The sequence below is a fragment of the Pan paniscus genome, chromosome 15 (assembly GCF_029289425.2).
Source record: "Pan paniscus chromosome 15, NHGRI_mPanPan1-v2.0_pri, whole genome shotgun sequence".
Taxonomy (NCBI): domain Eukaryota; kingdom Metazoa; phylum Chordata; class Mammalia; order Primates; family Hominidae; genus Pan; species Pan paniscus.
In genome coordinates, this window is record NC_073264.2 from 29,193,796 (window position 1) to 29,265,884 (window position 72,089).

Sequence of the window (72,089 nt, forward strand, 5' to 3'; positions counted from 1 at the left end):
AAAATTAGGTGGTCTTTTTTCTTTTAAAAAAAAAAAAAAAAAGCAGGGATGCTAAAAGAATCAAATAAATGTTAGATGTAACTTGAAAATCAAATTTATCATTTGTAACATTAATATGATTCTTTATAAGGGTGACACCACTTAAAAGCACAAAAAAATGGAAAATGAATCTGAGTTTAAAGAGCATTTTTTCCATTTTGTCTGGAGAAGAATATACTAAAATTACACTGCCCTTGAGCAATGGTTCTCAAATTTTAGTGTGCCTAAGAATGTTTTAAAGTACAGATTTCTGGATTTCACCCCCAGAGGTATTGATTCCTTCGATCTGAGGTATGGGCCAATAATCTGCATTCCTAACAAGTCTTCAGGTAATTCTGGTACTACACTTCCTGAAAACACCCTTTGAGAACAGTTGTCTTTAAAAGACTTTAGACATAAGCACCAATTGATCTAAAGCCATGAGAAAATAAATGTTCTCCTTACAATCACAGATAACAACATTACCTGACACTGGAGGAGAAGAAAAATGAAAAATGTAAAAAAAATTAGAGACTGAGTGTGATCTAATTAGGATTAATATTTTTCATGTTTTGAACAACATTGGGTAAGAAAAGAAATCAAATTACAGGGAAAATAAACATGCTGATTTAATGCATGCCACATTGCTAACATAAAATAAGAAAATGAAATAAAACTGCATTAGGAAATGGATTATAAAAAAGATTTAGGCTTTGTGTTTAGATATTAAAACTGACATGTAGATTCCTGGGCCAGGCTTGGTGGGAGGCCAAGGCAGGAAGGTCAAGAAAGACAGACCAGAGAGAAATTTAGGATTCAGAGAAGGACTGTGTGGTAGATAGAGCTCCCTCTCCCCTCTCCCCTCTCCCCTCTCCCCTCTCCCCTCTCCCCTCCCCCCTCTCCCCTCTCCCCTCTCCCCTCTTTCCACGGTCTCCCTCTGATGCCGAGCCGAAGCTGGACGGTACTGCTGCCATCTCAGCTCACTGCAACCTCCCTGCCCGATTCTCCTGCCTCAGCCTGCCGAGTGCCTGCGATTGCAGGCGTGCGCCGCCACGCCTGACTGGTTTTCGTATTTTTTTGGTGGAGACGGGGTTTCGATGTGTCGGCTGGGCTGGTCTCCAGCTCCTAACCGCGAGTGATCCGCCAGCCTCGGCCTCCCGAGGTGCCGGGATTGCAGACGGAGTCTCGTTAACTCAGTGCTCAATGGCGCCCAGGCTGGAGTGCAGTGGCGTGATCTCGGCTCGCTACAACCACCTCCCAGCCGCCTGCCTTGGCCTCCCTAAGTGCCGAGATTGCAGCCTCTGCCTGGCAGCCACCCCGTCTGGGAAGTGAGGAGCGTCTCCGCCTGACTGCCCATCATCTGGGATGTGAGGAGCCCCTCTGCCTGGCTGCCCAGTCTGGAAAGTGAGGAGCGTCTCTGCCCGACCGCCATCCCATCTAGGAAGTGAGGAGCGCCTCTTCCCGGCCGCCATCACATCTGGGAAGTGAGGAGCCTCTCTGCCCGGCCGCCCATCGTCTGAGATGTGGGGAGCACCTCTGCCCTGCCGCCCCGTCCGGGATGTCAGGAGTGTCTCTGCCCGGCCGCCCTGTCTGAGAAGTGAGGAGACCCTCTGCCTGGCAACCGCCCCATCTGAGAAGTGAGGAGCCCCTCCGCCCGGCAGCCACCCCATCTGAGAAGTGAGGAGCGTCCTCCCTCCTCGTCCGGGAGGGAGGTGGAGGGGTCAGCCCCCCGCCCGGCCAGCCGCCCCGTCCGGGAGGTGAGGGGAGCCTCTGCCCGGCCGCCCCTACCGGGAAGTGATGAGCCCCTCTGCCCGGCCAGCCGCCTCGTCCGGGAGGGAGGTGGGGGGGTCAGCCCCCCGCCTGGCCAGCCGCCCCGTCCGGGAGGGAGGTGGGGGGATCAGCCCCCTGCCCGGCCAGCCGCCCTGTCCAGGAGGTGGGGGGGCGCCTCTGCCCGGCCGCCCCTACTGGGAAGTGAGGAGCCCCTCTGCCCGGCCAGCCGCTCTGTCTGGGAGGGAGGTGGGGGGGTCAGCCCCCGGCCCGGCCAGCTGCCCCGTCCGGGAGGGAGGTGGGGGGGTTAGCCCCCCGCCTGGCCAGCCGCCCCATCCGGGAGGTGAGGGGCGCCTCTGCCCGGCCGCCCCTTCTGGGAAGTGAGGAGCCCCTCTGCCCGGCCAGCCGCCCCGTCCGGGAGGGAGGTGGGGGGGTCAGCCCCCCGCCCGGCCAGCCGCCCCGTCCGGGAGGGAGGTGGGGGGGTCAGCCCCCCGCCCGGCCAGCCGCCCCGTCCGGGAGGGAGGTGGGGGGGTCAGCCCCCCGCCCGGCCAGCCGCCCCGTCCGGGAGGGAGGTGGGGGGGTCAGCCCCCCGCCCGGCCAGCCGCCCCGTCCGGGAGGGAGGTGGGGGGGTCAGCCCCCCGCCCGGCCAGCCGCCCCGTCCGGGAGGGAGGTGGGGGGTCAGCCCCCCGCCCGGCCAGCCGCCCCGTCCGGGAGGGAGGTGGGGGGTCAGCCCCCCGCCCGGCCAGCCGCCCCGTCCGGGAGGGAGGTGGGGGGGTCAGCCCCCCGCCCGGCCAGCCGCCCCGTCCGGGAGGGAGGTGGGGGGGTCAGCCCCCCGCCCGGCCAGCCGCCCCGTCCGGGAGGGAGGTGGGGGGGTCAGCCCCCCGCCCGGCCAGCCGCCCCGTCTGGGAGGGAGGTGGGGGGGTCAGCCCCCCGCCCGGCCAGCCGCCCCGTCCGGGAGGGAGGTGGGGGGGTCAGCCCCCCGCCCGGCCAGCCGCCCCGTCCGGGAGGGAGGTGGGGGGGTCAGCCCCCGCCCGGCCAGCCGCCCCGTCCGGGAGGGAGGTGGGGGGATCAGCCCCCCACCCGGCCAGCCGCCCTGTCCGGGAGGTGAGGGGCGCCTCTGCCCGGCCGCCCCTACCGGGAAGTGATGAGCCCCTCTGCCCGGCCAGCCGCCCCCTCCGGGAGGGAGGTGGGGGGGTCAGCCCCCCGCCGGGCCAGCCGCCCCGTCGGGGAAGTGAGGGGCACCTCTGCCCGGCCGCCCCTACTGGGAAGTGAGGAGCCCCTCTGCCCGGCCAGCCGCCCTGTCCGGGAGGGAGGTGGGGGGTCAGCCCCCCGCCCGGCCAGCCGCCCCGTCCGGGAGGGAGGTGGGGGGGGTCAGCCCCCCGCCCGGCCAGCTGCCCCGTCCGGGAGGTGAGGGGTGCTTCTGCCCGGCCGCCCCTACTGGGAAGTGAGGAGCTCCTCTGCCCGGCCACCACCCCATCTGGGAGGTGTACTCAACAGCTCATTGAGAACGGGCCATGAAGACAATGGCGGTTTTGTGGAATAGAAAGGGGGGAAAGGTGGGGAAAAGATTGAGAAATCGGATGGTTGCTGTGTCTGTGTAGAAAGAGGTAGACATGGGAGACTTTTCATTTTGTTCTGTACTAAGAAAAATTCTTCTGCCTTGGGATCCTGTTGATCTGTGACCTTACCCCCAACCCTGTGCTCTCTGAAACATGTGCTGTATCCACTCAGGGTTGAATGGATTAAGGGCGGTGCAAGATGTGCTTTGTTAAACAGATGCTTGAAGGCAGCATGTTCGTTAAGAGTCATCACCACTCCCTAATCTCAAGTACCCAGGGACACAAACACTGTGGAAGGCCGCAGGGTCCTCTGCCTAGGAAAACCAGAGAACTTTGTTCACTTGTTTATCTGCTGACCTTCCCTCCACTATTGTCCTGTGACCCTGCCAAATCCCCCTCTGCGAGAAACACCCAAGAATGATCAATAAAAAAGAAAAAAAAAAAAAAAGAGAGAAATTTATAGCACTAAATGCCCACATCAAAAAGCTAGAAAGATCTCAAATTGACAGCCTAACATTACAACTAAAAGAACTAGAGAACCAAGAGCAAACAAACCGCAGAGCTAGCAGAAGACAAGAAATAATGAAGCTCGGATCTAATTAAACTAAAGAGCTTCTGCACAGCAAAAGAAACTACCGTCAGAGTGAACAGGCAACCTACAAAATGGGAGAAAATTTTCACAACCTACTCATCTGACAAAGGGCTAATATCCAGAATCTACGATCAACTCAAACAAATTTACAAGAAAAAAACAAACAACCCTGTCAAAAAGTGGGCGAAGGACATGAACAGACACTTCTCAAAAGAAGACATTTATGCAGCCAAAAAACACATGTAAAAATGCTCACCATCACTGGCCATCAGAGAAGTGCAAATCAAAACCACAATGAGATACCATCTCACACCAGTTAGAATGGCAATCATTAAAAAGTCAGGAAACAACAGGTGCTGGAGAGGATGTGGAGAAATAGGAACACTTTTACACTGTTGGTGGGACTGTAAACTGGTTCAACCCTTGTGGAAGTCAGTGTGGCGATTCCTCAGGGATCTAGAACTGGAAATACCATTTGACCCAGCCATCCCATTACTGGGTATATACCCAAAGGACTATAAATCATGCTGCTATAAAGACACTTGCACACGTATGTTTACTGCGGCACTATTCACAATAGCAAAGACTTGGAACCAACCCAAATGTCCAACAATGATAGACTGGATTAAGAAAATGTGGCAGATATACACCATGGAATACTATGCAGCCATAAAAAAGGATGAGTTCATGTCCTTTGTAGGGACATGGATGAAATTGTAAATCATCATTCTCAGTAAACTATCGCAAGAACAAAAAACCAAACACTGCATATTCTCACTCATAGGTGGGAATTGAACAATGAGAACACATGGACACAGGAAGGGGAACATCACACTCTGGGGACTGTTGTGGGGTGGGGGAAGGGGGGAGGGATAGCTTTAGGAGATATACCTAATGCTAAATGACGAGTTAATGGGTGCAGCACACCAGCATGGCACATGTATACATATGTAACTAACCTGCACATTGTGCACATGTACCCTCAAACTTAAAATATAATAATAATAAAAAAAAAAAAGAAAAGAAAAAAAAAAAAAAACTGAAATGAGATATTCAGTTACAGTTATTTTGTTTCTTGATAGGCCTTTTTATAACAGAAATTTGAGCAATAAGAGTATGAGAAGAATAATATTGAAACAAGGAAGATAATTTGATATGTAATATGGTATTGTAAAAGAATTGCCGGCCTAACAATTAATATGCGCTATACAGATGGGCTCTGTAGGTGGCAGGATTTTTCCATTACCAAATGTGCTCCACTCATGACCTCTTCGCAAAATCTACCACCATAGGGTGTAGCCAATGTCTCACAATGTATTTTTGACAAAGACCACTACTAACCACTCATGGATGGCCAATTCATTCTCAGCCACAGCAGGTTTCTAAAAAGCTATTACAGTTTCTACTGACCAAGGGATCACTTAAGTTTCCAAGAAAGAAAGAGCTCCTTAATGTGTCACTTCTCTAGGTATGTATAACACCATTTCAACTCCAACCCAATTATTCAGCATTTCTTTTCAGTATCACGTTGGAATGCTCTGACTTTTCTATTACCTGGTGACACAACTTATTAATATATTGTATAGGGAAATTTTAACATATCAATTTAAATATTCATAAATCACTGTAAGAGCTGGGGGAAAAAACAATATTTTGCCTCTAGTGGCATTCCAGGTTTATTTGGATGATAATACCTGAGTCAAATCTAGGCTGCCATTTTCTGTTATTCATTAATACATTATTAAATCAACCTAAATTTGATAAGTATCTATTTCCTGCCAGTTTTGATATAAGAAGTGAGTATACATGAATGTGTAAAGATGATGTACTTTTTGACCTTAATAAACACATAATTCTGAGGGGCAAAAGGTAGGATTACAGATTCACAGCCTCCTGTGTTGTTCAGCAGAAACATGTACCTAATTCTGACCAATAGGTAATGCTCACAAAATATCTGGGCTCGTTTAGATTAGGACATTTAACTGCTGTTGCAAGACTCATCAAAGTCATTTTCTGTTACTATTAAAACAAATTACTTTGGTATTCCATTTTTGAAAGGGTCAAACCAGTTCTTTTTTTGTGCTTTCCATTTGTAAATTGTGTTTGTGAAAATATTTTAACTTTGGAGAGTGAATTGTAGAATACATGGCCTCAATCCAGTTTGTCCGACTATAGCCTCATTTGAGGAGAGAGAACACCAGGAAAATGGGTGAATGGGCCTTCAAGGTTGCATTTTGTGATTCATTTTGTTCTGCAGACATTAGTTTAGTCCTGCACCTGGACCCTGGAGTGGAGTGGAAAGCCTTGGTGGGTAGAAGTGACTTTTGCCCTTAACTCTTTTATAGTCTGGGAAGAAGGATTACTATGTTGATCTTGTTGCTTTGCATAATACTGTTTTCCTTTCCTTATTTGTGGACAGAAAAGGTGTTTTGAGGTGGTGTTCCTGACCCCTCCCTAAAAAAAAAATAGTAGTAAAATAAATTTGTAATGCTTTTCTCTTTTTTTAGAGTTCACTGTGGTTATTTCCAAGCACAAAGTGAAAGGAAAATATTTCTTTTCTTTTTTCTCGGAGATGGAGTTTTGCTCTTGTCACCCAGGCTGGAGTGCAATGGCATGATCCCGGCTCACTGCAACCTCTGCCTCCTCGGTTCAAGCGATTCTCCTGCCTCAGCCTCAAAATAGCTGGGATTACAGGTGCGCACCACCACGCTTATCTAATTTTTGTATTTTTAGTAGAGACGGGGTTTCACTACATTGGCCAGGCTGGTCTTGAACTCCTTACCTCAGAGGATCTGCCCGCCTCAGCCTCCCAAAGTGTTGAGATTACAGGCATGAGCCACTGCACCCGGCCATATTTCTGATATTATATAATCCTAGCTTTACAGAAAGGATAAAATTTTTAGGAACTAGATAATCAAAATTTTGTAGTATATCACATATAATCCATCACACGTAATAATTTGAATAGAACACATATAACAGAAGTTTTAAAAATCACTATAAGAAAGGTTAATGTAATGAATTTAATAAAAAAGTTGTGCTAAATATTTTAAAATTATTACATTTATACAGTAAAGACATGATGTTAAGTTGGAGTTAGAACTGCTGACCTAAAAACATGTCATACAAAGTAACATTTCCATGCAAATATTAATATCAATATTTTATGGAAAATCCTTTATTGGCTCCTCATTTTGTACAATGTAAGAAGCAAAATTGTGAATATGGCTTAAAAACACCTGAACAGAAACTTTCAGTATTTTCTGCCTTATCTCATAGGACTACTCTTTTTTTTAAACATTTATTTTAAGTTCAAGGCTACATGTGCAGGTTTGTTGTATAGGTAAGCTTGTGTCATGTGTGTTTGTTGTACGTATTATTTCATCACCCAGACACAAGGTCTACTACCCATCAGTTATTTTTTCTGATCCTCTGCCTCCTCCCAACCTCCGCCCTTTAGCAGGTCCCAGTGTCTGTTGTTCCCCTCTTTGTGTCCATGTGTTCTCATCATTTGGTTCCCACTTATAAATGAGAAGGTGCGGTATTTGGTTTTCTGTCCCTGCATTAGTTTGCTAAGGATAATGGCCTCCAGTTTCAATATATTCCTGCAAAAGACATAATCTCATTCTTTTTTATTCTATCTATTTCATGGTGTATTCCATGGCATATAAGTATCATATTCTCTTTATCCAGTCTATCGCTGATGGACATTTAGGTTGATTCTATGTCTTTGCTATTGTGAATAGTGCTACAGTGAACATATGTGTTCATATGACTTTATGATAGAATGATTTATATTCTTTTGGATACATAGCCAGTAAAGGGATTATTGGATCAAATGCTTGTTCTGTTTTTAGGTCTTTGAGAAACTGTCACACTGTTTCCCACAATGATTGAACTATTTTATACTCCTACGAACAGCGTATTAGTGTTCCTTTTTCTTCGCAACCTTGTCAGCATCTATTATTTTTTGACTTTTTCATAATAGTCATTCTGACTGGTGTGAGATGGTATCTCATTGTGGTTTCGATTTGCATTTTTCTAATGATCAGTGATCTTGAGCTTTCTTTTTATGCTTTGTGGCTGCATGTACATCTTTTGAAAAGTGCCCACTTTTTAATGATTTTTTTTCTAGTAAATGTAAGCTCCTTATAGATGCTGGATGTTATACCTTTGTCAGATGCATAGTTTCCTAATGTTTCTTCTCATTTGGTAGGTGGTCTGTTTACTCTCTTGATAGTTTCTTTTGCTGTGCAGAAGCTCCTTAAGTTAATTAGATCCTATTTATCAATTTTTGCTTTTGTTCAATTGCTTTTGGCAACTTGTCATGATATCTTTGCCTGTTCCTATGTCCAGAATGGTATTGCCTAGGTTGTCTTTCAGGGTTTTTATAGTTTTGGGTTTTAAATCTTTAATCCATCTGGAGTTGATGTTTGTATATGGTGTAATGAAGGAGTCCGGTTTACCATTTATTACACAGGGAGTCCTTTTCCCACTGCTTGTTTTTCTCAGCTTTGTCGAAGATCAGATGGTTGTGATGTGCAGCCTTATTTTTGGGCTCTTTATTCTGTTCCATTGGTCTATGTGTCTGTTTTTGTATCAGTCATATGCTGTTTTTGTATCAGTAATATGCCATTTTTGTTACTGTATTCCTATAGTACAGTTTGAAGTCTGGTAGTATTATGCCTCCAGTTTTGTTCTTTGTGCTTAGAATTACATTGGCTACTCAGGCTCTTTTCAGGTTCCTCATGATTTTTTTTAAAACAATTCTCTAGTTCTGGAAAGAGTGTCATTGATACTTTGATAGGAATAGCATTGAATCTATAAATTGCTTTGGGTCCTAAGGCCATTTTGATGATATTGATTCTTCCTATCAATAAGCATGGAATGTCTTTCCATTTGTTTGGGTCATCACTAATTTCTTTGAGAAGTGTTCTGTAGTTCTTATTGAGGAGTTTTTTCACCTCCCTTGTTAGCTGTTTTCCTGGTATTTTATTCTTTTTGCAGCAATTGTTAATGGGATTGTGTTCCTGATTTGGCTCTTAGCCTGACTGCTGTTGGTGTATATAGGTATGCTAGTACACTTTGTACATTGATTTTGTGTCCTGTGACTTCACTGAAGCCCTCTCTTGCCACTCCTATTCAACATAGTGTAGAAATCCTGACCAGAGTAATCAGGCAAGAGAAAGAAATACAGGGCATCCAAATAGGAAGAGAAGAAGTCAAATTATCCCTGTTTGCAGACAGCGTGATTCTATGTCTAGAAAATCCTGTAACCTCAGCCCAAAAGCTCCTTAAGCTGTCAAGCTGATAAACAAGACTACTCTTTCAGCTCCTTTTTTTTTTTTTTTTTTTTTTTTTTGGAGGCAGGATCTCTCTCAGCTCCCAGGCTGGAGGTCAGTGGCAGGATCATAGCTCACTGCAACCTCAAACTCCCAGCCTCAAGGGTTGCTCCCACCTGTACCTCCAGAAGAGCTGGGACTACAGGCTCTACCCACCACACCCACATAATTTTCAAATTTTTTTAGTAATGTGATCTCGCTTTGATGCTCAGGCTTGTCGCTAACTCCTGGCCACAAGTCAGAATTTCATATATATTTGTATGCCTCTTTAACTACATCGGCCTTATTTCACTTTTGGAATTACCTCATGATTCTTCCCTCATCACGAATTTGTTCATGCTATTGAATAATATGGACATCTTAACAATATTAAGTATTTAAATCCATAAACATAAAATGTCTTCACATTTATTTTCATCTTTAATTTCCTTCAGCAATGGTTCATAGTTTTCAGTGTACAAGTCATTTGTCTCCTTGGTTAGGTGTATTCCTAAATATTTTGGGGGTTTTTGGCTATTTTAAATGCAATAGCTTCTCAATTTTTAAAATATTTTTATTGTTAGTGTCCAAAAACATAATTGATTTTTGAATGTTAATTTTGTATCCGGAAACTTTGCTGGGTCTGCTTTAGTTATAACAGTTTTAGGGGAAGAAAATTTAGGGTGTTTTACATATCAAATCATGTAATCTGTAAACAGAGCCAATTTTATTTCTTCCTTTTCTATTTTAAAGCCTTTTATTTATTTTTTCCTGACTAATTGCTTTGGTTGAGACTTACAATAATTCTAAGTCTTAACAACAGGAAAATACTTCGTTGAGTGGGAGTGGTGAGAGTGAACATTCTTACTTTGTTCTGATCTTACAAGAAAAGGTTTCAGTCTTTCACCATTGATTATATTGAGGTAGTATTTTCCATTCTTAGTTTGTTGAGTGTTTATATCATGAACGAATGTTAAATCTTGCCAAATGCTTTTTCTTCATCAACTGAGATAAACTTATACTTGTTTGGTATTTTTATGTATTTCATTCTATTAATGCCATGTATTACATTGATTGATTTTTACATGTTGAAACATTCTTGCATTATAAGAGTAACTCTCACTTGTTTCAGTATATATTTCTTCAAATACGTTATTGAATTCCGTGTCTTCGTATTTTATTGAGGATTTTTGCATCAATATCTATCAGAAATATTGACCTGTAGTTTTCTTGTAGTATCTTTATATGGCTTTGGTATCAGGATAATGAGCTTGGTAGTGTTCTCTTTTTAAATTTTGGGAGGAGTTTCAGTATCGTCAACTCTTCTTTAAATGGTTAGCAGAATTATCCAGTGAAGCCATCAGGTCCTGGGAATTTTTTAATTGAAGATGATTTTGATTACTGATTCAATCTCTTTACTCATTATTAATCTATTTATATTTTCTATTTATTCACATTTCAGTCTTGGTAGGTCGTATGTTTCTAGAATTTTATTGATGTCTTGTAGGTTATCCAGTTTTTTGGTATATTAATAATATTGCCTTATAATCCTTTTTATTCCTGTGACATTGGTTGTAATGTTCTCTTTTCCATTTCTTATTTAAGTTATTTGTGTGTTCTCTGTTTTTTTCTTGATTACCCTTGCTAAAGGATTTTTAAAATGTTTTCAAAGCACCAACTCTTTGTTTGGTTTGGTTTGGTTTTTTCTCTATCATTTGTCTATTCTATGCTCTAATCTGTATTATTTCTTCTCCTGTCTGTTTTGGGTTTAATGTGTTAATTTTTATAATTCTTTTTGTTTAAGGCTAAGCTAACTTGAGATCTTACTTCTTTATTAATGTGCCATTTACTGCTATAAACTTTCCTGTAAGCATTATTTTTGTTGCATTCCATAAGTTTTGGTACATTGTGTTTTCATTCTAATTTTTCTCAAGGTATGTTCTAAATTTTTATGTGATTTAGTTTAGCCATTGGTCATTAATAGTGTGTCATTTAATTTTCAAACATTTATGAATTTCCAGTTTTCTTTGTACTGTTGATTTCTAGTTTTATTTAATTTTTGTTTAAAAAGATACTTTTTATGATTCCAATGTTCTTGAATTTGTTAAAACTTGTTTTGTGGCCTACCATGCAGGCATTTCTGAAGAATATGTGTTCTCCAGAATGTGCACTTTAGGTACACTTAAGTAGAATGTATATTTTGCTTTTGGGGTAGAGTCTTCTATATATGTCTGTTAGTCCCAATTAGTTTATAATGTTGTTCAAATCCTGTACTTCCTTATTTATCTTCTGTCTGGTTTTTCTACACATTATTTATGGGATATTGAGGTTACCTATCATTATTGTGCTGCTATATTTCTCTCTTCAATCTTATCAAAGTTTACTTCATATATTTAGAAGCTTTGAAGTTTCATACGTAATTATAATTGTTAACACTCATTATTATATAATGAGTTAACACTCATTATTATATAATGAGTTAACACTCATTATTATATAATGAGTTAACACTCATTATTATATAATGAGTTAACACTCATTATTATATAATGAGTTAACACTCATTATTATATAATGAGTTAACACTCATTATTATATAATGAGTTAACACTCATTATTATATAATGTCTTCATTTGTTTCTTGTAACAGGTTTGATTTTAAAGTCTATTTCGTCTGAGATTAGTATAGGTACTATTGCTATCTTCTGGTTACCACTTGCATGGATCATCTTTTTCATCCTTTTTCTTTCAGTCTATGTTTGCCCTTAGACCTAAAGTGAATCTCCTGCCCATAGTTGTACCCTGTGTTTTCATCCATTTAGCCAATTTATAATTTTTTATAAAGGAGCTTAATTTAGATTTAAAGTAATTACTGATAGAAAAAACTTATTATTGCAGTTTGCTAATTGGTTTCTGTATATCTTGTATCTTTTATTATCCCTCCTTCATTCTCTCACTTTCTTCTATTGAGTTTCATTGATTTATTTATAGTAATATGATTTGATTCCCTTATCATTTCCTTCTGAGTGTATTCTATAGCTATTTTCTTGTGGTTGTCATCATAGTTACATAAAATCTGTCAATGATACAACATTGTATTTTACACTGATAACCACTTAACTTCAGTTCCATCCAAAAGCTGTACTCCCTTACATCTCCACCCTCGTATTATCTTATTAATGTAACAAATTATACCTGTATGTATTGCATATCCATTTACATAGACTTAGACTTTATTTTTTATAATTTTATTATTTAAATACTGTCTGTCAAAATTTCAAAAGTACAGTTTGTTATATTTGTCCATGTATTTTCCTTTAGTGGAGAACCATCTTTTAATAATAGCTTCATGAAGTGGTCTGTTGTCCTTTCACTTCAACTTGAAGAACTCCCTTTAGTGTTTATTTTAGAGCCAGTCTAATTGTCATGAACTCCCTCAATTTTGTTTATCTGGAAAAGTCTTAATTTCTACTTCATTTTTGAAAGACAGTTTTGCCAGATATAATATTTTGTGTTTTTTATTCTTTTATTTCTTTTAATCTTTGCAGGAACATAATAAGTATATATATTTATACATATGTGTATATATATTTGCAGGAACATGACAGTTGTATATATTTCTGGGGTACATGAGATGTTTTGATATAGGGTTGCAGTGTGAAATAAGCAGAGCATTGAGAATTGGGTATTCATCTTTTTAAGCATTTATCCTTTGAGTTACAACAATCCAATTACATTCTTTAAGTGATTTTTAAAATATACAATTAAGTTATTATTGACTATAGTCACTTTATTGTGCTATTAAATAGTAGGTATTATTCATTCTTTCTATTTTATTTTTGAGCCATTACCCATCCGCACCTTCCCCACAACCTTTGGCAGCCTCTGGTAACCATCCTTCTACTCTCTATGTCCATGAGCTCAATTGATTTGATTTTTAGATCATACAAATAAGAGAATAGGCAATGTTTTTCTGTGCCTGGGCTTATTCCACTTAACCTAATGACCTTCAGTGCCATCCATGTTGTTGCAAATGACAGGATCTCATTTTTTAGGGTTGAATAGTACTCCATTGTGTATATATACCACATTTTCTTTATCCATACATCTGTTGATGGACACTTAGGTTGCTTCCAAATCTTAGCTACTGTAAATAGTGCTGCAACAAATATAGGAATGCAGATATCTCTTCAATATACTAATTTCCTTTCTTTGGGTATGTACCCAGCAGTGAATCGTATGGTTCATATGAGTTTTCAAAAAACTTAATTTTTAGTTTCTCAAGGAACCTCCAATCTCTTCTCCATAGTGGTTGTGCTAATTTACATTACCAACAGTGTATTTTTTTTCCCTTTCCTTTGCATCTTCACCAGCATTTGTTATTGCTTGTCTTTTGGATATAAGCCATTTTAACTTGGGTGACAAAATTTTTCATTGTAGTTTTTATTTGCATTTCTCTGACAATCGATGATGTTGAGCAGCTTTTCATGTGCCTGTGTGCCATTTGTATGTCTTCTTTTGAGAAGTGTCCATTCAAATAATTGCTCATCTTTTGATCAAATTATTAGCTGTTTTCCTGTAGAATTGTTTGAGAACCTTATATATTCTGGTTATTAATGCCTTGCCAGAGTGGTAGTTTGCAAATATTGTCTTTAATTTTGTGGGCTGTCTCCTCACTTTGTTGACTGTATCATTTGCTGTGCACAAGTTTTTTAACTTCATGTGATCCCATTTAACCATCTTTGATTTGGTTGCCTGTGCTTGTGGGGTTATTACTCATGAAATCTTTGCCCAGACCAATGTCTTGAAGATTTCTCATAATGTTTTCTTGTAGTAGTTTCATAGCTTGTGGTCTTAGATTAAAGTGTTTTATCCACTTTAATTTGATTTTATATATGGTGAGCGATAGGGGGTCTAGTTTCATTCTTTTGCATATGGTTATTCAGTTTTCCCAGCACCGTTTTTTAACGAGACTGTCTTTACTCCAGTGTGTGTTCTTGGCACCTCTGTCAAAAATGAGTTCACTATAAGTGTGTGGATTTGCTTCTGCATTCTCTATTCTGCTCCCTTGGTTTATGTATCTGTTTTTATGCCAGCACCATGCTGTCTTGGTTACTAAAGCTCTATTAGTGTCATTTAAAGTCAGGTAATGTGATTCCACCAGTTTCTTCAAATCCATGAACATACAATATTTTTTCCTTTTTTATGTCTTCTTCAAATTTTTACATCAGTTTTTTATAGTTTTCATTTTAGAATCTTTCACTTTTTGGTTAATTACCATGTTTTTAACATTATATGTGGCTATAATAAATAGAATTACTTATTTATTTTTTACATTGTTTACTGTTGGGATATAAAAATGCTACTAATTTTTTTAAATTTTACTTTAAGTTCTGGGATACATGTGCAGAATGTGCAGGTTTGTTACATAGGTATACATGTGCCATAGTAGTTTGCTGCACCTATGAACCTGTTATCTAGGTTTTAAGCCCTGCATGCATTAAGTATTTGTCCAAATGTTCTCCTTCCCCTCGCCCCCCACCCCCTGATAGGCCCGAGTGTGTGATGTTCTCCTTCCTGTGTCCATGTGTTCTCATTGTTCAGCTCCCACTTATGAGTGAGAACATGAGGTGTTTGGTTTTCTGTTCTTGTGTTAGTTTGCAGAGCATGATGGTTCCCAGCTTCATCCATGTCCCTGCAAAGGACATGAACTCGTTTTTTTTTAATGGATGCATATTATTCCATGGTGTATATGTACCAAATTTCCTTTATCCAGTCTACCATTGATGGGCATTTGGGTTGGTTCCACGTCTTTGCTATTGTAAATAGTGCTTCAATAAACATACGTGTGCATGTGTTTTTATAGTAGAATGATTTATAATCCTTTGGGTATATACAGAATTTTGGAATTGCTGAGTCAAATGGTATTTCTGGTTCTAGATCCTTGAGGAATTGCCACACTGTCTCCACAATGGTTGAGCTACTGATTTTTTTATGTTGACTTTGTATCCCACAACTTTACTGACTTTGTTTATCAGTTCTAATAGTTTTCTTGTGGAGTCTTCAGCTTTTACTAATATGAGATTATATCATCAGCAAACAAGGATAATTTGATTTTTTCTTTTCTAATTAGGATGCCCTTTATATTTTTCTATTGTCTGATTGTTCTAGCATGGACTTCCAGTACTACATTGAATAACAGTGGTGAGAGTAGACATCCTTGTTGTGTTCCGGATTTTAGAGGAAAGGCTTTCTCCATTTAGTATGATACTAGCTGTGGATCTGTCATATATGGCTTTTTATATGTTGAGGTATATTTCTTCTATTGCCAGTTTTTTGAGCGTTTTTATCATGAAACAATGTTGAATTTTATCAAATGCTTTTTCAGCATCATTTGAATGTTTCAATGGTTTGTATCCTTCATTCTGTTGATATAATGTGTCATGTTGATTTGTGTAGGTTCAACTATCCTTGCATCCCTGCAATAAATCCCACCTGGTCATTATGAATGTTCTTTCTAATGTATTGTTGCATTAGGTTTGTTAGTATTATGTTGAGGATTTTTGCATTAATATTCATGACAGATGTTGGCCTGTGGTTTTCTTCTTTTAATTTGTCTGTGTCTAGTTTTGGTATCAGGGTAACACTGGACTCATAGAATGTGTTTGGAAGCATGCTCTCCTCCTCTATTTTTTTGAATAGTTTGAGTAGGATTGGTATCAGTTTTTCTTTAAATATTTGGTAGAATTCAGCAGTGAAGCTATTAGGTCCTAGGACTTTCTTTACAAAAATAATTTTTATTACAGCTTTGATCTTGTTACTTATTGGTCTGTTCATGTTTTAGATTTCTTCCTGGTTCAATCTTGGAAGTTGTATGTGTACAGGAATTGGTCCATTTACTCTACATTTTCCAATTTATTGGCATACAGCTGCTCATAGTAGCCACTAATGATCCTTTGAATTTCTGAAGTATCAGTTGTAACGTCTCCTTTTTCATTTCTGATTTTATTTATTTGGATCTTCTCTCTTTCATTATTAGTCTGGCTAAAGGTTTGTCACATTTTGTTTAACTTTTTAAATAACAACTTTTTGTTTCATTGATCTTTTCTATGTTTTATTCATTTCAATTTTATTTATTTCTGCTCTGATCTTTATTATTTCTTTTCTTCTTCTCATTTTGGGTTTGGTTTGCTCTTGCTTTTCTAGCTCTTTAAGATGCATCCTTAGATTGTTTGTTTGAACTCTTTCTTCTTTTTTTAATGTAGTCACTTATGACTGTAAACTTCACTCTTAGTACTGCTTTTCCTGTATTCCAAAGTTTTTGGTACGTTGTGTTTTCATTATCATTTGTTTCAAGAAATTTATCAATTGTCTCCTCAATTCCCTCACTGACCCACTGGTCATTTATCAGTATATTGTTTAATTTCCATGTATTTGTATAGTTTTCAAAATACCTCCTGCTATTAATTTCTAGTTTTATTCCATTGTGGTCAGCGAAGATGCTTGATATTATTTCAATTTTTCTGAATGTTTTAAGACTTGTTTTGTGATCTAATACATGGTCTATCCTTGAAAATAATCAATGTACCAAAGAAAAGAATGTGTATTTTGCAGCTCTTAGATGAAATGATCTGTAAATATCTATTAGGTCTATTTGATCTACAATGCAGATTAAGTATGATATTCCTTTGTTGATTTTCTGTCTGGAATAGCTGTACAATGCTGAAAGTAGGGTGTTGATGTCTCCACTTATTATTGTATTGAGGCCTATCTCTCTCTTTAGGTCTAATAATGTTCTCTTTATATATCTGGGTGTTCCAGTGTTGGGTGCATATATATCTAAAATTGTTATATCCTCTTGCTGAATTGACCCCTTTATCATTATATAGTGATTTCTTTGTCTCCTCTTATAGTTTTGTTCTTGAAAACCATTTGTCTTATATTAGTGTAGTGACTCATGCTCTTTTGGAGTTTCCATTGGCATGGAATATCTTTTTCCATTTTTTGTTTTTAGTCTATGTGTGTCTTTAAATGTGAAATGAATTTCTTATAGGCAACAGATTAATGGGCTCTGTTTCTTCTTTTTTTTAAATCCATTCATCCTGTCTATGTCTTTTGATTAGAGAGTTTAGTTTATTTACAATTAATATTATTATTGATAAGTAATATATCTATTACTGACATTTTGTTGTTTCCTGGTTATTTTGTGATCTTATCTTCCTTCTTTCTTTTATTCCTGTCTTTCTCTAGTGAAGATGATTTTCTCTAGTGATATAGTTTAGTTTCTGGCTTTCTTATTTTTTGTGTATTCATTGTATATTTTTTGGTTTGAGGTTACCATGAGGCTTGTTGATACTATTTTATAACCCATTATTTTAACCTGATAACAACTAAACTTTATTTGCATAAACAAACAACAAGCACAAAGAAAACTAATAAACACTCACCTTGACCTTGCTCTCCCACTTTTTAACTTTTGTATCTTATTTTACTATGTCTTAACAAGTTTTTTTATTTGTTTATTGTTTCCCCTTTCTACTTACAATAAGAGTAGTTTGCACACCACAGTTACAGTGTTATAATGTTCTGTGTTTTTTGGTGTACTTACTATTACCAGTAACTTTTGTACCTTCAGGTGATTATTTATTTCTCACTAATGTCCTTTTCTTTCTGATTGAAATACTCCCTTTAGCATTTCTTGTAGGAGAGGTCTGGTATTGATGAAATTCCTCAACTTTCATTTGTCTGTGAAAGTCTTTATTTCTCCTTTATGTTTGAAGAATGTTTTCAATGGATATACTATTATAGGGTAAACATTTTCTTTTTCCTTTAGCACTTTAAATATGTCGTGTCACTATCCCCTGGCCTGTAAGGTTTCCACTGAAAAGTCTGCTGCCATATGTATTAGAGCTCCACTGTATGTTATTTGTTTTTTTTCTCTTGGTGCTTTTAGTATCCTGTCTTTATCTTTGGTCCTTGGCAGTTTGATTATGAAATGCCTTGAGGTAGTCTTCTTTGGGTTAAATCTTCATTGTACTCTATAACCTTCTAGAGCCTGGTTATTGATATCTTTCTCTAGATGTGGGAAGTTCTCTCCTATTGTCCCCTTGAATAAACTTTCTATCCCTGTCTCTTTCTCTGCCTCATCTTATGGCCAATAACTCTTAGATTTGCCCTTTTGAGTCTATTTTTTAGATCCTGTAGGAATCCTTCATTATTTTTTATTATTTTTTCTTTTGCCTCTTCTGACTTGGTATTTTCAAATAGGCTGTCTTTAAACTCACTAATTCCTTCTTCTGTTTGATCCATTCTGCTATTAAAGGACTCATGCATTCTTTGATATGGCAATTTCATTTTTCACCTCCAGAATTTCTCCTTAACTCTCTTTAATTATTTCAATCTCTGTTAAACTTAACTGATTGAATTTCTTCTCTGTGTTATCTTTAATTTCTTTGAGTTTCCTCAACACAACTATTTTGAATACTCTGTCTGAAAGGTCACATGTCTCTGTTTCTCCGGGACTTCCATTTGGTATGGTCATGTTTTCCTGGATGTTGTTTATGCTCACCGATGTTTTTCCATGTCTGGGCATTGAAGAGTTAGGTATTTATTGTAGTCTTCTCTGTCTGGGCTTATTGTAGCCATCCCTCTTGGGAAGGCTTTTCAGATATTTGAAAGGATTTGGGTGATGTGATCTAAGTTGTTTCTGTTTTAGAGGGCACTCCACACCCAGTAATGCTGTGGTTCCTGCAGACTCATAGAAGTACTGCCTTGTGGTCTTGGACAAGATCTGGAAGAATTCTCTAGATTACCAGGCAGAGACTCTTATTCTCTTCCCTTAATTTCTCCCAAACATACAGAGTCTCTCTCTCTCTGTCTCTCTGCTGAGCCACATAAAGCTGAGAGTGGAGTGACACAGCACCCCTGTGGCCACCACCACTATGACTGTGCTGGGTCAGACCTGAAGCCAGCGTAGCACTGGGCCTCACCCAAAACCTACTACAACCACTCCCTGGCTACTGCCTATTTTTGCTCAAGGCATTGGAGCTCTACAATCAGCAGGTGGCAAAGCTATCCAGACCTGAGATCTTCTCTTTAGAGTGGCAAGGTGCCCCTGGTACCAGGTGGGTCTGTAAGTGCTATCAAAGAGTCAGGGACCAGAGTCATAAACCTTAGAAGTCTACCTGGTATTCTACTTGATTGCAGTTGAGCTGGCACTCAGACAACAAGATGCAGTTCTTCCCACTCTTCCCTCCCCTTCCAAAGGCAGAGGAGCCTCACTCCATAGCCACTGGTAATCTTGGCCACAAGGAGTGCTGCCAGACTATCACAGATGTTCCCTTAAGGCCCAAGGTATCTTAAGTCAGTTTGTTGTTAGTACTGCCTGCCTTAGGACTCACCCTTTAGGGCAGTGGGTTACCCTCTGTCTTAGAGTAGGCCCAGAAATGCATCCAAAAGTCAAGTCCTGGAATCTGGGACTCCAAAAGCCTTCTGGTTGCTCTATCCCCGTGTTAGTGTTGGTACCTAAGGTGCAAAACAAAGTCCCCTTTAATTCTCCCCCTGCTTTTCTCAAGAAAATGGAGTTTTGTCTCATCGCCACCACCACTGGTAATGTGCTGAGTCTCACCTGCAGCCACCAAGTCTCAGTGACTCAACAAGGACTTTGATGTAGTACTGGGGTATCACTGCTAGTTATTCAGTGCCTGTGGGCAATGGAAGAGGTCTCTTTCAGAGCTGTGAGTGGTCCAGCCCGGGGTTAGGGAAGGGGTGATGCCAGTACCCTCTTGGCTGCCCCAGCTGGTATCTCAGTATGTTGTGTACTCCCTCAGTCCACAGCCTCTGGGCCTAGTTCAGCCCTAGGACTCACCTACAAGTTGTAATCCTTACAGCCTAGACTGCCTTTCAAGTTTACTTAGGAACCCAGAGCCCTTTGGTCTTCAGTGGTGAGGTTGCAGTCACTCAAGTTTGGACTGCTGGGATAGGTGATTCTCCTCTTGCTAGGGCTGAGTTAAATGTTCCCTCAGTAGGTGGGTGTCAGCTGAGATGGGTCAGGTTTTCCTTTTTGCTCTAACAGAACAGCACCGAAATCAATGCCTCACAACTGTTGTGTTCTCCCTCTTCCAGCATCCAGGGATGCTCTTTGAACCACGTGGCTGCTTCTAGGGTTGGGGGAGGGGTGGCATCCATTGGTGACTCGGGACTTTTTCTATCTCTTCAGTGCCTCTTTCAGCAATATGAAGTTAAAACCAGCTACTATGATTTTCCACCAGATTTTTGCTTCTTATAAAGGTGTTTTTTCTGTGTAGATAGTTGCTAATTTGGTGTTCCTGCGGAGGGGGAACAACTGGTGGAGCTTTCTATCCTGTCATCTTGCTCCACCTCCCTCCACATACAGTTTTTTTGGTTGACAGGCTATTTCTTTTAGCACTTTTAATATATTATCCCACTGCCTTTGATTTGCAAAGTTTTGCTGATAAACCAGCTGATAATCTTATGAAAACTTTTTCGTGTGCAAAAAATCATTTTTGCTGTTTTCAAGGCTATCATTTTGTCTTTAACTTTAGACAGTTTGATTACTATTTGTCTTATTTGGTTCTCTTTGAATTTTTTCTACTTGGAGTATGTTGAGTTTCTTTAATCAATATGTTAATTTTTTTTCCTCAGATATAGGAAGTTTTTAACATATAGGAACTTTTTTCCTCTCTTTTTCTTCTGAGTTGATGTGTATATTCATTAACTTCACAGTATGCCACAAGTTTCTTATGTTTTCTTTAATTTTCTTATTTTTTAGTTGCTCTTCTGACTCAAGGATTTCAAATGACCTGCCTTCAAGTTCATGGATTCTTTCTTCTGCTTGATCAAGTTGTTTATGAACTTCTGCAATGTATTTTTCAGATTCAGCATTTTTGTTTCATTTTTTATAGTTTTAATCTTTTTGTTGATATTCTCATTTTATTCATACATCATTTTCTGAATTTTGTAATTATCTGTGCTCTATTTTAGATAATTGAGCATATTTATAGTTATTGTACATATTTGTCAGACAGTTTCCAGCTCTTCATTTCTTTAGGGTTAGTTTCTGAAGTTTTACTTTTTTTATTTGCTGGGGCCATGTTTTCTTGGTTTTGTTTTGTTTTGTTTGTTGGTGTGCCTTATAGTATTTTGCTGATATATGGGAATTTAAGAAAACTACTGCTTCCTTCAGTTCTTGTGCACTAGTTTGTGCAGGAAAAGACACCACCAATCAGCCCAGCTGGAGATTCTAAGACCTTGTAAATCTTTTCCGATATTTTGCTCTCCATAGTTTCTCCCTGGAGAATTTTAGTTCTAATATGCTACTTGCCTCTATTTTCAATGGCTTCCAGATTATGGAACTTGTTCTTTCATTGTTTCCAGACAGATGAGAAAGAAATCAGTCTCCCTGGTAGCCCTAAGATAAGCCAGAACATTGGATATATAGTGAACTCTTTTATTTACATCTAAATGTGGGAGCCCCAGTATGGAAGGTTTCCTTCTAATTGTTCTGCACTATACCATAAAGGGAAGGGGTTGGGGCACAAAAGAATGTGACAATTTTTTTACCCCTTTCTCTGGAAACCTCTTCTTGGTTTTACAATGGCCTGGCTGTTGTACCTTCTCACATGGTCTCTAGAGTTCTCACAGAGGTATTCTGGTCCATATATTGTTGTTAACTTGCTTCTCCATAATTTTCTAATCTGCCATCTCATGACAATCTATCCTAGTTTTTTTCTGTCTCTCTGGCAGAAGCTCAAAGGAGCAATTTCAATCAGGTATGCATTTTGCAGGCCTTTGGTCACATCTACCCTTGCACCATCCTATTAGTCAAAGCAAGTCACTTTCCAAGTCAGGCAAGGACATTTCAAGTCAGGTAAGGAAATCATTTCTATTAGACTGGTTGGGGGTGGAAGGCATTGGGTAAGGAAAGACATTTAATATTTCTGAGACACAACGTAAGTTTTCAGAGTCTGCCCTCTTGTTGATGAATATTATTTTCCTTCCAACAATTAAAATATGCACATTGTCCTTTCTATAACAGCATTATGCTTAAAGTCCAGGATCTTGTGATGTATACCAAGCCTAGATAGGATTTTGATCTAGAAACTTATGAAGTAAAAACTATTAGTTATCTTCATATTTTTCCATCCCCCTTTAACACACAACACTCTAATGGTGCAAGTAGGAAAAGATAACTAAAATAACTCCTATTTGGAAAAGGAATGACTGAGAGGCACATACTTGTTTGCAGCAGTTTTGAAATACTGCCAGGCAAATGTCATTGTCAAGTATTGTTATCATACGTCCTGTGGGTGGAGAATATTTTATAATTAGGATCTGATTCTGCTGGCCGAGAATGACTCCCTGGTCTGCTGTTTTTCTCCAGTTTTTGGCTTTATCTAATGGGACAACCTTTTTTTCTATCATTCTCTTTGGGCAACTTCTGGAGAAGACATTAGAAAATGTACATTTTTTTATATTACTGAACAGCATTTTCCACCTGCTTCCTGTCTGTAAACTATGTAAGTGCAAGAATAAATTTTACATTTGGAGCAATCTCAGTCACTTTGAATTCTGAATAATAATGCACATAGACATAAAACTCTATCAAAATCTTTGTGGGTTTTTATGTAAGTGATTCTAGTGTTCATGCACTGAGACAAAAGACATACCTGTAATAGCTCTTGTGACGTACATCTCTTTCTGTATTTAATATATGATATTTTCAGCACATCAAGCTGCCTTGGAGCATACACTTAAGATTCCTAAAAGACCTTTCTTCTACCTAAGAGGAACTTTAATTTTTTCAAAGTTCCTAATAAAATGTTTTAAAGCTAGGCCCCTAATTTAGTCTTTTCTCTGGGACCATGTTTTACCGTGGATGCACTAAATTTTGACTATACTCCCATACTGAATTTTAATTTGAGAGTGTGTTACTAACTGAAGAATCCAGGAATAAGAACCAGTTTCATTTTAATTCTCTGTAAATTCTGCTTAAAAACTACCCTTTTATTTTTATTTTTATTTTCTGAGCTTACCTGCTTTTTCCTGTCTTTACTTGCTTTCTAATTCCAAAGCCACTCTCACATATGTGAGGACTTTAATATAACAACACTTCATTTATCTTTGCCAGGTTTTGTAATGGTTGACTATTGATGCATAACAAAATACTCCTGGGTTCAGCTGGATGTTAGTTGATCTAAGATGGAATCAGCAAAAGGCATATGTTCTATATTTCTCTTATTTTTTTAATACTAAAAACTAGACCCTGCACGTTTTTCTTAGGGTGGTGACAGAGTTTCAAGAAAGCAAGATCAATAGTGAAGGTGTTGTAAAGTCTCTTGCCACTTCCTACCTAGTATATTCTACTGACAAAAGTAAACCACATGACCAATCCCAAAGATCAAGGGTAGAGAAGTACGCTCTGCTCACAGAGGTGGGGTCAAAATTGAAATAAATATTTCTGAATAGTTATCTAATCTGAAACCAGTTAGTACTTTATTGGCACATACACTTTTTAATAAAAATTTTACTTATTTCTGTGTCTTCAGTAAATACACACACTTAGACACACACAAAGCTATAACTAGCTCATTTACAAATTTTAAAAAGTGTTTTTTTTCTTGTTGGTGCTATGGTGGATATTTTTCTAGTGCGCAAAGCTTGGCAAATAAAGTGAGTGAAAAATTTTAGGATCTTTTAACTTCTTACTGATAGATACTCATGGATTGAATACATTGCACCACTCAGGGTAGTAGTTGCCCCTTACCTGGAGGAGATTTGTCCCAAGATCCTAGTGGATACCTAAAACCATGGATAGTGCCAAATCCTATGTGTAATATACTATGTTTCTTTCCTATACATACATACCTACATACCTATGATAAAATTTATGAATTAGACACGGTAAGAGGTTAAAAACAATTATTAATAATAAAGTACAACAATTATAACAATATGCCAGCATCACTACTATTGTGCTTTGGGGCCATTACTAAGTAAAATAAGAGTTACTTAATCACAAGGATTGTGACATCAATACAGTCAATTTGATAATCAAGAGGACCACTGAGTAGCTAATGGGAAGGTGGTATAGACAGTGAAGATATCCTAGAGAAAAAGCTAATCACACCCTGGTGGAACAGAGTGTGATGTGAGATTTCATCACCCTACTGAGAATGGCACGCAATTTAAAACTCATGAATTGTTTATTTTTGGAATTTTCTATTTAATATTTTCAGACCGTAGTTGAAAGACAGGAATTAAAACTGTGAAAAATGAAACCATAGCTAAGGAAATCTACTGTGTAGATACCTTTTTTATTTAAAAAGTTTATATTATTCATTTTTAAATACATTTATTGTAGATTTAAGGTATACAACATGATGTTATGGGAGATAGATGATAGATGATAGAATAGATAGATGATAGATAGTAAAAAGATTACTATAATGTAACAAATTGACATATCTATTGTTTCGAACACCATAGGAAATGAAATCAAATATAGATATCTTATAGGCACACTATCTAACAACAGAATTAGAAGTGTATTCTTAACAGCTCATCACTTCCTCGAGTTAAGATGTGTGGTATGTAAATTCATGTGCCATCTTCCTTAAAGCACATTTTTTTGTGTGTGCCTGAATCACCAATAACACATTCAAAATAGGATCTTTTACATTGAAAGAACATTATGCTTCGTTACTATGGAAACTATCTGCTCTTTCTGAAAAGCTTTCATAGTCCTGGTTTCTCTTTTTCTCTCTGCATGTTTTACCCCTCAAGTTCCTTAGCTGCCACTTTGTGTCTGCCTTTAATCTGACTTTGATTGAGTGGAGTTTTATGACCTTCATACTCCTAGTATAATCATTTATTTGATCTAAAATTTTGATTTCTTATCCAAGAAAAGAAGTTTAAGTAATCAGGTGTCATTTCACTTGTATTATTTCTTTAATTTTTAGATGGCAAGTTGTCACAATATAAATAAATCTTATAGATGAATAAATATTTAAGTAAATTGAATTATTTCTAGTCATTGTGCAGATTATATGATCATTTTTCATTTTAATTTAGAGCTATGAGGGAGCGTTAATCAGAGCCCTAAGCTCAGTCAACAAGGCTGCTGAAATCTATGATTTTTCCCTAAGGCCTCGGTGACTGATACAAATACTGCCGTAAGTTGTGCCAATGAAGTTCTTATAGGATTTAGGGCACTCCAACTATTAAAACCTGAGAATGCTTCAGTTGAGTGTTACATCTGTAAAAACAGCTAATTTGTGAGTAACATGACAGCTACATGTCCATCAAGATTTTTAGAAAGATTATGAATCCGCTACCCTCCTATCTTGTACAATATTACTGATCTTTTTGAAATATGTGACTATACTTTAAATTTCAAGCTCCTTTTTAGTTAGAAATTAGTCAATGATAATCAAATAGTGGAATGTAAGCCAGGCACGATGGCTCACGCCTGTAATCCCAGCACTTTGGGAGGCCGAGGCGGGGGGATCACAAGGTCACTAGATGGAGACCATCCTGGCTAACAAGGTGAAACCCCGTCTCTACTAAAAATACACACACACACACACACACACACAAAATTAGCTGGGCGTGGTGGCAGGTGCCTGTGGTTCCAGCTACTCAGGAGGCTGAGGCAGGAGAGTGGCGTGAACCTGGGAGGTGGAGCTTGCAGTGAACCAAGATCACACTGCTGCACTCCAGCCTGGGCGACAGAGCAAGACTCCGTCTCAAAAAAACAAACAAACAAACAAAACAACAACAACAACAAAAAACAAATAGTAGAATTTTGATAAAGATAAGGTAGTGAGAGCCAATAATCCATATTTAAATAGAGTTTTGCTATGCCTTTTAATTATTTATACAAACACTTTTTTTGTATGTTGAATTGTTTGGAACACTACAGACTGACTTTTGGTACTTTTGATGATAATTTTTATGTGCCAATTTAGCTAGCCTATGGTGCTAAGTTCTTTGGCCAAATACCAGTCTAGATGTTTCTGTGAAGATTTCTTGTAGAGTGATTAACATTTATAATTACTGTACTTTAAGTAAAAGAGATTATTCTAAATAATGTGAGTGAGCATTATCCAATCAAGACTCAAAAGTTAAACCTTAGGTTTCCAGCAGAGGAAATTCTGTCTCAAAACTGTAACATAGCAATCCTGCCTGATTTTCTAATTTGCTGGCCATCCACATAGATTTCAGAGTTATCAGTCCTCACAATGTCATTTGCTAATTTCTTAAAATAAATCTCTTTCCATATGTATTTATATCCCATTGGTTCAGTTTTTTGGGAGAACTGATAAAGAAAAAGAATTCTGACACTTACTAAAATGATAATGAAGATTTTATTCAAGACTATTGCAATAGAGGTATTAAAACATGGGCGAGAGATTGGGCTCACCTCTGAATACAATAAGCGTTAAGTGTAGATTTAAAGCCAAGGATCAGGGTGTGGGGGTGAGTGGGTAGAAATTACTAATAGAAGACATGAAAGGTAGGGGGATTCTTGCTAAGCCTACTTAACAGGATTCTTGCTGAATGCAATCCAGGGTAATCAGAAATCAAGGGTTGAGGATGAAGAATTTGATCAGGTATCAAGGGTGATCAGATATCAAGGGTGAGAAGGTTCTCCGCACACTGATTTTACCAGGATTCTTCCTAAAATTGGACTTGGCAAGGACAGACAGAGAACGTCAAGGTCAAAGTCTAGTCCAAAAAAGAACTCACAGGAACCTAAATAAAGTTTGGTCAAGAGAGGGGCTTTGTCAGAACCATGAATAATACAGTGGGTGCTCTTCCCAAAAAATATTTTCTGCTATGCATTTAAAAAGCATTAACACATTTCAGCCACATTTTCTGGAAAAGCATGAAACATGACATAAAACATAAATCTTCACCTTTCTTTCTTTTTTGTTTTTTTTTTGAGAGACGGGATCTGGCCGTGTTGCCCTGCCTAGGCTCAAACTCCTGGACTCAAGTGATTCTTTTGCCTCAGCCTCCCACAGTGCTGGTATTAGAGGTGTGAGCCACTGTACCTGGCAATACAAATATTATTTTAACAGTTTGTATGAATGCACTAAGGTTTGAGAAGCCCAACTTTTCTATAAATAATTGGCTAAACGTAGAAACATGCTAGGATTCGTGGAAATAAACACTTGCCTAAAATGAGCAGAAATTTAGTATCTATGAGGGTAAATCTAAGATAATTGTATTCATTTTACAATAGATTATATTTTAAATATATTGACTGAGTTGTAAACTTCCTGTGTAGAATGGTAAACTGTGTTCTTATTATATCAAACAATAGAATTCTATATTATTAAATACTTCTTTAAATGGCAGCAGCTGGCTTACTGCTACATAAAATGCAACCCCAGTTACACCCATTATTTTGAAATTCCTAGAATTGGAACTGAAAGTAAAAGCAGATAAAACTTTATTAGCAAATACACAAAAATGTATTCACTTATAATTATGGCCATATAATTCTAACAAATGGTTTAATTTTATATAAAGACCAAGTCAGTAAAGGTTGCAGATATAAATACTCATTTTTGCACTACTATTTATAACAATGAACAATTTCTACTATCAAGATGAAGAGGTAATAATAGTGTCAAGGGATTGTATGTAAATGAATCTCATAGGCATTATAAGAGCACATAATAGAAATGACTTTCTCACCTGGTAAATGACTTTCTAAAAGGCCAGTGGTGGCACAAAATTCAATTACTGCAAATCTGTGAGGTTCTTTTCTCTCTCCTAGTTAGTATGTCATTTTTGTTTCCTTGATAATGGAAATTATTTTTAAAGTAGTAATGGAAAAAATTATAGATAGCTTATATAAATAAGTGAGACAGAATATATCTTATTATATTGCAAATTTGTCACTATCCTTTGAAGTGATAGAGGTTATTTCTAAAACAACAAATGACCAAAAAGCTTTATGTATGTTTATTATGTTATGTTTTAAAATAATAGATGGACAGATTAGTTTTCTGTTAGTCTGATACATTTCTGGGCAGAATCCTAAAAATTTGCTAAAAAATAAGAAGTCTTTGTAAGAGATATGTGATAAAGTCACTGTCTGCAGAATTTAAGGTGTAAAGCAGACTACTGTAAAAACTCCATTAAAAAATAAACCTAAAAATTCATTCATCTTTATACTACAAAAAAGTAAATGCATTTAATATGTTAAATGCATTTTAGTGTGCTTTGTATTTTATCAGAAAACCCCAGATTGGCTACAAAATGTCTAGTCTGACTGCAAATAGAAGTCATGAATAGTCACTCAAAAGAAATTTTTTTCATTAGATTTAGAAAAACAGTTTAGGACTATTGCTTAAAGTGTGTGGCCAAGAACTGTAAGGTTTACCCTATGGATAATGAGAAACTGTTAATGGTATTTGAATTGGGTTGAGAATGGAGTCACTATCAGACCAATCACTTAAGAGAATTAGAAATATTGTAAAACACTCCTTAGGCCTTTTTCTGAAATTGCCTGTATGAGTTTCCTACTGTTGCCATACAAATTACAAAAGCTCATTGACTTAAAATAGCATCCATTTATATAACCTCACAGTTCTGTAGCTCAGAAATCTGAAACAGATCTCACTAGGCCAAACTCAAGATTATCACAGGGCTGAATTCTTACTGGAGGTTCTGAGAAAGAACAACTCTTTTAGGCTGTTAGCTAAATTCAGTACTTTACATTTATAAGACTGGGGTCCCGGTTTCCTCACTTTCTGTCAATCAGAAACTGCATTCACCACAAGAAGCTTCTTTCAGGTCTTTGCACATGGGCTCTGCATTACAGAGGCACGTGAAATCCTTTTCATGAATGGAATCTTCTTGACTTTTCATTCTACAGCAAACACTTCCAAAGAACGTCTAACTGACTTGAAGACCAAGGAAATGTTGTTCCATGAATGTAATATGAAGAGTAAAGAAGAATTCTAGTGTTCATGGATATAAAGCCACCCAACTGGGTACGTTAAATATGTATGAAACACAAATATTGTTATAATGGGTATTTTAAAACATCTAGCCAAATGCTGAACTTGGTCTCAATGTTATTTAGTAGAAAAAGGCAGAAAAGTTAATAAGTAAACATATGAACAGAATAAGGAAAAGGAACAAATCTGGAGGCATCACACTACCTGATTTCAAACTCTACTATAAAGCCATAGTCACTAAAACAGCATTGTACTGGTATAAAAATAGGCACATAGACCAGAGGAACAGAATAGAAAACCCCAAAATAAACCCAAATACTTACAGCCAACTGATCTTCAACATAGCAAACAAAACAGAAAATGAGGAAAATACACCCTTTTCAACAAATGGTGCTGGGATAATTGGCTAGCCACATGTAGGAGAATGAAACTGGATCCTCATCTCTCACCTTATACAAAAATCAACTAAAGATGGATTAAGTACTTAAATCTAAGACCTGAAACTAAAATATTCTATAAGATAACATTGGAAAAACCCTTCTAGATATTGGCTTAAGCAAGGATTTCATGACCAAGAACCCAAAAGCAAATGCAATAAAAACAAAGATAGTTGGGGCTTAAACTAAAGAGCTTTTGCATGGCAAAAGGAACAGTCAGCAGAGTAAAGAGACAACCCACAGAGTGAGAGAAAATCTTCACAATCTATACATCTGACAGAGGACTAATATCCAGAATCTACAAAGAATTCAAATCAGTAAGAAAAAACAATCCCATCAAAAAGTGGACTAAGGACATGAATAGACAATTCTCAAAAGAAAATAAACAAATGGCCAATAAACATATGAGAAAATGCTCAGCATCACTAATGATCAGGGAAACGCAAATCAAAACCACAATACGATACCATCTTACTTCTGCAAGAATGGCCATGATCAAAATATCAAAAAACAGTAGATGTTGGCATGGATACGGTGACCAGGGAATACTTCTACGCTGCTGGTGGGAATGTAAACTAGTACAGTCACTATGGAAGACAGTGTGGAGACTCCTTAAAGAACTAAAAGTAGAACTACCATTTGATCCAGCTATCCCACTACAGGGTATCTACCTGGAGGAAAAGAAGTAATCATATGAAAAAGATACTTGCACATGTATGTTTATAGCAACACAATTCACAATTTCAAAATTGTGGAACCAACATAAATGCTCATCAACCAATGAGTGGATAAAGAAACTGTGGTGTATATATATACACAATGGAATACTAAACAGTCATAAAAATGAATGAATTAGCTGCAGCGACCTGGATGAGATTGGAGAATATTATTCTCAGTGAAGAAACTCAGGAATTGAAAATCAAACATCATATGTTCTCACTGATATGTGGGAGCTAAGCTATGAGGAAGCAAAGGCATAAGACTGATACAATAGACTTTGGGGATTTGTGGGGAAGTTTAGGAGGTGGGGGTGAGGAATAAAAGACTACTAATGTGGTGCAGTGTATACTGCTAGGGTGATGGGTGCACCAAAATCTCACAAATCACTACTAAAGAACTTACTCATGTAACCAAATACCACCTGTACCCCAATAACTTAAGGAAAAAGAAATAATTAGTATAACTTTTCTTGGAAAGTAGTAGGGAGAGGAATGGGGAAAATAGAATGAAATGAAATATCAAAGAATTTTATAACATGTTTATACAGACGGTGACTTTTCTTCCTCTAAAATTAACCCCTTTACACACTGTATTAGTTAGTTCTCATGCTGCTATGAAGAAATACCCAGGACTGGGTAATTTATAAAGTGAAGAGGTTTAATTGACTCACAGTTCTGCATGGCTGGGAGGCCTCAGGAAACTTACAATTATGTCAGAAGGCACAACGTCACAGGATAGCAGTAGAGAAAATGAGCACAAGCATGGGAAATGTCAAACGCTTATAAAATCATCAGATCTCATGAGACTCACTCATTATGACAAGAACAGCATAGGGAAAACCTCCCCCACGCCCTGCCCCACCTGGTTCTGTACTTGACACATGGGGATTACTACAATTCAAAGTGAGATTTAGGTGGGGACACAGAACCAATCTGTGTCACACCACCACACATATACATAAACACATTAATATGTACATAAACCTATAGAATTTATGAGAAATTCTGTTTATTTGTTGTTTGAATCTATTGTAGATGGATAGGTGTAGAAATCTATATACGTTATGAAAACCAAATCAAATGTAAATGGAAGTAGGCATGCATAGAGGACATGTATGTCTAGTCAGACAATAGTTCTGAATCTAAATTTTTGTGAAATCCTTATGACCACATGTTTTCAAAAATGACATCGTTCTGAAAAAGATGGCATGTTAGCTGTAGTTGAGAATAAACAACTTACAATTATAAGCCCAAAATGTTGATAATCATATGGGAAAACACTGAATCAGAAACAGGAAAAAGTTATCCTTTTAGAAAAAGAAGAACATATCTTCCAGTGGAGAAAAATGGGTTTCAAATACATTGTGTGTTTTTGTGTATACATGCATGCATGCTGAATTGTGCATATATAAGCACCTTTTTACTTTACAGATGTACTTAATACATTGAAGTACTGAATTTTGTCATTATCAAGCAGAATGAAAGAATATCAGAATTGTAGCAATAACATCAGGATTCAAATCTGAAAGGCATTGAGTATCTGAGGGCAATATTTTCAGGTGCCTAAACTTATGCCAATATAAATGTCAAGGGAACTAGAAAGATTATACACAATCAGATCCAATGCACAAAGATCGTAACAAAAACAGGAATTGTGACATCAGTCTTTATTTTAAAATAACATTGACTAGTCAATGAATTTGAAAAAATATATATCAAATTTTCTTTATCCATTTGTTCTTTGATGGGCATTTAGACTGGTTCCATATTTTTGCAAGTGTGAATTGTGCTGCTATAAACATGCATGTGCATATGTCTTTTACATATAATCACCAGTTCTCCTTTGGGTAGATACTCAGTGGTGGAATTGCTGGATTGAATGGTAGTTATACTTTTAGGTCTTTAAGGAATCTCCACACTGTTTTCCATAGTGGCTGTACTATTTACATTCCCACCAGCAGTGTAGAAGTGTTCCCTTTTCACCACATCCATGCCAACATGTTATTATTATTGTTTAAATTATGGCCATTCTTGCAGGAGTAACATGATATCCCGCTGTGGTTTTAACTTGCATTTCCCTGATAATTAGTGATGTTGAGCATGTTTGTTGGCCATTTGTGGATCTTCTTTTGAGAGTTGTCAATTGAGACAATTTCTCTTGAGAGTTTTCGTGTTTGTTGGCCATTTGTATATCTTCTTTAGAGAGTCACCAATTCATGTACCGTGCCCACTTTTTGATGGGATTGTTTGTTTTGTTTTTCGCTGATTTGTTTCAGTTCCTTGTAGATTCTGGACATTAGTCCTTTGTCTGATGCATAGTTTGCAAATATGTTTTCCCATTCTCTGTGTTATCTGTTTACTCTGCTAATTATTATTATTATTATTTGCTGTGCAGAAGATTTTTAGTTTAATTAGGTCCCATCTATTTATTTTTGTTTTTGTTGCATTTGCTTTTGGGTTCTTAGTCATGAGGTCTTTGCCTAAGGCAATGTCCAGAAGTATTTTTTGGATGTTAATTTCTAGATTTTTTATTGTTTCAGGTCTTGTATTTAAGTCTTTGGTCCATCTTGAGTTGTGATACTACTCAGCAATAAAAAGGAATAAAATAATAGCATTTGCAGCAACCTGAATGGAGTTGGAGACTATTATTCTAAGTAAAGTAATTCAAAAATGGAAAATCAAATAGCATATGTTCTCATTTACAAGTGGGAGTTAAGATATGATTACACAAAGGCAAAATTATGATATCAATGATCTTGGGGAATCAGAGGGAAGGGTGAGAGGGGGTTGAGGGATAAAAGACTACGCATTGGGTACAGTGTACACTACTTGGTGATGGATGTACCAAAATCTCAAAAATTACCACGAAAGAACAAAGAACTTATCCATGTAATCAAAAACCACCTATTCCACAAAAAACTGTTGAAATAAAATAAAATAAATAATAAAAATAAAAAATAGAACTATGAGAATTCACTTTAACCTAAGAAAATTCTCCACAATGTCATATTCATACAGAAGTTATTATCTGAATATATATTAAATATATTGTTTTATCTTGGACGAAAAATGAATTTTCTTAGATAATTGGTACACCGGTTTCTTAAAAGGATAAATAATCCTTCTCAATAGATGAGTAGTTTGCTGTCAAGAAAAGCTTTCTTTTTAATATAAAATAAATCTCCCTGGATATTTAGCACTAATTTGAAAGTTACAACAATTTGAAGTGATGGCAAACTGAGGATTATCTACTCTGTTTATTAAAATTATTTAATAAATGACATAAAAAACAAACAAAAAAAAGGCCGATATGTAGAAGCTTAAATCTTAGAATTAGCTTGGCCCTTATTCATTTTATCTAACATTCTAGCAATGGAAAAATTTTCTCTACAATGTCTTTGAAGCCTTTTTTTTCTTTGTTTTCTCTCACTGATTTCAGTTCCTTAAAAGCAATGCTTATAGAAAACCATTTCTGAATTATTTTGATAATGCTTCTCTGTCACAGTATGTCATTTAAAATAGTGCCCCAGGTATGGGGTGTGATATTGCAGACACTGTCTGAGGAGTGCAGATTTCAGTTATTACTTCACATGACACACAGTGTTGTTCCATTAATTTTAAAAGAAAACATTATTTACAGTTAGAATTACCCTTCAAGCTGACTAGATCATGTTAAATAGGAGTCTCTTTCATTTTCCTGACTCCTTGAAGAGTGCAGGTATTCTAGTTTTGAAAAGAGTTCTAAGCTACAGAATTTCTAATTGTGAATAACAGAGGAAAAATGAATGATTCTCACGGCATTTGGGGAGAAAAATGGAACAAAAATGATTGGCAGTTAAATGCTATGTTGTGTGAAAGAAAAAGTAATATTTCTATTAATACTAATTTTCTATATTTGTATTAATGAAGACAAATATATTCACTTTTATATATTTATTTCTATTCAGCCAAGTGATCAAATGCCACAGGTAATATTTATTTATTTATTTATTATTTTTATTTTTATTTTCATAGGTTTTGGGGGAACAGGTGGTGTTCAGTTACATGAATAAGTTCCTTAGTGGTGGCTTCTGAGATTTTGGAGCACCCATCACCTGAGCAGTATACATGGTACCCAATTTGCAGTCTTATCCTTTACCCCCCACACTTTCCCCTGAATCCCCAAAGTCCATTGTATCATTATTATGCCTTTGCATCGTCATAGCTTAGCACCTACTTATTAGTGAGAACATACAATGTTTAGTTTTCCATTCCTGAGTTACTTCACTTAGAATAATGCCTCCAATTCCATCCAGGTCGTGTGAACGCCATTATTTTATTCCTTTTTATGGTGGAGTAGTATTTCATGGTGTATGTATACCACAATTTCTTTATCCGCTCGTTGATTGATGGGCATTTGGGCTGATTCCATATTTTTGCAATCGTGAATTGTGCTGCTATAAATATGCATGTGCAAATATCTTTTTGTATTTATATAATGACTTCTTTTCCTCTGGGTAGATAGATACCCAGTAGTGGGATTGCTGGATCAAATGGTAGTGCTACTTTTATTTCTTTAAGGAATATCCACACTGTTTTCCATAGTGGTTGTACTAGTTTACATTCCCACTAGCAGTGTAAAAGTGTTCCCTTTTCACCACATCCCCACCAATATCCATTATTTTTAAATTTTTTGATTATAGCCATTCCAGTACAAGTGAGGTGGTATTCCATTGTGGTTTTGATTTGCATTTCCCTGATTGCTAGTGATGTTGAGCATTTTTTTTCCTACGCCTTTGGCCACTTGTAAATCTTCTTTTGGGAATTGTCTATTCATGTTCTTGGGCCACTTTTTGATGGGATTGTTTATTTTTCCTGGATATTTGTCCTATGTTTGATATATAGATTACAAAGATTTTCTCCCACTTTGTGGATTGTTTACCCTGCTGATTTTTTCTTCTGCTGTTCAGAAGCTTTTTAGTTTAATTAAATTGCAACTATTTATTTTGTCTTTGTTGCATTTGCTTTTAGGTTGTTGATCATGAAGTTTTTGCCTAAACCAATATCTAAAAGGGTTTTTCCAATGTTATCCTCCAGAATTTTTATGGTTTCATGTCTTAGATTTACTTCCTTAATCCAGGTTGAGATGATTTTTATATAAAGAAGAGATGAAGATCCAATTTCCTTCTTCTACATGTAGCTTGTCAATTATCTCAGCAACATTTGTTGAATAGTGTGTTCTTCCCCACTTTATGGTTTTGCTTGCTTTGTTGAAGATCAGTTGGCTGTAAGTATTTAGGTTTATTTCTAGGTTCTCTATTCTGTTCCATTGGTCCTTGTGCCTATTTTTATACTAGTACCATGCTGTTTTGGTGACTATGGCCTTATAGTATAATGTGAAGTCAGGTAATGTGATGTCTCCAGATTTGTTCTTTTTGCTTAATCTTGCTTTGGCTATGTGGGCTCTTTTTTCATTCTATATGAATTTTAGGATTGTTTTTTCCAATTCTGTAAAGAATGATGGTAGTATTTTAATGAGAATTGCATTGGATTTGTAGATTGGTTTTGGCGGTATGGTCATTTTCACGATATTGATTCTACCCACCCATGAACATAAGATGTGTTGTCTATGGTTTCTTTCAGCAGTGTTTTATGGTTTTTCTTGTAGAGGTATTTCACCTCCTTGGTTAGGTATATTCATAAGTGTTTTTTCTTCCTTCCTTTCTTTTTTTATAGCTATTGTAAAAGGGGTTGAGCTCTGGATTTAATTCTCCACTTGGCCACTGTTGGTATATAGCAGAGCTACTGGTTTGTGTGCATTAATTTTGAATCCTGAAACATAGCTGAATTCAGTTATCAGTTCTAGGAGCTTTTTGGATGAGTCTTTAGAGTTTTCTAGTTACACTGTCATATCATCAGCATACAGTGACAGTTTAAATTCCTCTTTACCAAATGGATTCCATTCATTTCTTTCTCCTGTGAAACTGGAGTAAACATTCATTTCAAATAGGAAATGAAAGTTATCCTTAAAAGAAGATATTGATTTAATTGAAATTTACTAAAATGTAGAAATTTGTTCAACAAAGAAAATTACTCATAAAATAAAAAGGCAAACAAACTACTGGTATAAAATGTTTGTTACATATAAATGAGTTAGAAGATTTCGATGTATATAGGAAAATGAACTGCTTCGAATCAATAATAAAGACAGAGATAAAGATAGGAGGAAAATAGAGTTACCTTGAATGTAAGATATCCAAATGATCTAGAAAAATATTCAAAGGCACTTAACATCACTAGAATAAAGAAAAACTCAAATTAAACCACAAAGACATAATAGTTGATATAAAAAAGAATGACAATAGTAATTGTTGGTAAGATCAGTATTAGATAGAGCAATTAGAAATCTTATGCATAATTGCTAAAGTGCAATGCCTGTATTCACTTTGGAGAACAATTCAAAAATACCTGAAGCTAAACATATAGAAATTCCAGTTGTAGGTATATACCCAAGAGAAGGAAGTGCATATTACCGAAAAAGGATGCATTAAAAAGGTAATACCAGCTTCATTCAAAATAGCTAACAACTAGAAACAACAGAAATGCTCATCTAGCAGAAAATCAGTAAATGGTAGTATTTTCATCTAATGGGATACTATATAATAACAAAAGATATACTAGTGATAAAGGTGAGTAAAAAAATTATTTTGAGCAAAATAAGCTAGACACTTTAGGTTATATTTCCATTTATATGAAGTAACAGGAAACTCATCTGTAGTTTTAGAAGGGGTAATAATGGTTACTGAGAAGGGACACAGGAGAATATTTTGGGTGTGATAGAAATGTTAAATGTATTAGTCTCTGTGGTAGTATTTAGGTATGTGTCTAAGTGAAACATGTGGCTATACATTGAAATGTATGCATATTATTTTATGTACATCTTATGTCATTTAAAAACAACTTAAATTATCCAGATTATGAATACTTTTATAAACAGGGTAAATTTACAAATAACTTTGAATGGTCATAGTCTTAGAAAAATACAACACTTAGCAATAGAGGCTTATATAAATATGAGACTAAATTAATTCTGTAAGTATTTGGTAACTAGACTCTTAATTTTAAAATGTTCCCCAGTGAAATTTTGGGAACCACATGTTTTTCAACAGGGAATTCTCAACAGAGTTTTTAAAAATGAATAGAAACAAAGAGAATCTTATCTAAAACTTTTTATGAGACCTACATTATCTTTATATCAAAACCTGACAAAGATATCACAACATGGGACATTGCTATGCCATTCACACATTCTGAGTAGAGATCCCTGAGATTATATACAAAAATGCGAAGCATGAGAACAAATACATTTTAAAGATAGCATTTAATATGAAATATGAAGATTTAGAAAATTGTTATTCAAGTTCTTAGGTTAATGAATTAACCTAAAAAAGTGACTGGAAAGTTGGATGTTGACTTATGAATTGCTGCAGATAAGAAGAGAGGGTGGGCAGAGAGAAGGAGGCACAAAGAAAGAATGAGACTTTGGATTTTGCCATTTTCCTGGATCAATGGTTCAATCATAAAATTATTATCAAATTCATGTCTTTATATTTTAACTATACACACATTCATTCATACACACTACGCAAATATAATATTGTTTAGTGAGTGTTTTCAATTGCTGTAAATATAAAAAATTGTGATATTTGCTCTCTTCACTCAACATTACATTTCCTAGGTACAGGGATTCATACAGATCTGGTTCATGGATTATAACTGCTAAATATAAATATACAAATAAACCAAGGTTCATTAACTATTCTATTAATTATGGGCATTTCACTTATATCTAACATCTTTGCCCATGGCTCCTTATATTTTTTTCTAGGGCATATAATTAGATAAAAAATTTCTTAGTTATCACATATGTGTACTTGAAACTTTATCAGGTATTACGGAGCTGATCTCCAAAAAGATTTTACCAGTTGTCTTCATAACCAGCAGTTATTGAAAATTCCTATTCTCTTATAAGGAAACAACAGATGTTTTAATGTATACATGAGGATTAATGCAGTTAGGAGTTTAGAAAAGAGAAATTGAGAGATGAAAGGTGTTAACAATTAGCACAAAACTCTATTTTGTGATGGATGCTATAAAGAAGAGAGAAAACATTAAATATGTCACATTTATTATATAAATATTGGTGTCATTTATATTATCAATTATTTTCTAGGCCTTGAGGTAACAGCATTTAATAGAATGCACATTTTGGCCTTTATCGAGACTATACTGTTGTCAGGAAGATATACCATAATCAAATAAATACACAATATAATTCCATTAATATATGTTTTAAAGAGAAATAAAACCAGATTTTAAAAAAAAGAGATGGTTGAAGGAGATGGTAAAAGATGAAAGATGGTCATGTGGGATTGAGATATTTTACAAATAGGAAATAGAGATGAGTGATAGGCTTGTCCAGTAAGACATCTTTGAGGAAGAGATAACTTAAATGTTGTGAGTGTGCAAGCCATGTAGCTCCATGGAGGATATTCTAAAGAGAGGTAACAAAGCCAGCAAAAGCTCTAAAACAAAAATGTGATTGATATGTTCAAGGTATGACAAAAAGTCCAGCACGGCTGGATTGGAGTAAGCAGGCTAGAAGGTCATGGAAAATTAAGTTAAAGAATTTGGCAGAAGTCTGATGTTATAGGACACTTTGGAAATGTTACTGACTTCAAATTTTATTCCAAGTATGACCCAAAATCATTACAGATTTGAAGGCAACCCATAATATATTATCTCTTAAAGTATCTCATCTCCTAAGAAGTGAAAAATAAACTGTAGGGACACAGAGACACCAGGAGTAGAATCAAAGAGGTAAGGTTAGAGGTTATTGCTGTAGTCCAGGGGAAAAATCATTTTAGCTTAGAAAAAAATCAGAAATAGAAGATTTCTGATTGAATTAAAAATATAGTTTGATGATTGAAATACATAGTATTTGCAGAAAGATACCTGAAAAGTAGACAAAGAGAAAAATAAAGGATGAATACTTGATTATTGGCCTGAGCACCTGGGGTAAGGCTATGAAAATACCTCTTACTGAAAAGCCTAGGGCAGGGTTTAAAGAGATTAAGGAGAAATTAAGAGTTCTGTTTTACATGATAAATGTAAGATGTTTATTAAATGTCAGTGGGAATATGTCAAGTAGGCAACTGGATACGTTTGGAAATCACAGGTGAGGTCGTGGCAGGAGATAATAATCTGAAGGCCATCAATTTATTTAAACTCATTGAGCAGTATGAGGGTACCCAGGAATGGGTGTAGATAGAAATTAGAAAAAGCTCATAATGGAGCCCTGACCTCTCAAGATGTTAAAGTTTGTAAGATGAGATGCAACAGCATGGGCTCTGAGAAACTATTGCTATAGAAGTAGGAATAGAACAAAGAGGGTATGGTACACTATGGGCTAAGTAAAAATAAAGTAATGTTTAACGATAATAATAAAGACTGATCAGTTGAACAGTTGCTACCAAGAGATTAAAAAAAGAAGAGAATGGAGAACTAACTCAATAGTCAATAGCCAATGTCATCAAAGCATTGGCTACATTTACAAGAGTGATTTTAGTGGATTATTGAGAACAACACACCAATTGGAGTAGGAAAAGCAGAAAGGGGCATATGAGGAAGGAGAAACAGTGAATAGATAAAACAATATTCTACCACCCTAATTTTGGTAATTGTGAATATATGACACAATGTCCTTCTTCTTAGGAAGTACACATAAAACCACTTATGGGTACATGGTTATCATGTTTGCCACTTTTCTTTCAAATGCTTCAGAGCAGTAATATTTTCTAGAACTTTTTATATTAGGTAAGTAGAAATGAGTGGTGCAAGTAGGTCCATTACAAGCTAGTAGTGGATGCTGTGATACGCTGCCCAATGTAGTGAATTCTTATGATTTGATGTCTCCTCACCATCCATTTGAAAACAGGAATAACTTTCTATACTAGAAGCATGGCTTAGTCATCCCTGACACAATTTTCAGTTCTCCACTTCTTTCCATTTCTCAGTGTGATTGATCAAACATCTACCTCATACAACGACCTTCTGGTGACTACCTCCATATGCGATAGCTAGATACAACTGACTGTCTTACCCCACTGACCCCCACATCCTGCGTGGACTGCACAGATACACCACAGCAACCACCTCTTGGTCACAGCATGACTCCATGGAACTCATGACTGCTCTAAATCTACCAATTAGAACTCCTCTGGGGAAATCTACTTAGGTAACACAATGGACCCCAGTAAAGGCCTGTGCCTGTAGGTCCCTTGCTCTCTCTTTTTTGCTCTGTATCTTCTGGTTGGGCAAGCATGTCCTGGACACCTCCCTCACCTTCCTTTTGGCTCTTCAAGGTGTACTTCCATCTTCTCTCTGTATTTGTAAATAATAAACTGTTTTTGTTATTTCATGTGTTTTGTTGGGTTGCCTCCTCTGTGTCTTACCTGACTGACACACCCAAATCTAACCTCTTTCCCAGTCAAGGCTCTCCTAGGGAGTAGCTAAGTTGGTACAAATACACTGGACATAGGTTAGACAAGAGCTATTAGGTTGTCTGCCAGTGTGATTAACTTTTCTGTGAGAGGGACTCCTGGTCACACTTGGGCACTGGGCATTAGGCGTTAGGCTGTCTGCCACAACAAAAAGTATCCCATGAAAAACACTCTATAAAATTCACAGTTCCTCCACAGGAACCCTATTATGGCATGTTTGGAGTTTATACCCACTCTCTCCTGGGAGAGAGAACCCAAAACCAAAACACAACAACCAAATCTCTTATACCACTGTTGGGAGTGTGAATGAGACTATCCTTAGCCAGAGTATTTTCTAAGGCCACATCCCCACCTTGGAGACAACTCACATTCAATCACTGGTTGATGCTAGGACTCAAAGCCCCAGCCTCATTTATTCAGGTGGAACATCTCTAAGAATACTCTGTGGAATTGCCTGCATCATAGATCAACTTTTTTTCTTCGTCCAATCTTTCTCCATTTCCTCCCTCTCATGTGTTTATCCTGAGTCCATTCCTCAATAAGCTTCTTGCACACAAATCTCCAACTGAGTTTGCTTTCCAGAAAAACTGATTTTAGATAACTAAGGAAGTATTTTGATATATATTTAATTATTTCATGTATATATTTTAATAACTATTAAACTAGTATCTCTTATTCTTTTAATTTTTATTTTTGTTTTTGTTTTTATTGTTTTTTTTTCTGGCTATCATTGTTTGTCTGCTTTTTTCAAAGTAAATGTTAAAATCAACTTGTCAAATTTTTTTTTTGAGTCAAAATAGCATTTATTTATTGAATACGTACATGCAAATAATACAAAAATAAAAGTTTCAAAAGGAGGGACAATTAAAAGCAAGAGTCCCCTGACTCAGCCACTGAGTTCCCTTTTCCAGAAGTAATCATCAAGATCTGTTGTTATCATAGGAGATAGACAGAGACCTGTATTTCGTAAACTGTGATCCCAACCCAGTAATGGATGAATTTAGTGGGTTCTGACCAGCGTAATTTTTTTATTATACTTTAAGTTTTAGGGTACATGTGCACAACATACAGGTTTGTTACATATGTATACATGTGCCATGTTGGTGTGCTGCACCCATTAACTCGTCATTTAACATTAAGTATATCTCCTAATGCTATCCCTCCCCCCTCTCCCCACCCCACAACAGGCCCCGGTATTCTTTCTAGACCTTATCAACTTACAAAGAATTGACTTTTTAATATTGACTTTTCCTATCTAAAAGCATGATAATTATTTCCATATATTCAAAATGTATTTAGTGCCTTCAGTAGTGTTTTAAAATTTGCTTTATATAGTTCTTTCAAATTTCTTTTTAAGTTTATTCCTAGGAATTTTATCTTTCCTATTACGTCTTTAAATTGTAACATTGCTTTCATTAAAATAGTTTCTAAATAGCTGTTTGAAACATAAGCGGTGGTAACGTATGTGTATTAATTTTGTACTTCTGTAACTAACTGCATTTTATTATTGCTTTAGTCATTTTTAGTTTTATTCCTTGAATTTTGTGGTTATGCCAGATACATAATCATATCTATTGCAAATGATAATAATTGTTACCTTCTTTTCCATTGTTATACTCCTAATATATTTCTAATCTGGAATACATCTTAACACTGAAAATTTTCTTCCAATTCACATATGCTTATTTTTCAGTACTTTAGGTGTCTTATAAAATATTACACACTCACACAAGTCTTCAAATACAGTAATAAAAGTAACTCCCATGAACAAATCAAATGACTTGAGAATTAGGTCATTATTATTACATTAAATCTACTTTTTCAATTATTCCCAAGAGACTCTGTTGCCTTCCAACACATTTGTGTTTATTCTGGATTTTGAATGTCTCATTATCATTTCTCTTTGTTTGTTTTGTCACATGTATAAAATGCGTGAGGAAATTTGTGAAGCCTTATAAATAATACTGTTAAATTTTATGTGTTCTTCTGCTGCTTGTTTTTATTCATGCAATATCTTGTAATATTTTCATTCATATTAGTAATCTATATAATGACATAAATATAGCTTATGTGTTTTCACATCTATAAATTATATGACATTTTATTTATTGAATCTTACATCAAATATTTAAGTTGTTCATAGTCACTAGCTTTTATAAACAATGCAGCTATGAAGAGTTTGTACTTGTGAAAGTGCCCAAGAATCTCTCAGTAGGCTAAGCCTTGAAATTGAACTACTAAGCTATAGAGTATGTTCATATTTAATTTTAGTGGATAACATCCCATAACTTTCTAAAAATTGTTGAACCAATTTGTGATCTCCTCAGAAATATATGTGTCTCTATTGCTATATATTCACCCAAAACTTAGTAATACAAAACTTGCCAACTTTCTGCCAGTATGATCCATGCAGTCATAATGCATTGTGGTCTTTTATGTATTTTCACAATCACTAATGAATTTGAACATCTTTTCACATGGCTATTGACAATTGTCTTTTATATGAAAATACTACATGCTTTTTGTCTACCTTTATATTGATTTCATGTTGATTTATAAGACAACTTTAAACATTTTAGACATCTCTGGTTTCAAAGTTTTTATGTTATGAATATTTCTTCTGGTGGCAGTCCACATGAATCTCAGGAACTCATATATTCACATTTTGGCTTTTTGCTGTTGTTCTCACTCTTTCTGGTTTAATCCATTTCATTTATTTTGCTTTAGGATATCCCTATTTCTTGTTTTTCCTTTGTTTCTATCTAGCCAACAGGCTATGAGCTTTTTAGGGAGCTTTGCTTCCTAGAATTTGGCATTAGTAACTTACACAGAATATACTAAATTTATGTTAAAAATGAAAAGGTAGATGTCAAACAATAAATAATTTTACAAGGAATAGCACAAATTATGAATGAAAACTGAAAAATAGTTTGTAAAGATGCTTAAGAGCTTAATTGTCTAGGACATGTGATAACTGAACAGAGATATTCTGCTCTGAGAGAAGAAGGCAAGAGAAGGAGGCTGGAAACTGTAAAGGCAAATTTCAAATAACTCACAGCTTTGCCTTTGGCTAAACCTGAGGCTGAAACTGTTAGGTTTAGCAGAAAAGATAGCAAGTACCAAAATTTTGAAATACTACTTACTAAAAGCCTAGATTGTTGTAGATTATTGTGTTTTTTTAATATATACTATATTTACCATGTCGATTACCTGCCAGTTTCTTAAAGTGATAAAACAAGCCTTCATTTTTCACTTTGATGGTTTCAAAAGATATCATAGACTCATGGTTAGTAGGTGATGCTTTCCAGTGATATATGCATAGTAGATAGTCTTGAACCTTAAAAGTAAGAATTTCCCAGGAAAAAAAATATGTTTAAACTGGATTCAGCCTAAAGCAAAATTCCGTTTATAATGTATTGATATTTGTGGTTGGTTCAATCACTGCAAAGAAATTATGTTAAAAAAGCAGTTTTTGTCACCTTAATGAAACTTAACTGTCACCCAATAAATGACAAGCAGTGCTAAGGTTTCACTTCTCTATATACCAAAAACTTAGGAAGCTGTGAAGTGTTCTAAATATAAACGTTTCTTTTACCATGGGACAATATTGAGGAACATCAAGTTTACAAAGTTCTAACTACAATAGAACATTAAGTTTCACTCTTAATTAGTGATCTAAATGTCAATTTAAAATGTTTTCATTTCAAGGAATAAATGCATGTAGTGGGATTAGTGAAAATTTTTCTTTTAAATATCTCTAGGAGGGTTAAAATAATAATTCAATTTCATTCATCACTATTCTTTCCACTTAATAAAACTGAATAAACACTTAGTGAATCATAAAAAAATCTATAGTTTTTTCTGCAATTAGAAATAATATCATCTTCAGTCCTACTAATCAGTTCATTTTGGTTTTAGATAATATCTTAAGTACAGGTGTGCATGTATACAGTGAAGTAGGTAGCTAATATTTACTAAATTTGGAAGCCATATACAAAATTTTAAAACATAAAAAGTATGTAGGAGAAGAATATAGAATTTAGTATGAGACAAATTAACTTTTTTTTTTTAATTTTTATTTTTTATTATACTTTAAGTTTTAGGGTACATGTGCACATTGTGCAGGTTAGTTACATATGTATACATGTGCCATGCTGGTGCGCTGCACCCACTAACTCGTCATCTAGCACTAGGTATATCTCCCAGTGCTATCCCTCCCCCCTCCCCCCTCCCCACCACAGTCCCCAGAGTATGGTATTCCCCTTCCTGTGTCCATGTGATCTCATTGTTCAATTCCCACCTATGAGTGAGAATATGCGGTGTTTGGTTTTTTGTTCTTGCGATAGTTTACTGAGAATGATGGTTTCCAATTTCATCCATGTCCCTACAAAGGATATGAACTCATCATTTTTTATGGCTGCATAGTATTCCATGGTGTATATGTGCCACATTTTCTTAATCCAGTCTATCATTGTTGGACATTTGGGTTGGTTCCAAGTCTTTGCTATTGTGAATAATGCCGCAATAAACATACGTGTGCATGTGTCTTTATAGCAGCATGATTTATAGTCATTTGGGTATATACCCAGTAATGGGATGGCTGGGTCAACAACCCTTCATGCTAAAAACTCTCAATAAATTAGGTATTGATGGGACATATTTCAAAATAATAAGAGCTATCTATGACAAACCCACAGCCAATATCATACTGAATGGGCAAAAACTGGAAGCATTCCCTTTGAAAACTGGCACAAGACAGGGATGCCCTCTCTCACCGCTCCTATTCAACATAGTGTTGGAAGTTCTGGCCAGGGCAATCAGGCAGGAGAAGGAAATAAAGGGTATTCAATTAGGAAAAGAGGAAGTCAAATTGTCCCTGTTTGCAGACAACATGATTGTTTATCTAGAAAACCCCATTGTCTCAGCCCAAAATCTCCTTAAGCTGATAAGCAACTTCAGCAAAGTCTCAGGATACAAAATCAATGTACAAAAATCACAAGCATTCTTATACACCAACAACAGACAAACAGAGAGCCAAATCATGAGTGAACTCCCATTCACAATTGCTTCAAAGAGAATAAAATACCTAGGAATCCAACTTACAAGGGATGTGAAGCACCTCTTCAAGGAGAACTACAAACCACTGCTCAAGGAAATAAAAGAGGATACAAACAAATGGAAGAACATTCCTTGCTCATGGGTAGGAAGAATCAATATCGTGAAAATGGCCATACTGCCCAAGGTAATTTACAGATTCAATGCCATCCCCATCAAGAGACAAATTAACTTTTAACTGCATGTAGTAACTATGCCACTAACTGTAAAACCTTAACCAATTATTTTATCTAAATTTCAGTTTCCTCACCAGTATTCAGTGGAGAAAAATTATACTTCTTTCAATTAGGTGAAGACAAAGTGAAATTGCAAATGTTAAATAAAATCAACTTAGAAATTACATGTCAAATTGTTTTCTGTAAAATGCAAGACTCCATGTGGTGTTACGGTGTTATATAAAGCATTAAAAATTGTATTGAAAATGATTTTTCTTGCAGAACATTTTCCCAAGAAAACTATGCAGATAGGATCTTGGCTTACAGGAGTTTACAAACTCTTTTGATGTGACTTTAAATTAATAAGTGGAGTTTTGCTTAAGCTATTAGAGAAATATATTGAATTCAAAAGAGTTTTCCTTTATCTGTTATCCTGTTACTAATCAAGTTTATGTTAACGGACTATACATACGGTTGAAGAACCAATATATTTGAAATTCAGATATACAATAAATGGTTTAGTATAAGTATAACCCATAAAATATTTAGGACATACTTATAATAAAAATTATTCCTTGTTTATTTGAAATTCTAATTATGTTAGATTTTATGCATGTATATTTGCTAAAATCTGGCAAACCTAACTATAGTTCAGATTTTAGAAACAATTAATGCAAGATAGTATTGCAGAATAGCTATAAAATTGGAGGTAGTAAAGTACTCTGATTGTCAATTTCTCTTTCTCCTCCTGCTATTAATTGAGAACTTTAAATTAACTAAGTTGTGTTTCCTTATTTACTGAAATTAGTATGGTGATTCAAAAATTATCTATAAATACATATTTCTAGGTTGAATTTGGAGAGCAAACATCTTGTAAAATGTAAGTAAAATATTCATTTGAAATATCACATATGTGATTTACTATTATATAATTCTCTTATTTTGGAAGCACCATGAAGTTAATCATAAATATTATGTCACAACAACTCTCCAATATTATGTTTGGGGGATCTTCAACCAAAGCTATTTATGCAACTATAAAAAAACTGAATTTTTTTGTATTTGTGTATCGTTATTAAATATAAATATAATCATTTACCATGATGGCAAAGTGATCTTCCAAATTAGATTTTTTTAAATGCCTATAAAATGCTGCAAAGGATAATATCCCACTTGAAAGTTAAATAGTGTGATTGCCAAAGCCCTTGAATATAATTTTACATGATCTAAATCAATACAGGAAAAAGGACTTGCCTATGACAATTTTTACCAGTGTTAAAAAAAAGTTTAAGAAGACTTAACAATGGAAAAATGACGACTTTTTCTCATGGACTAGAAGACTTAATATTATTAAGTTGGTAATAATCCCCACGTTGATCTACAGAGTCAACAGAAGCTCAATGAAAATCATAGCTGCAATGTTAATTTTTTTGCAGAAATTTTCTACCTGATTCAAAAATTAATATGAAAATCCAAGAAACTAAAAATATCCAAAATGGTTTTGGAATATTAGAATAAAGTTGGAGGATTCACACTTTGTTATTTCAAACCTTACTGCAGAGCTACAGTAATCAAGGCAGGGATATTCTGGCTTTAGGATAGATATACAGATCAATGAAATTGAATGGAGAAGCTGGAGGGATCACACTGACTTCGAATCATACTACAAAGCTACAGTAACCAAAACAGCATGGTACTTGTACCAAAACAGATATATAGACCAATGGAACAGATCAGAGGCCTCAGAAATAACACCACACATCTATAACTATCTGATCTTTGACAAAACTGACAAAAAAAAGCAATAGGGAAAGGATTCCCTATTTAATAAATGGTGCTGGGAAAACTGGCTAGCCATATGCAGAAAACAGAAACTGGACCCCTGCCTTACACATAAATTATACAAAATTTGACTCAAGATGGGTTAAAGACTTAAACGTAAAACCTAAAACTATAAAAACCCTAGAAGAAAACCCAGGAAATACCATTCAGGATGTAGCCATGGGCAAACACTTCATGAATAAAACACCAAAAGCAATTGCAACAAAAGCCAAAATTGACAAATGGGATCTAATTAAATTAAAGAGCTTCTGCTCAGCAAAACAAACTATCATCAGAGTGAACAGGCAACCTACAGAATGGGAGAAAATTTTTGCAATTTATACATCTGACAAAGGGCTAATATCCAGAATCTACAAGGAACATAAACAAATTTACAAGAAAAAAGCAACCCCATCAAAAAGTGGGCGAAGGATATGAACACACACTTCTCAAAAGAAGACATTTATGTGGCCAACATACATATGCAAAAAAGCTCATCATCACTGGTTACTAGAGAAATGCAAATCAAAACTACAATGGAATACTATCTCAAGCCAGTTAGAATGGCAACCATTAAACAGTTTGGAAACAACAGATTCTGGTGAGGATACAGAGAAATAGGAACGCTTTTACACGGTTGTTGGGAGTGTAAATTAGTACAACCATTGTCGAAAACAGTATGGCAATTCCTCAAGGATCTAGAACCAGAAATACCATTTGACCCAGGAATCCCATTACTGGGTATATACCCAAAGGATTATAAATCATTGTACTATAAAGACATGTGCACACATATGTTTATTGCAGCACTATTTGCAATATCAAAGACTTGGAACTAACCTGAATGCCCATAAATGATAGACTGGATAAAGAAAATTTGGCACATATACACCATGGAATACTATGCAGCTATAAAAAATGAGTTCATGTCCTTTGCAGGGACATGGATGAAGCTGGAAAACATCATCCTCAGCAAACTAACACAGGAACAGAAAACCAAACAGTGCATATTCTCACTCATAAGTGGGAGCTGAACAATGAGAACACATGGGCAGAAAGAGGGGAACATCACTCACCGGGGCCTGTTGGTAGGTGGGAGGAAGTGGGAGGGAGAGTATTAGGACAAATACCTAATGCATGCGGGGCTTAAAACTTAGATGATGGATTGATAGGTGCAGCAAACCACCATGGCCCATGTATACCTATGTAACAAACCTGCACGTGCTGCACATGTATCCCAGAACTTAAAGTAAAAGAAAAAAACAATAGAAAAAAAAAAGAAATTGAATGGGGATTTTAGAAATAAACCCTTTATTTACAGCCAACTGATTTTATACAGGGAGTCAAGGTAATCAATAGGGTAAAGAAAAGCCTCTTCAACAAATCATTCTGAACATGCTGACAACTGAATATCCACATTTAAATAATGAAAGTGTATGCTTACCTAGCATCTCACACAAAATACAACTTAAAATGGATCCTAGATTCAACATATATGATATCTAAAACTATGAAACTCTTAGAAGAAAGCATAGAAGTAAACCTTCAAGACATTGCATTAGGTGATGTTTTCTTAGATATGACACCAAAAGCAAAAGAAACAGAAGATAAAAAAATAGATAAAGTGAACTTTATCACGTTAAGAGACCTTTGTGCTTTAAAGGATACCACCAAGAAAATGAAAAGACAACTCACAAAATGGAACACAATATTTACTAATTATATATTTGATAAATGACTTGTATCCAGACAGTATAAAATATTTTGCAACTGAACTTTAAAAAGTTGGGCAAAGTATTTGAATAGAAATTTCCTAAGGAAAATACACCAGTAAGCTCGTAAAAGATGTTCAACATCATTAGTCATTATGGAAATATGAATTAAAGCCACAATGAGACAAGATTCAAGTTCATTAGGATTGCTACAATCAAAAAGTCAGACAATAACATGTATTACTAAGAATAGGGACAAATTGTTACCCTTGAAAATAGTTGGTGAGAAAGTAAAATGTTGCAGCCACTATGAAAAAGAGTATAACAGTTTTTCAAAACATTATTCATAGAATTAATATATAACGCAAAAGGGGTGCTCATATATATATTATCAAAAAACAAATGCCCATACAAGAACTTGTGCACAAATGTTCATAATAGTATTATTTATATCAAGGAAGTGTAAAAATCTCAAATTTTCGTGGACTGAATAGATAAACAAAATGTAGTTATTCAGATGATGAAATATTACTCAGCTAGAGAAGGGGTGCAGTAATAACAGATGCTATAACATGAATTAACCTTGAAAACTTTTATGCTAAGTGAATAAAGACAGACACACAAAAAGGCATATATAGTATGATTTCATTGATATCAATCAAGAGTATGTAAATAATAGATTAAGACAATGATAGATTAAGGGGTTGGTGAAGTGGAGAAAGTGGAGTGACTGCTAATGAGTATTGGGTTTGATTTTGGGTGATAAATCATCTAAACGTAGATAGTGTTGATTGATACACATCTTTGTGAATATACTAAAAATCACTGCATTGTACATTTTAAGGAGGTGTGTTTTATGAATGTGAATTTTATCTCAATTAAAATAATAGAAAAAAATGGCTTCCAAAATGATAGTTGTTGAGTTAGGTGACTGAAAAATTTGAATTTTAAGAGATGCCGACTGCTTTTATCTAAATGTTCATGTCCCTCCAAACTTCATATGTTAAAATCCTAAGCCCCAAGATGATGATATCAGGAGGTGGGGCATTTGGGAAGTGATTAAGTCATATTAGGTCATATGGGATCAGAACCCTTACAAAATACACCTGAGCTGATATAGTTTGGATGTGTGTCCCTACCCAAATCTCATATTGAAATGTAATCCTCAAGCTGGAGGTGAGTCATGGTGGGAGGTAATTGGATCATGGGGGCAGGTTTCTAGTGAGTGGTTTAGCACCATCCTCCTTAGTACTGTCCTCATGATAGTGAGTGAGTTCTTGTGAGATCTGGTTGTTTAAAAGTTTGCAGCACCTCCGCTTTTGCTCTCTTGCTCCCACTTTTACCACGTGAGGAGCCTGCCTCTGCTTCGCCTTCCACCGTGAGTAAAAGCTCCCTGAGGCCTCCTCAGAAGCAGATGGTACTATGCTTCCTGTGTCACCTGCAGAATCATGAGCCGATTAAACCTCTTCTCTTTATAACTTACCCAGTTTCAGGTATTTTTTTTAAGGCAATGTGAGAACAGCATAATACAGGAACTCATTGGCCCCTTCTACCATGTGAGGACAAAGCTAGAAGACTCTGTGAACCAGAGTGTGCACTCCCCGGACACCAAGTCTGCCAGTGCCTTAATCTTGGACTTCCCAGCTTTCAGAGCTGTGAGAAATAAGTGACTGTTGTTTACAAGCCACTCAATTTTTGGTATTTTGTTATAGCAGCCTGAAGAGACTATGACACTTACCTACCTTACAGTTAACGTAAGTATGAAGAAACCTCCTGACAATTTGAAAGTCAACACATTCATCAAATTCTTGTACAACCAAAGGCTGGGTCAAACTAAACTATGCAGCATACCTAGGCTTATGTATGAAGCTGTCTCCAGGTCATCTTACCATGTTGACAGTTCTTGCTTTGTTTTGTTTCGTTTTCACAACACTTTGGATTTGTACTTTAAATATTTGTCTTCTACAGGCGGGTTTGCTCCTAGAGGAGTATAATATACTACAAAATAGGAAGATAAATTTAGAACATATCTTTATATGTGTTTAATTAAAATTTAAAATTAAGATTTAATAACATTTAACATGTAGTTAGAATAGCACCTTTCTTATGTCTATATCTGAGAAAACTTACAGGTATTGTGAGAGATTAGTGATATTTCTACAAAGATGAGAAAATTGCAGCTCTACTCCCAGTTTTTATTTTGATTGCAGAGTTTTCTGACATACTGTAATATGTATGTGGATGTTGAGTAGAGTCATGGATTATATTATCTAGTTTTTAACTACATATTATCAAGTAGAAAATAGCATAGAAATATCTAAACAAAAATGCGGATGAAAAAATTATTAACAATGAAAGCAAAAGAAAACAATGAAAAAGCCAAACCAGAAAGAATTATTGGTCAACCAAGATTACAATTATAATGATGAAAACACAACATGACACTAAAAACAAAACAAAACAAAAAAAAACTTGCAACTGCTCTCCAATATAAATGTGACATCTTAACAAGAGAGATTGGAAATCATTTGTCAAAAACAGCCCTCATATTTTGAATATAATATTTTGGAAATTGTCATTATTATATGTTAGCATTGGCCAAGGAAATATAAGGAGGTTATCATTTCAGGAAATTTAAAATTGAAAATTTGAAAGACATAAAAAATATTTTCTAATCTTTAAAAAAGTTTCAATTAAGTAGATTCTGTATTCGTTTCAAATTATTTTTTAATTATAAAAAACAAAAATAGAAAGTGGGACCTAATTAAGCTTAACTAAAGAGCTTCTGCACAGAAAATAAACTATCAACAGAGAAAATAGACAACCAAAGAATGAGAGAAGATATTTGCAAACTATGCATCCGACAAAGCCGTAATATCCAGAATGTATAGGAAACTTGAATCAACAAGTGAAAAACAAAGCCCAATAGGGTTTTAACCAAAAAAAAATTGGGCAAAAGGCATGAATAGACACTTAAAAGAAGACATACAAGTGGCCAAGAAACATATGAAAAAATGCTCAGCATCATTCATCACGAGAGAATATGCAAATCAAAACCATAATGAGATACTACCTCACACCAGTCAGAATGGCTATTATTAAATAGTCAAAAAATAACAGATGCTGGCAAGGCTGTGAAGAAAAGGAAATGTTTATACACCCTTGGTGGGAATGCAAATTAGTCTAGCTACTGTGGAAAGTAGTTGGAAGATGTCTTAAAGAACTTAAAATGGAGCTAACATTTGATCTAGCAATCCAATTACTGGGTATACACCTAAAGGAAAATAGACAAAAAGACACTTGCACTTGTATGTTCATTGATGTGCTATTTATAACAGCAAAGACATGGAATCAACCCTGGTGCCCATCAATGGTAGATTGGATAAAGAAAATGTGGCACATATACACCATGGAATACTATGCAGCCATAAAAAATAATGAAATCCTGAACTTGCAGCAACATGGATGGAGCTGGAGGCCATTACCCTAAGCAAATTAACACAGGAATAGAAAAGTAAATACTACTTATTCTCACTTATAAGTGGGAGCTAAATATTGAACACATGTGGACATAAATATGGAAACAACAGATACTGCAGACTACTAGATGGTGGGGGATGGGTTGAAAAACTACCTATTGGGTACGATGCACACTATGTAAGTGACAGGATCTGTACCCCAAACCTCGCCATCAGGTAAGATTCCCACGTAACAAGCCTGTATGTGTACCTCCTGTATCCAAAATATAAGTTGAAATGTTAAAATAAATAAGTAAACAAGCAAAAGAAAATGCTAAAAAAAACTCAACTCCTGTTAATTAGTTTAAAAATATCACTGATTTACCTTGGGGAAGTAGATAATGACAGCTAACTTTCAGTAACTACAAAAATCAGTAATTGTTAGCATGAACGAAAAAAAAAAGAGCATCATACGTACTCAGGAGAATAATGCCGCTTAACAATTTGGCCCCCTCTAGAAAAATGTCATTTTCATTTATGACAAATTTAAGAATCAGATGAATTTAGACTTAAACCTTCTAATTACTATTGAATGAAGAGATAAGAAGGGAAACAAAGAAGTGAAATTTATAATTTACTGTCATCATAAATATTCATAAGCATGGATATTATTCTTGTTTTCCGGGGGGAAATCTAAGCCTCAGATATCTTGAATAACTTTCCCAAATTAACACAGAGATTCATTGATTTAGGATTCAAATCCATTCTCCCTGACTCCTCAGTCAGCCTACCTGTACTTCCCTTGGAAGTTATTGTTTCTTTTAGCAGAAAATATTTTACCTTATTATATTAGATAGAATTATTTTTTCCCAACTTGTAGTTCATCTGTAAGAGATGCGTGAATGTCTGTCTCATTTACTTTAGGCTTGGTTATGTGTCATGTTTTATCCAATGAGATGGGACTACAATAACATTGCCCCATCATAGCAGAAGCTTTAAATAGGATTGTGTGATCCTTTCTGGCTCTCTTGTGCTTCTCTCCTCTACCTCCAGCATGGTACCCAGAACAAGTTTCTCTGGACCCAGCTGGAAAGTCATAGATTCCAGCTGAGTTCAGAGGAACTCCAGCCAATGAGCAGCTCTCATGTAATATGAGCAAAAAATAAAAGTTATTTTGTAAAACAACTAGATTATGTGAGTGATTTAAATTTTTAATACTACTGCAAAAACTGAAAACATATATTCTATTCAACTTCAACTTTTATTGTGTCCTGCAAATATTTTATCAATATTTTAAAATAATGCACATATAATGAGACCCACTACCTATTATTCTCAGACAAGGAAGATTCTGCCTTTATAGGCAAATAATATGATCTTGCAATTATGCAATAGTAGGAATAAATTTAGGGCACTGCAGAGAGTAATTATCTTATGTTCTTGTTATCTCTTTTGGGTTGTGTAGCAAGATTTTTTTCCAAGAAAAATCTCTCCTCTCCTGCAGCCCTCAAGAATTGAGTGAGCATGTATACAAAGAAAACTTTTATATGTACCAGGTGTAATTGAGACAACAAAAAAGAGTAATATCAAAACAATATTCAAAGAAATTGTTTTCCATAAAATATTCTATAGCTGAAATTTACTTACTCATCGATTGCAGTCAAAGTATGCAAAAGCTGGTTATTCAGATCTCACTGGCCCACTATCAGAACTGTTTACCTAAAATGTAATTCTACATGATATTGCCAATTGATATTAAGTGCCATTATAAAAAAAATACAGTCTCGTGGAGCTCATTTCTGAGTCTCTTTTAAGAATAATTTGAAAATATTGTTTATTACACAGCAGAGAAATTTCTGTCTGCAATTTGTACAAAGAATAATATATTTTTTATTAGCAAATGTTTGTTTTGATCTTATCTTTGCAGTAAATTTGTCTAAGTAACCAGGTTCCCTTTGTTATTTTCAATATTAAAAAGATAAAGCTAAATTTGACATTCATTTTTCTTACGTGTATTTTCTTCTTAGATCTATTATATTACCTCCTTGTTTGTTATTTTATTTCAATTTTTATCATTTCATATCCTATGTGCCATTGTAAATCCCCTAAAACTTGTAAATTCCCTAGAACAAATTGTGGCATCATTTAAGAAATACAAATGTTATAAATGTTATATACATATATATAATTATAATTCTTACATGAATCTATACACATCTTTAACTGCTTTCCCAAAATACCAAAGTGATAAAACAATGTATCTTTGGTTTCTTCATGTAAAAATTACTCTCTGTGTAATATCCAGGATCTGTTTAAGCTCAAATAATATAACTCTATAAATTCTTCCTCTTAAAACTAACACTTAGGCAGCCATTTTCTTCTGCACTACCAATAAGAGTAAAATAGAAATAAACCTCCCTTTTACAATACCTACTTCTTTCACCTGGCTGTTAATTAAAGGACCATGGTTCTCACACTTTCATGTACATGTTAATCACCTTAGAATCTTGTTAAAATGCAGCTTCTGATTAGTAATTACGGAGGGTCTGAGATTCCGCATTTCTTACAAGATGCTGCTGATGCTGCTTGTATTCAAATAACTAGTGAAAGCGATTAGACTCAGCTAAATGCTGTAGTAAATAATTTGTTAGCCACCTATGCAGGAAAAATTTAAAGGTGATCTCAAAATTTTAAATTATAGCAGGAATCTGAAAGCACATTTGAGGCCTGATATTCCAAAAACTAGTTAAAACACTATATTTAACCTACCATTGACCTAAAATTCCCCTACTTTCAATAATGTGGATATTTGCATAATGTAATCTATAAAACCAAAACAGTAAGCAGGAAAATAATTTAAAGAATAATAAATGAGTAAACATTATTCACCTTGAGGAAAAAGCAATTCTGTAACACCAGAATCAGAATTTGAGTTACTGAATTTCAGCATATTACAAAAATAAATTCTGGAGTGTAAGTTGTAGAGAGAGTTAGCTTAGAGAAGATGTGATTGTTTATGCATTTTGTTTTGGTTTAAACAAATCTGTTGGCATTCTGCAAAGAGAAACAGAGACAAATGGTTTAAACAGACCTTCGCTCTGTGTTTCAGTACACTGCCATAAAACAAGCAAGATGGAAAATTTTTGCTGGCGTTATCACAAGTACTTACCATAAATATGTTATAGTACATGCAGAAAGACTGCAGGGAAACTAGTGCTATCAAACTGTGGATTGATTTCATTCCTACTTTTTATACTGACTGCTTTTGTTTGTTTATTTTGGTTTGCTTTGTTTTGTGTGATTATCATACACAATTGAAAAATGCAGGAAAACACACCATTAATTTTCTCCATTATTTGCAAAACATTAATGAGGAATTAAGCAAACATTGATATTTTTAATGAAGACAGCTTTTCTTTTCGTGAACTTATGGGTCTAGGAGGATATGAGTGTTTCATGTTATTAAAAACAAATCTGGCTTGACACTAGAATGTGATCTTCTTAGGGGATTTTCATTTATTCATCTTTGGACCCTCAGAGCTTACCATAACTGTTGGAAAATAATTATTTGCCAAAACATTGCTTCTTCATACTGTATTATAAGATAATAAGACAAATCTTATTAGCTAAAATTAATGCTATATTAAACTCAGTTTTCTGTTACTTAGAATAGCATTTAAGCCTAATTATAGAGGGGTATAACAGTGATAAAGGAGGTTAGGAGAGACATGTCACCATATGATGTTATTTTATTATACACAAAAGTAAATAAGGGAAGAATCGAGTTCTTTATTTCTATCTTTTTAATTTCATAAAATATATGGGACCACTTTTGGCTTATAAAAAATATTTTGTATCATCTTCATGATGCTTGGGCTTTATATTTTGACCTTTTGTTTAATCAACACAGAACTTATAGGTACAGGAATCTGAGACTGTTCTAATAGTCATCCACTCAAAAATGTTGGCTCCTCCTCCTCAATTTGATCAATTAATTTTCCTTCTCTCTTAATGATTAGTGGTCAGATAGCCACAATATTTCCCGCATTGTACAACTGACTATTTTTTATATATTGAGTACCTATTTGTATCAATTATTTACCAGTGAGTAAGACCTAAATCTGCCTTCACAGTGTTCATAACCTAATTGATGCAGACAGGCATGATATCAATACAGAATCATATGAGTGACATATGTTTTAACTCTTTTAAAATAAGAAAAACATCATACATATAAAAATGCTCATCTAGTTAAATTAATAATGATAAAATGACACCCATTGAATGATCAACAAAAATAAAACATTATCAATACTTATACCACTTATGTTCTACTCTTTTTTTTCTTTCTAAGCCGCTATTCCAGATTGAAATGCTAGCTGAGATATATCATTTGATTTAAAAAATATACTTTATTAGCTAATGTGTGTGTTATAGGAGTTATTAAGAAATTATTTTAGGCACATAGAGAGGAAAAGGGGTCCTTGGGAAGTTTTTGTCTGTTTTAAAGCAGCTCCAGAAATGTTTCTTGTCTAGCAGGAAAGTCTCAGCTCTTAGAGCCTGGCCAGCAACCTTTGATATGCAAACGCTGGCCATTAGAAACTGGGTCCACCCAAACATGGCGATTCCAGACCTCTTCTTCCTTGCCGTCACAGGTGCCTGGCAACATGGCAACCCCCATATATCCCCACGTTTGTAGGACATCATGGCACCCTGCATTTGTCTATTAAAAAGCTAGGGTGGGAGGGCCAGTTTTTTCACAGGCCACGTGATTGACATGCCTGGTCAAACCAATCCCCTGAGCCCTATGCAAACAGACACCACCTCCTTCAACCTCCTCATATAAGCAGCCACATTTCTGCTGCACAAAGGGCTTCCTCTCTCAGCTTTGGAGCCCCCCACCCATTCTGTCTCTGTACAGGGTATCTATTTTCTTCTTCCTTCCTTCTTTCTTGCCTAATAACTTTTTGCTCCTTAAAACCACTCCACGGGTGTCCGTGTCATTTTATCCAAACTGGCGCAAGGACCAAGGACGCTGGTGTTCCTCCACTTATCGGAGCCATGTCATATGTATGCCTAAACTAAGTTGTTTAATTTTACATTTTTTAAACTTAAAATTTAAATTTTAAAAAAATTGTATGTATTTTCTGATTTGCTTCTTTGGTTCAAAATTATTATTTGAAATTTATCTGTGGGAATACATAGTAGTTTATTCATTGTCACTGCTGCATAAAATTACATTTTATAATTATGCCCTGATCTATAGATGTATTATATAACTTTTGGACATACAGCCTGATTTGAGTATATTTGTGTTAAGGCAAATCTGCTATGGAAGTTATTATACTTGGGCTCCAAAGCACATGCACATCAAGTTTTTTTAAGGAATATGTCCAGTAGTTGAAATGCTGAGCTGTAGAGCAAGAGAACATGCAAATTACTGGAAAATGACAAATTGTCTTCTGAACTGTTATGTTAATTGAGCTTCTACCAGCAAACTATAGGAATGATCTTTACTTCATAACTGTGCTGTTAAATATGTTGGTTGCTAGTTAGATATTGCTATAAAGTTAATCTTTATAATGGTGTAACATTAAAACCTCATTTTCTCAGTATTATTAGTCACATTGCAAGAATTCAATGAACGCACATAGAATTGGGGAACAGAACTGGTGTTGTACAACATAAGACAGAACATTTGTATCATTGTAGAAAGTTTCTGTTATGCCCGCATCTAATTGAAGAGACTACCCAAACACACTAAGTGTGAGCAACAAGGCTGTTTATTCACTCAGGTGCGAGTGGGCTGAGTTGAAAAGGGAGTCAGCAGAGGGTGGTGGGATTGGAGTTAGTTTTACAGGTAAGGGTTAAGCAGTGGAAAGTTATAGTTAGGGGCCGTTTATTGCGGGCAGTATCACAAGGTGGGGGAGGTCACAGGGCACAATGTCACAAGGTTGACTGATCAGTTAGGGTAAGACAGGAACATGTCACAATGGTGGAATGTTGCAAGGTCTGTTAATCAGTTGAAGCAGGAACCAACGTCTTTCTTCTTCTTTTTTTTTTTATTATACTTTAAGTTCTAGGGTACATGTGCACAATGTGCAGTATTATTACATATGTATATATGCGCCATGTTGGTGTGCTACACCCATAACGGGTCATTTACATTAGGTATATCTCCTAAGGCTATCCCTCCCCCCTCCCCCCACCCTAAAACAGGCCCCGGTGTTTGATGTTCCCCTTCCTGTGTCCAAGTGTTCTCATTGTTCAATTCCCACCTATGAGTGAGAACATGTGGTATTTGGTTTTTTTGTCCTTGTGATAGTTTGCTGAGAATGATGGTTTCTAGCTTCATCCATTTCCCTACAAAGGACATGAACTCATCATTTTTTATGGCTGCATGGTATTCCATGGTGTATGTGTGCCACATTTTCTTAATACAGTCTATCATTGATGGACATTTGGGTTGGTTCCAAGTCTTTGCTATTCTGAATAGTGCTGCAATAAACATACTTGTGCACGTGTCTCTATAGCAGCATGATTTATAATCCTCTGGGTATATACCCAGTAAAGGGATGGCTGGATCAAATGGTATTTCCAGTTATAGATCCTTGAGGAATCGCCACACTGTCTTCCGCAATGGTTGAACTAGTTTACAGTCCCACTAACAGTGTGAAAGTGTTCCTATTTCTCCACATCCTCTCCAGCACCTATTTTTTCCTGACTTTTTAATGATTGCTATTCTAACTGGTGTGAGACGGTATCTCATTGTGGTTTTGATTTGCCTTTCTCTGATGGCCAGTGATGATGAGCATTTTTTCATGTGTCTGTTGGCTGCATAGATATCTTCTTTTGAGAAGTGTCTGTTCATACACTTGGCCCACTTTTTGATGGGGTTGTTTGTTTGTTTCTTGTAAATTTGTTTGTATTCTTTGTAGATTCTGGATGTTAGCCCTTTGTCAGATGAGTAGATTGCAAAATTTTCTCCCATTCTGTAGGTTGCCTGTTCACTCTGATGGTAGTTTCTTTTGCTGTGCAGAAGCTCTTTAGTTTAATTAGATCCCATTTTTCAATTTTGGTTTTTGTTGCCATTGCTTTTGGTGTTTTAGACACGAAGTCCTTGCCCATGCCTATGTCCTGAATGGTATTGCCTAGGTTTTCTTCTAGGGTTTTTATGGTTTTAGGTCTAACATGTAAGTCTTTAATCCATCTTGAATTAATTTTTGTATAAGGTGTAAGGAAGGGATCCAGTTTCAGCTTTGTCCTTGTTTGCAGATGACATGATTGTATATTTAGAAAACCCCATCGTCTCAGCCCAAAATCTCCTTAAGCTGATAAGCAACTTCAGCAAAGTCTCAGGATACAAAATCAATGTGCAAAAATTGCAAGCATTCTTATACACCAATAACAGACAAACAGAGAGCCAAATCATGAGTGAACTCCCATTCACAATTGCTTCAAAGAGAATAAAATACTTACGAATCCAACTTACAAGGGACATGACCTCTTCAAGGAGAACTACAAACAAAATAAAAGAGGACACAAACAAATGGAAGAACATTCCATGCTCATGGATAGGAAGAATCAATATCGTGAAAATGGCCATATTGCCCAAGGTAATTTATAGATTCAATACCATCCCCATCAAGCTACCAAAGACTTTCTTCACAGAATTGGAAAAAACTACTTTAAAGTTCATATGGAAGCAAAAAAGAGCCCACATTGCCAAGACAATCCTAAGCCAAAAGAACAAAGCTGGAGACATCATGCTACCTGACTTCAAACTATACTACAAGGCTACAGTAACCAAAACAGCATGGTACTGGTACCAAAAGAGAGATATAGACCAATGGAACAGAACAGAGCCCTCAGAAATAATACCACACATCTACAACCATCTGATCTTTGACAAACCTGACAAAAACAAGAAATGGGGAAAGGAGTCTCTATTTAATAAATGCTGCTGGGAAAACTGGCTAGCCATATGTAGAAAGCTGAAACTGGATCCCTTCCTTACGTCTTTCTTCTTTTGTGGTTTTCCTGTTCTACCAGACTTTCTGACTCCAGGAGACCTTCTGTTCGTGTACGTGTGGCTCACAGGGGTCACAATGACTTGACCATGATGTAGCCTTCTCAGAGGACCTTACAGTTTCATCACACAGCTCTGCTCTATGGCCCTGACAAAAGTAGGTATGGATCAAACTTTGAATTTTGATTGTGAATTGTTTCATAATTATGATATTAATTTATATTTCTGTAGTATTAATAAACATTTTCCCATGTCAAATACCTATATGTTCATAATTTTTGCCTTTTTTTTAGTGAGTGGTCTTTATTCCTTGTTAATGCATAGATATGTTTCTATATAATTAGGCTAATAATTATTTGTCAGTCATATGCACTGCAAATATTTGTCACTGTGGCTTCTCTTTTTATTCTCTTTGTGGTATTTTCTGATATGGGGTCTTAATTTGAATGTAATGTATAAACATTTCCTTTATGACTAACATGTTTTATGGCTCAAGAAATTATTTCATACATCAAATCATAGCAATATTTTGCTTATATTTTATTCTTAATTTAATTTTTTTGGAATTAATATTTATTTACATTTAACCTCATAATTACCATGTTTTAAAAAAATTTCTTCCTTCTGGTATAATATTGTATCTTCTTTAGATATTACTTTAGAGAAGAATTATACATAATAAACTTTCTACTTTTTTATTTTATAAAAATATCTCATTTCCTTCTTATTTAGAAAAAAAAAATGGAATTGACAGTCTTTTGGTTTCCCTCTTCAGGATTTTTTAAAAAGCAGAGCATGATAGCTTACACCTATATTCTTAGCACTTTGGGAGGCTGAGGTGAGAGGATCATGTAAGGCTGGGAATTTGAGGCTGCAATTAGCTATAATTGTGCCACTGCAATTCAGTATGGGCAACAGAGGGAGTTTTTTTATATCTAAAAAATAAATAAATAAACAAACAAATAAGTAAATAAATAAGGCATTCCACTGTCTTCTGACTTCCATTGTTAACATTGAGAAGTCTCCTGTAATTTCTGGCTAATCTTTCTTTTCATGTGTTTTAAATATTTTCAGTCTTCTCCTTTAATTATGTAACCATGTTAAATAAACTTGTGTTGTATCCTGCACTTGTAATTTTAGTGTCTTCTTTTTTCTGAACATTTCATTACTGCAGTTTTTTTTCTGTTTTGATATAAGAGAGAGGGAGTGAGAGAGAGAAGAAAGAGAGAGAGAGAGTGAGCACTAATGTTTTTGGAACATTATCTTGGAGAATATACTGAAATTTTCATATGAAGTAAATTTATCCAGAAGGGAGTTTCTTTTGACTCTGTCTAGTGTCTAAGGATATATACCAACACTTTGAATCATATTAGTTTTCCTTAAAGCTAGAAAGTTCTATGAGCCACATATCATAGCTAAAACATGTACATTCCAATGCTTATGAGGGGTTAAGAATTTCCAGGAGAAACGTTCTCTATAGCTGTTCACCAAGTTCAAGATAAGTTTACATACCCAGTGTCTTCCCCAATGGAATATGTTTTATTTTCCCCAGCTGAGAATTTTGCCATTTAGGCATTCCAGTTTCTAGGTTTTTTGTTTCCTGTAGTATATGTATTTCACAGTTCTATCAATGAATTATAGACACATACACACACACACCCCCCCGCCCACGGTCTTTAAAAATGTCATGGAAAATGCATATATAAAAAAAGAATGAATTTTAAAACATTTTTTTGCATCAGAAATAAACTGGTGCTAACTTGTTATAACATGTCTCAACAGGATCTAATTTGAGGTGCTAAGAAGGACAAGATATCAGTTTGAAAAGAGCTCCTATCATAGCAGCATGAATTATTCTAAAATTGAGTCAAGAACAAACATCAAATTTATTGTGAAACTTGCATGGGAGAATGGTGAAATCATTGATGCTTTATAAAAAGTTAATGGAGACAATCCCCCCCAAAAATTAGCAAATAGTTACAAATGGTTAACCCATTTTAAGAAGACAGGAGACTATGTTGAAGATGAAGTCTGCAGTGGCAGACTATCCAGATCAATTTGCAAGGAAAAAGTTAACCTTGTTCATGTCCTCATTAAAAAGAACCAATGATTGACAGCACAAGCAACAGCCAACACCATAAACATCACAATTGGTTCAGCTTGCACAATTCTGAATGAATAAAGCTGAGCAGACTTGTGACTCAGATGTCAAAACCTTTGCTCCCAAATCAGCTGCAGACAAGAGCAGGGCTTTCGATGAAAATTTTAAACAAGTACAATCAAGAACCTAATGCATTTTTTCAAAGAATTGTAACAGAAGATGAAATTGGCTCTACCAGTATGATCCTGAAGATAAAGCAAAATCAAAGCAATGGCTACCAAGAAATGGAAGTGATCCAGTCAAAGGAGTGTACTGGTCAACAGCAAAGGTCACGGCAACAGTTTTTTGGGGGCGGTGCTCAAGGCATTTTGCTTGTTGACTTTCTGGAGGACCAAATAAAGATAACATTTGCTTATTATAAAAGTGTTTTGAGAGAGCTTGTCAAAACATAGGCAGAAAAACACTCAGAAAACCACCAGAGAGTCCTTCTCCACTACAGCAATGCCCCTGTTCATTCCTTTCATCCAACAAAGGCAATTTTGCAAGAGTTTTGATGGGACACTATTAGACATCCACATTAACAGTTTGATTTGGGTCTCTCTGATTATGTTTGTTTTTCAATTAAAAAACAAATCTCTAAAGGGTATGCATTTTTCTTCAGGCGATAGTGTAAAAAAGACTACATTGACATGACTAAATTCCCAGGACACTCAGTTCTTGAATAAACTTAATGGCTGGTATCATCATTTACAAGACAATGTTGAACTTTATGTATATAGCTTATGTTAAAAAATAAAGTTTATATTTTTTATTTTTAGATTTTAATTCCATTTTCCAGAAACTTTTTGTTGTCCTCTTGTTTGTGTATATATGTCTGTGTGTAGATATGCTTATGTATAAATATACGTTAAATATATTCAATTTTTTGAGCCAAAATTTGTTGCCAAAGTCATATGCATATGAATATGTTAAGTATATTCATTGCTTTTCTGAGACTGTATTTTACCATATTGCCAAAGTAAATTTCTCATTTGACAATTTACTAAATTTTTAAATTTTATTAAAATGCTATACTTCTTTGTATTAGCACTTTTAACAATCTAATTTAACAAATTTGCACTTTAAAGTGTAACTATTTTTATACTTATAACTCATACTGGGCTTCAATAGTTATTGAACATTTTGATATTAAGCACAAACTTTGATATAATACAAAAATATGATAAACTAATGTTTGAGTGTGTCTCATTGTAAGCTGTAACCAGACTCACTCAGAGAGGATTTAAAATTATGTACGTATAACAAACTTAACAAATATCCAAAGTTTATATTAAAACTATAAAACACTTCTGAAAGATAAAAAAGTAGACAGGAAAAATAAAAAATCTTACTCTCTTCTTGAATAATGATAAATATAATAGATATTAAAATACTTTGTAGTCTTTTTCATCACCTTTTTATGCATTTATTCATAAACAGAGCCATTTAATACAAATAAAAATCCAAAAATGTATTCAAGTATATTTAAATATTTTATGTATGACAAGGTACCAGATAAATCAGTGGGAAGTGATAAATGTTTTGAGAAGAGGTATTGGGGTAACTGGATAATAATATGGAAAAATTAAAATTTTATCAGGTTCTGATGTCATATATAAAAATATAGGAAATTTATAAGTGAATTAGAGATTTATAGACAAAAGTAAAAATTTGTTATGGCTAGAAAAATTTGAGCAATTTAATTTTAAAAAGACTAGAGGGAAATGTTCTTAGATAAGGCTCAAATACAGTAGTATAATACAAAATATTAATACACAGGACTACATAGAAACAAAAAAAAATCACATGTAGAAATATACCATGATAAAAGTAAAAAACGAATGGAATATCAAGGTAAATTTGATACCACACAAAGAATTAATACACTGAAGATATTAAACATTTCTAACATTATTTGAAAAAATCACATAATAAATGGATAAGAGGTAAAAACAATTTACAGAAATTATTATTTATAATTAGGAAAAATACACATTAATATTACATAAAATGCTACATCTCACCATTGAGACATTTGACATTTAATAACAAACTCTCTGGAAGAATGAATAGAAAACAAGTATGCTTCTACTTTAATGATAACACAAAATGTTATACCTCTGGAGGTTAGTTTGGCTACATCTAACAAAATTGCACCTCTGTTTACCTTTTAATCCTGTAAACTTACCTCTAGGAATTAATTCCCCAAAAATTCAAAATGCCTCATGCCCATTGCACTGCCATTTAAAATAGCAAGAGACTGGAAATAATACAATATTCATCAATAGCAGAATTTATGAGAAAGTACTGTACATGCACACCATGGTAACAGTTTTCAAAAACACAATCAATATGCTACTATGGGTTGATAGCTATAAAAATGCAAATAGTATCATATATTTTAATCTAATAAATTGATGGAATGCAAATATATCCAAGGTTGTGTATATGAGTTCAAATAATTAAATTGATAAATAAATTCAACATTAATAAATATTAATTAATTGAGGAGGTGGTGAGTACAGTTTGGGTAAGACAGATTGGAAGCTAGACTTCCTGAATATATCTTGTATAATATTGATCTTGAAATCACACAAATATTGTCAATATTAAAAAATATTAAGGCAAAATGCAAAAAAAAGAAAAAGAAAAACACATCAAAACATCATTGTAATTCTATGTATTCGATTGGTAATTTAACCGCAGAAAGAATTACTTTCTGTATCTTTAAAGTACAGTAATTTGCTTGAACAGCCCTGGTGAGATATATCCTAGGAAAATTAATAACTGCAAATAATCATAGCCTGTATCCAATTTTATATTTATTAATAATATTATAATTTTAAGTTTATTAATGTATACATATTTGTGCATAATATGTAGTAGAGATATTCATGTATATATATACATTGTATATAAAGTATATAAGTAAGTATTCTAATTTTTTGTAGAACAAAGATTTTAAACGTAAAAATTCAAATTTGAATTAAAATAAGCACAACTGTAATCCTAAATTAGGTTTTGACATATTAACATGCATTCATACAATATTGTTCTCTTTCAATTTTTTTTTATTTTTGTTTCCTGTAAGGGCCTAGATGCAGTGACTACCCTTTTAGCAATGAACCCCCTTAGTGTTCAGATTATAATCTCTATTTACAATTTATTTATCCAAAAAACAAGGTTCTATAGAGAAATGGTAGGATATGAACAATATGAAATTGGAAATTTGTATTAAACTAGAAACCAAGAAACTACTAATCACTACTGGTTTTGTGCCATCAGAAGACAGACACCAATGTGAACTGGCTTCCACTAGCCATATGAATGCCACAAAATCATCTATGGAGTATTGTTAACAGAAAATAGAATCTAACCTAGTTTCCAGATAATTCACTGTAGAGACATCAGTTGGAAAAAATCTTAAATGACACAACACAGATAAGATCAGCCAAATTAGAATGTGAGGGATGTTCTCTGAGGTGAATAAATGAGAAGAAAAAAACAAAGAAAGGGGTCTCTCATAAAGTAAAAGAAAAAATGCATGCGATATAAGAAACATGTTTGACTTCTGATTTGAACAAATATACTTTAAAATGTATATCTAAAAAATTCAAGGATAAATGACATTGATAGAATATTTGAATATTTTAAAAAGATCTTAAAAGCTTAGGTGCTACGCTATTATTATGGTAGCTTTAAAATGTATTTTAATTTATCAATATGTACTAAATTATTTATGGGTGAAATGACATCGTTTCTAAGGTTTGCTTTAACCTCCATTTGTGGGAGGGTAATGGCTGGAGAGAGAAGGAGATAAGGATGAAATAATATGATGATGTATTAATGGCTGTTAGACAGTAGTCCTTGGTGTTATTATACTATTCTTTCTACTCATGTGTGCATGTTTCCACAATGACAAGTTAAAAATACATAAGCAAACTCACTATTGAACACTATAAACCAAACACACAAACAAAACAACACAACAATCAACTGAGTTTCAGGAGTTCCTCCAGCAATTTAAGTGTTCAGGCAAAGGGAAGGACCACTGCTAAGGAAATACAAGGTGGGCAAGGTTAATATAACCACAAGCAACTCTAAAATATCTGTTGATGTAAGCAGTTTTGACACGCTTTAGCTTTTTTGTGATTATGGATAGTAAATGAGATTTTTCCTGTTGTGTGAGTTTTAGGCACTCAAAGCTGTTAATAAGGTAATATCTTCCAAAGAAAGCTATTTTTGTTTTTTTGGTATCAATGAAGTAACTTAGCCAAAATCAATTTTACTACACTTAACTCATCATTTTTAGGGCTTTTTGAAAGAATTGAAAATTCTATGTAGTAAGGAAAAATTAGAGTAAGAGCCTTAGAAAGAGTTAATGGTGTATGTGGTGCTTTTCCTTAAAAGTGGGTAGAAAAGAGGTGTACTTCTTTTCAAAACAACTAAAGGAATCTTTATGGAAAATTAGGAGATATTGGCTGGTGTTGTTTGAAGTTTATGGGATATATAGATTTATTTTCAGATTGTGCATGGACAAGTGTAAATACAAATGACTATGGCTACAATGACTTGAGGTGGCCAAAATTTAAAGAAAAAAAAAAAGTAAAAGAAAGTCACTACTACTAGGAGCTGGTACTGTCCCAGTGGACCAAAGACATTCCTGTTTACCAGGGACCAGATGTGAACTTGCTGGGAGATATTAAGGGGAATTCTATTTAGAAGTCTCACTTAGAAGGCAAGGAGATCTCAGTGAAATGGTAAACTGCCGAATTTCCAGGACTAAGGAAGTATTAAAGAGCATTTGGCTAGAGAAAGTATGAAAGCCGTATAATTGCAGGTTTCAGGAGTTTTGTCAAGAGCTGTAACAACAAGAAAAAAAAAATCCCAGAGACAAAAACTCAGCAACTGAACATCTTGTACCCAGTGGCACCAACACCCAGAGTTGGAGACTTCTCTTGCTTCTTTCCTAATTCATCCAAGAGAGACTAAGATCTATGGCCGCTATAGTGTTTTGGAGTGAAGGCATAGCATCCAGTTTATAAAGCCCCCCTATCCAGCTTAGACCTTCAAGCATAGGTTAGGTTTGAGTTGCAGAAGTGTCAGAGGCGTTCAAATGAGTGCAACTCCATCTTGAGTGAGGGCTAGGAAAATGAGGCTGAGAGTTACTGGGCTGCATACCCAGAAAGTCAGGCATTCCTAGCTTCTAAATGTTTAAGGTTAAGGGAACAAATTAACAATGTTTACTAAATAGAACCAGATTTTGGAGTGTCCTAATATCCCAATATCTTGAGAACAAAAGAATTCCTAATTTTGGTTTAAAAATAGTATTGAATCTTGAAAAATACAGTAATTAAGAAAAGTAATCATTTATCACAAAACCTTGTAGCAAAGCACATCTGCCCATGATCATTTTTTTATTCTATCTATACAAGCATTGTGCCTAGGGTGGATGTTCCTCCTCTTACTTTTGGGAAAGCTCTACTCTGTCTATGGAGTAGCTGTACTTTCACCACTTTACTTTCTTAATAAACTTGCTTTTACTTTGCATTGTGGACTAGCCCTGAATTCTTTCTTGCATGAGATCCAAGAACCCTCTCTTGGAGTCTGAATTGGGACCCCTTTCCTATAACAGAAGGAGGTAAACATGAAGATTTTTAAGTGTTTGGAGCATTGAACAATGGACCTAAACAAGGTAAGTCTTTTTGCTTATTAACCTGAGACTATTTTTGTGACTGAATAATACCTGAAGAGCAATTGGTCCTGTACAAGATTTCATTCAAGTTTGGAGAATATGAAGACAAGAAAGAAAATATGTGAAAGGAAAGGAAAATATAAATTATGCTGTGTTTGCTGTCTATTTAGAACAGCTCATTTAAAATTTTTTATAGGAAGTTACAAATATGTAAGTGAGAAAGATATCACATTTATCTGTCTAAGATCTATTTATGTAATATATAAAAGAACTTAAACAATTAGAAAATAGTTTTAATATTATTTTCATGTGCCAAAATATAAAATCATATATCCACCAAAATGTCTAAAAATTTTCATTATGAAAACATTGTATACACCTCTATGAGACTCTGTGTGTGTCTATGAGTCAGAGAGCAACAGACTGCATGAGGCTGCATGATTCATTGAAGAAGAGAAAAATGTGGAAGAATATAAAGCACACCTGGACCTGAATCTCATGGAGTTACATAGAATGAGTTTTCGGCCTCTCATCATGAAAATTCACAAAGGGTGATGGTGGGTCTGATCTCATATATATGAATCTCTAAACCACTGTTCCACAAAGACACAGAAAAGGATCAACCAAAGAACAGCAGAGGAGCCATGCTGGCATTCAATGAATGCACTAACTGCTTTTTTACAGTGTTCTTCAATGTGTTACTTCTGTCATGCTGAGACCTGCATAAAAATGAAATGTCATACTTCACTACCCTTCCAGCCAGTGGTACAGTTTATTTTCTTGTCTTCTGATAGAGTTCACAAATTTAATAACTGCCTTTTATCCTGGTCTCTATATTCCCTTTCAGCTTCCTATTCAGTCTTCTCTCTCTCTGCAGGCTTGCAGGAAATGCCTCATTTTAGGTTTTCTATAAAGGACATAATAGACAAGAAAAGCAAAAGCGAAGAGGTTATTATCTATCATTTAGAAATGGACAAGGGGCAATCAGACCATTTTAATGGAGGCAGAGTGGAAAAAAAAAAGAAAAAAAAAAACCTCTTTGCTATTGTGATATTTACCGTGTTCTTTCGGTTGAGACAATTTGTGCCAGAATAAATTGAGTAGTTTATGTTGAAAAGTGTATTATGGTTCTTTTAATCAGTGTCCACTTTGGAAAAAAAAATTTATACTTAATAAAAAAATAATAATGGGGTTATTTTCAGGGAAATGGTGATAAAATGGGACTGATTTTTTTTAGCTAATTAACAAATACAGTGATGAATTTGAGTTTTTCTGCTTTGATACATGTGTCTATAATTAATAATGACTTTGCAGGTCTCCACATGTTTCCTAAATGACAATGACAATATCATTAATGAGATACATTATTGTACAGGATTTTTGGAAGTTGGAAAATAATAGAGAAAGGTTCAGGCAATATTTCTAAAGAAATATCATCTGCTGGTGGAACCAATAATCCTTCATTTACATTCTCATTAAGGATTGAATAGGCAACGCATCACATTCTTCTGAGTTGCTTTTAAACATGCAGGCAAGCACATTACTAGCAAATTGCAAGAGTGAGTTTGTAACTAGACATCTTTGTTCCTGTCCCATGCTCTATATCTTTCACCTCTTTGATTAAAAACACAGCATGTGAGAATGAATCATTGTTAATCTCAGAGAAAATGGTTTCTAACATTGAATTATTTAAATGCTAATTGCAGTGCTTTGCCTACAAATAATCAACCTCAACCGGAACTTTTAACTAGATGATGTTTAATTCTCTTTCAAAATACCAAGTGGCTTTCAATGCTTCGATAGTTCTTGCATCCCAATAAGTAAATATCAAAGGATGTACTTTAGAAGAAGCATGAGATCGAAAAATGCTGAAATTAATTTTCTATCACATTCTATTCTTACTCTAGAGCATTAGCTTGCAGGATCACACTTATCCTATGTACTTCTAAAAATTCCAGTACTAGATACATTTGGCATGATACTACTCTAATTATAATCAGAATTTCATCTGAATTCGTTTCATGCCAATTTTTTTTTCTTACAACACTAAAGACATAGTTAGCTTTGTGAGAAAATTGTGAGCTGACGTGTAGTTAAATCATTCTCTCAGTGAACATTTTCAGAGTTAATAAAAGAAGATCTTTTTAGGTTAGAACATTCAGGAGTTATTCTTATTGGAGCACATAAGAATGATCTGAGATGTCTATTAAATATATAGTTTCCTGGGCTGCGACTCTAGAGATTTATAGTAAACACTGGGCAGGATACCTAAGCTTCTGCATTATATTGTTCTGCCTCGTGTGATTCTTTTAAACTCTATGAAATCACATTTTGAGAATTTGTTTTTCATTATATTATCAACACTAAGATATCCTTATTTTTTAATGCCATAATCACTTTTCCAATTCTTCTGAATTTGACAAAACATTTTATTGAATTTTATCCTTCTTTCCTCCAGTCTTTCTTAACACTCCTCTTTCTCTCCGTAAAATAAACTTTCTTTGATTTATTGTCTGTTTTCTTTTATATTACTACAACATCTACCTAACTGGCTTTCCTATGCCATTTTGTTCTATTTCACTACATTACAAATATTGCTATTAAAATAATTATCAAATTTAGTTATCTGTTGAAATATATTACTGTCAAAGTGATTATACACATACTAAGACAGTAGCTTTCAAAATGTTGTGACTATGACACAAGAAATGTTTTTTTACACTGCAATGGTATATGCATACATATGTAACTGAAACACACACACACGTGCAAAACATGTTTTACAAACCAGGACTTATCCTACTGTATGTAACTCAATTCTTTTCTATAATGTTTTGGTTTATTCTGGTCTATGATTTTTTTAACTGTTGATAAAAAGTCACTAAATTGACCCACAAATGAATTTTGACTTGCATTTTGATTATTGGCCCTAGACTTCAGTTATCCACTGTAAGAGTCATGGTATTTTGATTATTTTAAATTGCTGCTTATTGTCCAGCAAGTCATCACAGAG